The sequence below is a fragment of the Aegilops tauschii genome, chromosome 7 (assembly GCF_002575655.3).
Source record: "Aegilops tauschii subsp. strangulata cultivar AL8/78 chromosome 7, Aet v6.0, whole genome shotgun sequence".
Lineage (NCBI taxonomy): Eukaryota > Viridiplantae > Streptophyta > Magnoliopsida > Poales > Poaceae > Aegilops > Aegilops tauschii.
The window spans coordinates 551,681,152-551,753,240 of record NC_053041.3 but is presented as its reverse complement, the minus strand read 5'-3'; the positions used below and the strand labels follow the sequence as shown (position 1 = coordinate 551,753,240).

Sequence of the window (72,089 nt, the reverse complement as noted above, 5' to 3'; positions counted from 1 at the left end):
TACATGTTCCGATGACTATGAGATTATGCAACTCCCGTTTACCGGAGGAACACTTTGTGTGCTACCAAACGTCACAACATAACTGGGTGATTATAAAGGAGCTCTACAGGTGTCTCCGAAGGTACTCGTTGGGTTGGCATATTTTGAGATTAGGATTTGTCACTCCGATTGTCGGAGAGGTATCTCTGGGCCCACTTGGTAATGCACATCACTATAAGCCTTGCAAGCATTGTAACTAATGAGTTAGTTGCAGGATGATGTATTACGGAACGAGTAAAGAGACTTGCCGGTAACGAGATTGAACTAGGTATTGAGATACCGACGATCGAATCTCGGGCAAGTAACATACCGATGACAAAGGGAACAACGTATGTTGTTATGCGGTTTGATCGATAAAGATCTTCGTAGAATATGTAGGAACCAATATGAGCATCCAGGTTCCGCTATTGGTTATTGACCGGAGACGTGTCTTGGTCATGTCTACATAGTTCTCGAACCCGTATGGTCCGCACGCTTAAAGTTCGATGACGATTGTATTATGAGTTTTTGTGTTTTGATGTACCGAAGATAGTTCAGAGTCCCGGATGTCATCACAGACATGACGAGGAGTCTCAAAATGCTTGAGACGTAAAGATCGATATATTGGATGACTATGTTCGGACACCGGAATGGTTTCGGGAGTTTCGGACATATACCGGAGTACCGGGGGGTTACCGGAACCCCCCGGGGAGTTTAATGGGCCAAGATGGGCCTTAGTGGAGAAGAGGAGGGGCAGCTAGGGCTGGCCGTGCGCCCCTGCTACCTCTTGAGCACTGCGTTGGTTTTCCCTTGAAGAGGAAAGGGTGATGCAGCAAAGTAGCGTAAGTATTTCCCTCAGTTTTTGAGAACCAGGGTATCAATCCAGTAGGAGGCTACGCGCGAGTCCCTCGCACCTACACAATACAAATAAATCCTCGCAACCAACGCGATAAGGGGTTGTCAATCCCTTCACGGTCACTTACGAGAGTGAGATCTGATAGATATGATAGGATAATATTTTTGGTATGTTTATGATAAAGATGCAAAGTAAAATAAAAGCAAAGTAAAAAAGCAAAGGAAATAACTAAGTGTTGGAAGATTAATATGATGAAGATAGACCCGGGGGCCATAGGTTTCACTAGTGGCTTCTCTCAAAAGCATGAGTATTTTACGGCAGGTGAACGAATTACTGTTGAGCAATTGACAGAACTGAGCAGAGTTATGAGAATATCTAGGTATGATCATGTATATAGGCATCACGTCCGAGACAAGTAGACCGACTCATTCCTGCATCTACTACTATTACTCCACTCATCGACCGCTATCCAGCATGCATCTAGAGTATTAAGTTCATGGAAACAGAGTAACGCCTTAAGCAAGATGACATGATGTAGAGGGATAAATTCATGCAATATGATAAAAAACCCATCTTGTTATCCTCGATGGCAACAATACAATACGTGCCTTGCTGCCCCTACTGTCACTGGGAAAGGACACCGCAAGATTGAACCCAAAGCTAAGCACTTCTCCCATTGCAAGAAAGATCAATCTAGTAGGCCAAACCAAACTGATAATTCGAAGAGACTTGCAAAGATAACCAATCATACATAAAAGAATTCAGAGAAGATTCAAATATTGTTCATAGATAATCTTGATCCTACACCCACAATTCATCGATCTCAACAAACACACCGCAAAAGGAAGATTACATCGAATAGATCTCCACGAGAGAGGGGGAGAACATTGTATTGAGATCCAAAAAGAGAGAAGAAGCCATCTAGCTACTAACTATGGACCCGAAGGTCTGAGGTAAACTACTCACACTTCATCGGAGAGGCTATGGTGTTCATGTAGAAGCCCTCCGTGATGGATGCCCCCTCCGGCGGAGCTCCGGAATAGGCCCCAAGATGGGATCTCGTGGGTACAGAAGGTTGCGGCGGTGGAATTAGGTTTTTGGCTCCGTATCTGATCGTTTGGGGGTACGTAGGTATATATAGGAGGAAGGAGTACGTCGGTGGAGCAACAGGGGGCCCACGAGGGTGGAGGGCGTGCCCTGGGGGGTGGGCGCGCCCCCCTACCTCGTGGCCTCCTCTTTTGTTTCTTGACGTAGGGCCCAAGTCTCCTCGATCATATTCTTCCTAAAAATCACGTTCCCGAAGGTTTCATTCCGTTTGGACTCCGTTTGATATTCCTTTTCTGTGAAACTCTGAAATAGGCAAAAACAGCAATTCTGGGCTGGGCCTCCAGTTAATAGGTTAGTCCCAAAAGTAATATAAAAGTGAATAATAAAGCCCAATAATGTCCAAAACAGTAGATAATATAGCATGGAGCAATCAAAAATTATAGATACATTGGAGACATATCAAGCATCCCCAAGTTAATTCCTGCTCGTCCTCAAGTAGGTAAATGATAAAAACATAATTTTTGATGCGGAGTGCTACTTGGCATAATTTCAATGTAATTCTTCTTAATTGTGGTATGAATATTCAGATCCGAAAGATTCAAGACAAAAGTTTAATATTGACATAAAAATAATAATACTTCAAGCATACTAACTAAGCAATCATGTCTTCTCAAAATAACATGGCCAAAGAAAGTTATCCCTACAAAATCATATACTCTGGCTATGCTCTATCTTCACCACACAAAGTATTTAAATCATGCACAACCCTGATGACAAGCCAAGCAATTGTTTCATACTTTTAACATTCTCAAAAAATTTCAATCTTCACGCAATACATGAGCGTGAGCCATGGATATAGCACTATATGTGGAATAGAATGGTGGTTGTGGAGAAGACAAAAAGGGAGAAGATAGTCTCACACCAACTAGGCGTATCAACGGGCTATGGAGATGCCCATCAATAGATATCAATGTGAGTGAGTAGGGATTGCCATGCAACGGATGCACTAGAGCTATAAGTATATGAAAGCTCAACAAAAGAAACTAAGTGGGTGTGCATCCAACTCGCTTGCTCACGAAGACCTAGGGCATTTTGAGGAAGCCCATCATTGGAATATACAAGCCAAGTTCTATAATGAAAATTTCCCACTAGTATATGAAAGTGACAAAATGAGAGACTCTCTATCATGAAGATCATGGTGCTACTTTGAAGCACAAGTGTGGTAAAAGGGTAGTAACATTGTCCCTTCTCTCTTTTTCTCTCTTTTTTTTATTTGGGCCTTTTCTCTTTTTTTTGGCCTCTTTTTTTTCGTCCGGAGTCTCATCCCGACTTGTGGGGGAATCATAGTCTCCATCATCCTTTTCCTCACTTGGGACAATGCTCTAAAAATGAAGATCATCACACTTTTATTTTCTTACAACTCAACAATTACAACTCGATACTTAGAACAAAATATGACTCTATATGAATGCCTCCGGCGGTGTACCGGGATATGCAATGAATCAAGAGTGACATGTATGAAAGAATTATGAATGGTGGCTTTGCCACAAATACGATGTCAACTACATGATCATGCAAAGCAATATGACAATGATGGAGCGTGTCATAATAAACGGAAAGTTGCATGGCAATATATCTCGGAATGGCTATGGAAATTCCATGATAGGTAGGTATGGTGGCTGTTTTGAGGAAGGTATATGGTGTGTTTATGATACCGGCGAAAAGTGCACCGTATTAGAGAGGCTAGCAATGGTGGAAGGAAGAAAGTGCGTATAATCCATGGACTCAACATTAGTCATAAAGAACTCATATACTTATTGCAAATATCTACAAGTTATCAAAGCAAAGTATTACGCGCATGCTCCTAGGGGGGTAGATTGGTAGGAAAACACCATCGCTCGTCCCCGACCGCCACTCATAAGGAAGACAATCAATAAATAAATCATGCTCCGACTTCATCACATAACGGATCACCATACGTGCATGCTACGGGAAGCACAAACTTTAACACAAGTATTTCTCAAATTCACAACTACTCAAATAGCATGACTCTAATATCACCATCTTTATATCTCAAAACAATTATCAAGCATCAAACTTTTCTTAGCATTCAACACACTCATAAGAAAGTTTTTACAAATCTTGAATACCAAGCATATAAGATTATTTAAGCAAATTACCATGCTATTTAAGACTCTCAAAATAATCTAAGTGAAGCATGAGAGATCAATAGTTTCTATAAAACAAATCCACCACCGTGCTCTAAAAGATATAAGTGAAGTACTAGAGCAAAACTATATAACTCAAAAGATATAAGCAAAGCACAGAGAGTATTCTAACAAATTCCAAATCATGTATGGCTCTCTCAAAAGGTGTGTACATCAAGGATGATTGTGGTAAACTAAAAAGCAAAGACTCAAATCATACAAGACGCTCCAAGCAAAACACATATCATGTGGTGAATAAAAATATAGCTCCAAGTAAAGTTACCGATGGAAGTAGACGAAAGAGGGGATGCCTTCCGCGGCAACCCCAAGCTTTGGTTTTTTGGTGTCCTTAGATTATCTTGGGGATGCCATGGGCATACCCATGCTTAGGCACTTTCCACTCCTTGTTCCATAATCCATCCAAATCTTTCACCCAAAACTTGAAAACTTCACAACACAAAACTCAACAGAAAATCTCGTGAGCTCCGTTAGCGAAAGAAAACAAAAGACCACTTCAAGGTACTGTAATGAACTCTTTATTTATTTATATTGGTGTTGAACCTACTATATTCCAACTTCTCTATGGTTTATAAACTATTTTACTAGCCAGAGATTCATCAAAATAAGCAAACAACACACGAAAAACAGAATCTGTCAAAAACAGAACAGTCTGTAGTAATCTGTAACTAATGCAAACTTCTGGAACTCCGAAAATATCAGCCAAAATAGTATGACCTAGAAAATTTGTTTATTGATCAGCAGCAATTGTAATCACTATTTTATCATGTTCTGGTGATTTTTAACAATTATTTTCGTGAACAGAAAGTTTCTGGAAATTACAGCAAGATCAAATAACTATCTCCAAGAAGATCCTATAGGTTTAACTTGGCACAAACACTAATTAAAACATAAAAACACATCTAAACAGAGGCTAGAACAAATATTTATTCTTAAATAGAAGCAAAAAGCAAAAAACTAAAAATAAAATTGGGTTGCCTCCCAACAAGCGCTATCGTTTAACGCCCCTAGCTAGGCATAAAAGCAAGGATAGATCTAGGTATTGCCATCTTTGGTAGGCAATTCTTTAATGAGGCATCTACCATCCTTAGGAATTTATTTCTTTTTATTGATTATCAAACTTTTAGGCACAAGATCGAAAAACTCATTTGCAATAAATGGTTCCTTAATGATAGCAAAAAGATTGGGATGAATAATTATAGATTTGAGATCCGCAGTTTCCTTGCTAGACGATTCACCCTTATTTTTAGGAACATACATAAGCTTCAAAATTTTAGTAGGAGGATTTGGAGTATTCTTTACGGAAGAAAAAGCGGTTCCCAAGTTGGTAATGATACCCTCAAGTTTATCGATTCTAGTGGAACCTTGATTTATTCTCTCATTAACTATGGGTTCCTTCTCCTTAATATTTTTCAAAGTAACTCCTACCTTAGATCCATATTGGGTAATTTGGTTGTGGATCTTTTTATCCAGATTTTATATTAATTCTACGGTAGCAACTTTATTTTCAATAATTTCAAGTCTTTGCATTACATGCTCCAAAGTTAACATAGTTCCATTAACCAAAAGAGGTGGTGAGCCAAATAAATCTATCATAGCATTATAAGAGTCAAAAGTATGGCTACCCAATAAATTCCCTCCGGTAATGATATCAAGAATATATCTATACCAAGGACTAGCGCCTACATAAAAATTGCGGAGAAGAACGGAAGTAGATTGCTTCCTGGCAGATCTATTTTGAGCATTGCAAATTCTATACAATGCGTCTTTTAGATTTTCTCCCTCCCTTTGTTTAAAATTTAGAACTTCATTCTCGGGAGACAACGGAGAAGATAGAGGACTAGCCATAACGACAAGCAAGCAAGAAAGAGGCAAATGGAAAAGAGAGGGCGAATAAAACGGCAAGGGTGAAGTGGGGGAGAGGAAAACGAGAGGCAAATGGCAAATAATGTAATGCGGGAGATAAGGGATTGTGATGGGTACTTGGTATGTTGACTTTTGCGTAGACCTCCCCGGCAACGGCGCCAGAAATCCTTCTTGCTACCTCTTGAGCACTGCGTTGGTTTTCCCTCGAAGAGGAAAGGGTGATGCAGCAAAGTAGCGTAAGTATTTCCCTCAGTTTTTGAGAACCAAGGTATCAATCCAGTAGGAGGCTATGCGCGAGTCCCTCGCACCTACACAATACAAATAAATCCTCGCAACCAACGCGATAAGGGGTTGTCAATCCCTTCACGGTCACTTATGAGAGTGAGATCTGATAGATATGATAGTATAATATTTTTGGTATTTTTATGATAAAGATGCAAAGTAAAATAAAAGCAAAGGAAATAACTAAGTGTTGGAAGATTAATATGATGAAGATAGACCCGGGGGCCATAGGTTTCACTAGTGGCTTCTCTCAAAAGCAAGAGCATTTTACGGCAGGTGACCGAATTACTGTTGAGCAATTGACAGAATTGAGCAGAGTTATGAGAATATCTAGGTATGATCATGTATATAGGCATCACGTCCGAGACAAGTAGACCGACTCATGCCTGCATCTAATACTATTACTCCACTCATCGACCCCTATCCAGCATGCATCTAGAGTATTAAGTTCATGGAAACAGAGTAACACCTTAAGCAAGATGACATGATGTAGAGGGATAAATTCATGCAATATGATAAAAAAAACCATCTTGTTATCCTCGATGGCAACAATACAATACGTACCTTGCTGCCCCTACTGTCACTGGGAAAGGACACCGCAAGATTGAACCCAAAGCTAAGCACTTCTCCCATTGCAAGAAAGATCAATCTAGTAGGCCAAACCAAACTGATAATTTGAAGAGACTTGCAAAGATAACCAATCATACATAAAAGAATTCAGAGAAAATTTAAATATTGTTCATAGATAATCTTGATCATAAACCCACAATTCATCGGTCTCAACAAAGACACCGCAAAAGGAAGATTACATCGAATAGATCTTCACGAGAGAGGGGGAGAACATTGTATTGAGATCCAAAAAGAGAGAAGAAGCCATCTAGCTACTAACTATGGACCCGAAGGTCTTAGGTAAACTACTCACACTTCATCGGAGAGGCTATGGTGCTGATGTAGAAGCCCTCCGTGATGGATGCCCCCTCCGACGGAGCTCTGGAACAGGCCCCAAGATGGGATCTCATGGGTACAGAAGGATGCGGCGGTGGAATTAGGTTTTTGGCTCCGTATCTGATCATTTGGGGGTACGTAGGTATATATAGGAGGAAGGAGTACGTCGGTGGAGCAACAGGGGGCCCACGAGGGTGGAGGGCGCGCCCTGGGGGGTGGGCGCGCCCCCTACCTTGTGGCCTCCTCTTTTGTTTCTTGACGTAGGGTCCAAGTCTCCTGGATCATATTCTTCCTAAAAATCACGTTCCCGAAGGTTTCATTCCGTTTGGACTCCGTTTGATATTCCTTTTCTGCGAAACTCTGAAACAGGCAAAAAAACAGCAATTCTGGGCTAGGCCTCCGGTTAATAGGTTAGTCCCAAAAGTAATATAAAAGTGAATAATAAAGCCCAATAATGTCCAAAACAGTAGATAATATAGCATGGAGCAATCAAAAATTATAGATACGTTGGAGATGTATCAGCCCCCTCCCCCTCTAGTCCTAATTGGACAAGGAGGGGGGCGGTGCCCCCTTTCCTTCCTCCCCACTCCTTCCCTTCCTTTCCCCCTCCTACTCCAACTAGGAAAAGAGGGAGTCCTACTCCCGGTGGGAGTAGGACTCCTCCCTGGCGCGCCCTCCTCCTGGCCGGCGGCCTCCTCCCCCTGATCCTTTATATACGGGGGCAGGGGGGCACCTCTAGATACACAAGTTGATCTGTTGATCTATTCCAGCCATGTGCGGTGCCCCCCTCCACCATATTCCACCTCGGTCATATCGTAGCGGTGCTTAGGAGAAGCCATGCGTCGGTAGCAACATCATCACCGTCATCGCGTCGTCGTGCTGACGGAACTCTCCCGTGAAGCTCTGCTGGATCGAAGTTCGCGGGACATCATCGAGTTGAACGTGTGCTGAACTCGGAGGTGCCGTACGTTCGGTACTTGGATCGGTCGGATCGTGAAGACGTACGACTACATCAACCGCGTTGTGCTAACGCTTCCACTTTCGGTCTACGAGGGTACGTGGACAACACTCTCCCCTCTCGTTGCTATGCATCACCATGATCCTGTGTGTGCATAGGAATTTTTTTGAAATTACTACGTTCCCCAACAGTGGCATCCGAGCCTGGTTTTATGCGTAGATGTTATATGCACGAGTAGAACACAAGTGAGTTGTGGGCGATACAAGTCATACTGCTTACCTGCATGTCATACTTTGGTTCAGCGGTATTGTTGGATGAAGCGGCCCGAACCGACATTACGTGTATGCTTACGCGAGACTGATTTACCGACGTGCTTTGCACACAGGTGCCTGGCGGGTGTCAGTTTCTCCAACTTTAGTTGAACCGAGTGTGGCTACGCCCGGTCCTTGAGAAGGTTAAAACAGCACTAACTTGTCGAACTATCGTTATGGTTTTGATGCGTAGGTAAGAACGGTTCTTGCTCAGCCCGTAGCAGCCACGTAAAACTTGCAACAACAAAGTAGAGGACGTCTAACTTATTTTTGCAGGGCATGTTGTGATGTGATATGGTCAAGGCATGATGCTATATTTTGTTGTATGAGATGATCATGTTTTGTAACCGAGTTATCGGCAACTGGCAGGAGCCATATGGTTGTCGCTTTATTGTATGCAATGCAATCGCCCTGTAATTGCTTTACTTTATCACTAAGTGGTAGCGATAGTCGTAGAAGCAACAGTTGGCGAGACGACAACGATGCTATGATGGAGATCAAGGTGTCGCGCCGGTGACAATGGTGATCATGACGGTGCTTCGGAGATGGAGATCACAAGCACAAGATGATGATGGCCATATCATATCACTTATATTGATTGCATGTGATGTTTATCTTTTATGCATCTTATTTTGCTTAGATCGACAGTAGCATTGTAAGATGATCTCTCACTAAATTTCAACGTATAAGTGTTCTCCCTGAGTATGCACCGTTGCGAAAGTTCTTCATGCTGAGACACCACGTAATGATCGGGTGTGATAGGCTCTAGGTTCAAATACAACGGGTGCAAACAGTTGCACACGCGGAATACTCAGGTTAAACTTGACGAGCCTAGCATATGCAGATGTGATCTTGGAACACTGAGACCGAAAGGTCGAGCGTGAATCATATAGTAGATATGATCAACATAGTGATGTTCACCATTGAAAACTACTCCATCTCACGTGATGATCGGACATGGTTTAGTTGATTTGGATCACGTGATCACTTAGATGATTAGAGAGATGTCTATCTAAGTGGGAGTTCTTAAGTAATATGATTAAATTGAACTTAAATTTATCATGAACTTAGTACCTGATAGTATTTTGCTTGTCTATGTTGTTGTAGATAGATGGCCCCTGCTGTTGTTCCGTTGAATTTTAATGCGTTCCTTGAGAAAGCAAAGTTGAAAGATGATGGTAGCAATTACACGGACTGGGTCCGTAACTTGAGGATTATCCTCATTGCTGCACAAAAGAATTATGTCCCGGAAGCACCGCTAGGTGCCAGACCTGCTGCAGGAGCAACACCAGATGTTATGAACGTCTGGCAGAGCAAAGCTGATGACTACTCGATAGTTCAGTGTGCCATGCTTTACGGCTTAGAACCGGGAATTCAACGATGTTTTGAACGTCATGGAGCATATGAGATGTTCCAGGAGTTGAAGTTAATATTTCAAGCTACTGCCCGGATTGAGAGATATGAAGTCTCCAATAAGTTCTACATCTGCAAGATGGAAGAGAATAGTTCTGTCAGTGAGCATATACTCAGAATGTCTGGGTATAACAGATGTATGTGGTCCGATCAATGTTGAGGCTCGCGGCGGGTATCGTTATTTTCTCACCTTCACAGATGATTTAAGCAGATATAGGTATATCTACTTAATGAAACATAGGTCTGAAACATTTGAAAAGTTCAAAGAATTTCAGAGTGAAGTTGAAAATCATCGTAATAAGAAAATAAAGTTCCTACGATCTGATCGTGGAGGAGAATATTTGAGTTACGAATTTGGTCTACATTTGAAACCATGCGGAATAGTTTCGCAACTCACACCACCTGGAACACCACAGTGTAATGGTGTGTCCGAACGTCGTAATCGTACTTTACTAGATATGGTACGATCTATGATGTCTCTTATTGATTTACCGCTATCGTTTTGGGGTTATGCTCTAGAGACAGCTACATTCACGTTAAATAGGGCACCATCGAAATCCGTTGAGACGGCGCCTTATGACCTATGGTTTGGCAAGAAACCAAAGTTGTCATTTCTTAAAGTTTGGGGCTGCGATGTTTATGTGAAAAAGCTTCAACCTGATAAGCTCGAACCCAAATCGGAGAAATGTGTCTTCATAGGATACCCAAAAGAGACTGTTGGGTACACCTTCTATCACATATCCGAAGGCAAGACTTTTGTTGCTAAATTTGGATCCTTTCTAGAGAAGGAGTTTCTCTCGAAAGAAGTGAGTGGGAGGAAAGTAGAACTTGATGAGGTAACTGTACCTGATCCCTTATTGGAAAGTAGTTCATCACAGAAACCGGTTCCTGTGGCGTCTATACCAATTAGTGAGGAAGCTAATGATGATGATCATGAAACTTCAGATCAAGTGGCTACTGAACCTCGTAGATCAACCAGAGTAAGATCCGCACCGAGTGGTACGGTAATCCTGTTTTGGAGGTTATGTTACTAGACCATGACGAACCTACGAACTATGAAGAAGCGATGGTGAGCCCAGATTCCACGAAATAGCTTGAAGCCATGAAATCTGAGATGGAATCCATGTATGAGAACAAAGTGTGGACTTTGATTGACTTGTCCGATGACCGGCAAGCCATTGAGAAAAAATGGATCTTCAAGAAGAAGACTGACGCTGACGGTAATGTTACTATTTATAAAGCTCGACTTGTTGCGGAAGGTTTTCGACAAGTTCAAGGGATTGACTATGATGAGACTTTCTCACCCGTAGCGATGCTTAAGTCTGTCCGAATCATGTTAGCAATCTCCGCATTTTATGATTATAAAATTTGGCAAATGGATGTCAAAACTGCATTCCTGAATGGATGTCTGGAAGAAGAGTTGTATATGATGCAACCGGAATGTTTTGTCGATCCGAAGGGAGCTAACAAAGTGTGCAAGCTCCAGCGATCCATTTATGGACTGGTGCAAGCCTTTCGGAGTTGGAATAAACGTTTTGATAGTGTGATCAAAGCATATGGATTTATACAGACTTTTGGAGAAGCCTGTATTTACAAGAAAGTGAGTGGGAGATCTGTAGCATTTCTGATATTATATGTGGATGACATATTGTTGATCGGAAATGATATACGATTTCTGGATAGCATAAAGGGATATTTGAACAAGAGTTTTTCAATGAAGGACCTCGGTGAAGCTGCTTATATATTGGGCATCAAGATCTATAGAGATAGATCAAGACGCTTAATTGGACTTTCACAAAGCACATACCTTGATAAAGTTTTGAAGAAGTTCAAAATGGATCAGGCAAAGAAAGGGTTATTGCCTGTGTTGCAAGGTGTGAAGTTTAGTAAGACTCAATGCCCGACCACTGCAGAAGATAGAGAGAAGATGAAAGATGTTCCCTATGCTTCAGCCATAGGCTCTATCATGTATGCAATGTTGTGTACCATACTTGATGTGTGCCTTGCTATAAGTTTAGCAGGGAGGTACCAAAGTAATCCAGGAGTGGATCGCTGGACAGCGGTCAAGAACATCCTGAAATACCTGAAAAGGACTAAGGATATGTTTCTCGTTTATGGAGGTGACAAAGAGCTAGTCGTAAATGGTTACGTCGATGCAAGCTTTGCCACTGATCCGGACGATTCCAAATCGCAAACCGGATACGTGTTTACATTGAACGGTGGAGCTGTCAGTTGGTGCAGTTCTAAACAAAGTGTCGTGGCGGGATCTACATGTGAAGCGGAGTACATAGCTTCTTCGGAAGCAGCAGATGAAGGAGTCTGGATGAAGGAGTTCATATCCAATCTAGGTGTTATACCTAGTGCATCGGGTCCAATGAAAATCTTTTGTGACAATACTGGTGCAATTGCTTTGGCAAAGGAATCCAGATTTCACAAGAGAACCAAGCACATCAAGAGACGCTTCAACTCCATCCAGGATCAAGTCCAGGTGGGAGACATAGAGATTTGCAAGATACATACGGATCTGAATGTTGCAGACCCGTTGACTAAGCCTCTTCCACGAGCAAAACATGATCAGCACCAAGGCTCCATGGGTGTTAGAATCATTACTGTGAAATCTGGATTATTGACTCTAGTGCAAGTGGGAGACTGATGGAAATATGCCCTAGAGGCAATAATAAAGTTATTATTTATTTCCTTATATCATGATAAATGTTTATTATTCATGCTAGAATTCTATTAACTAGAAACATAATACTTGTGTGAATATATAGACAAACAGAGATGTCACTAGTATGCCTCTACTTGACTAGCTCGTTGATCAAAGATGGTTATGTTTCCTAGCCATAGACATGAGTTGTCATTTGATTAACGGGATCACATCATTAAGAGAATGATGCGATTGACTTGACCCATTCTGTTAGCTTATCACTTGATCGTTTAGTATTCTGCTATTGCTTTCTTCATGACTTATACATGTTCCTATGACTATGAGATTATGCAACTCCCGTTTACCGGAGGAACACTTTGTGTGCTACCAAACGTCACAATGTAACTGGGAGATTATAAACGAGCTCTACAGGTGTCTCCGAAGGTACTTGTTGGGTTGGCGTATTTCGAGATTAGGATTTGTCACTCCGATTGTCGGAGAGGTATCTCTGGGCCCACTCGGTAATGCACATCACTATAAGCCTTGCAAGCATTGTAACTAATGAGTTAGTTGCAGGATGATGTATTACGGAACGAGTAAAGATACTTGCCGGTAACGAGATTGAACTAGGTATTGAGATACCGACGATCGAATCTCGGGCAAGTAACATACCGATGACAAAGGGAACAACGTATGTTATTATGCGGTTTGACCGATAAAGATCTTCGTAGAATATGTAGGAACCAATATGAGCATCCAGGTTCCGCTATTGGTTATTGACCGGAGACGTGTCTTGGTCATGTCTACATAGTTCACGAACCCGTAGGGTCCGCATGCTTAAAGTTCGATGACGATTGTATTATGAGTTTTTGTGTTTTGATGTACCGTAGATAGTTCGGAGTCCCGGATGTGATCACGGAAATAACGAGAAGTCTCAAAATGGTCGAGACGTCAAGATCGATATATTGGATGACTATGTTCGGACACCGGAATGGTTTCGGGAGTTTCGGACATATACCGAAGTACTGGGGGGTTACCGGAACCCCCCCAGGGAGTTTAATGGGCCAAGATGGGCCTTAGTGGAGAAGAGGAGGGGCGGCTAGGGCTGGCCGCGCGCCCCCTCCCCCTCTAGTCCGAATTGGACAAGGAGGGGGAGGCGCTCCCTTTCCTTCCTCCCCTCTCCTTCCCTTCCTTTCCCCCTCCTACTCCAACTAGGAAAAGAGAGTCCTACTCCCGGTGGGAGTAGGACTCCTCCCTGGCGCGCCCTCCTCCTGGCCGGCGGCCTCCTTGTTGGGGAACGTAGTAATTTCAAAAAAAAAATCCTACGCACACACAGGATCATGGTGATGCATAGCAACGAGAGGGGAGAGTGTTGTCCACGTACCCTCGTAGACCGAAAGTGGAAGCGTTAGCACAACGCGGTTGATGTAGTCGTACGTCTTCACGATCCGACCGATCTAAGTACCGAACGTACGGCACCTCCAAGTTCAGCACACGTTTAGCTCGATGACGTCCCGCGAACTCCGATCCAGCAGAGCTTCACGGGAGAGTTTCGTCAGCACGACGGCGTGATGACGGTGATGATGTTGCTACTGACGCAGGGCTTCGCCTAAGCACTGCTACGATATGATCGAGGTGGAATATGGTGGAGGGGGGCACCGCACACGGCTGGAATAGATCAATAGATCAACTTGTGTATCTAGAGGTGCCTCCCTGCCCCCGTATATAAAGGATCAGGGGGAGGAGGCCGCCGGCCAGGAGGAGGCCGCCCTAGGGAGGAGTCCTACTCCCACCGGGAGTAGGACTCCCTCTTTTCCTAGTTGGAGTAGGAGGGGAAAGGAAGGGAAGGAGAGGGGAGGAAGGAAAGGGGGCGCCGCCCCCCTCCTTGTACAATTCAGACTAGAGGGGGAGGGGGCGCGCGGCCAGCCCTAGCCGCCCCTCCTCTTCTCCACTAAGGCCCATCTTGGCCCATTAAACTCCCCGGGGGGTTCCAGTAACCCCCCGGTACTCCGGTATATGTCTGAAACTCCCCGAAACCATTCCGGTGTCCGAACATAGTCATCCAATATTCGATCCTTACATCTCGACCATTTCGAGACTCCTCGTCATGTCCGTGATCACATCCGGGACTCCAAACTATCTTCGGTACATCAAAACACAAAAACTCATAATACAATCGTCATCGAACTTTAAGCGTGCGGACCCTACGGGTTCGTGAACTATGTAGACATGACCTAGACACGTCTCCGGTCAATAACCAATAGCAGAACCTGGATGCTCATATTGGCTCCTACATATTCTACGAAGATCTTTATCGGTCAAACCGCATAACAACATACGTTGTTCCCTTTGTCATCGGTATGTTACTTGCCCGAGATTCGATCGTCGGTATCTCAATACCTAGTTCAATCTTGTTACCGGCAAGTCTCTTTACTCGTTCCATAATACATCATCCCGCAACTAACTCATTAGTTACAATGCTTGCAAGGCTTATAGTGATATGCATTACCGAGTGGGCCCAGAGTTACCTCTCCGACAATCGGAGTGGCAAATCCTAATATCAAAATACGCCAACCCAACAACTACCTTCGGAGACACCTGTACAGCTCCTTTATAATCACCCAGTTATGTTGTGACGTTTGGTTACACACAAAGTGTTCCTCCGGTAAACGGGAGTTGCATAATCTCATAGTCATAGGAACATGTATAAGTGATGAAGGAAGCAATAGCAGAATACTAAACGATCAAGTGCTAAGCTAACGGAATGGGTCAAGTCAATCACATCATTCTCCTAATGGTGTGATCCCGTTAATCAAATGACAACTGATGTCTGTGGCTAGGAAGCATAACCATCTTTGATCAACGAGCTAGTCAAGTAGAGGCATACTAGTGACACTCTATTTGTCTATGTAGTCACACAAGTATTATGTTTTCGGTTAATACAATTCTAGCATGAATAATAAACATTTATCATGATATAAGGAAATAAATAATAACTTTATTATTGCCTCTAGGGCATATTTCCTTCAGTCTCCCACTTGCACTAGAGTCAATAATCTAGATTACACAGTAATGATTCTAACACCCATGGAGCCTGGGTGCTGATCATGTTTTGCTCGTGGAAGAGGCTTAGTCAACGGGTCTGCAACATTCAGATCCGTATGTATCTTGCAAATCTCTATGTCTCCCACCTGGACTTGATCCCGGATGGAGTTGAAGCGTCTCTTGATATGCTTGGTTCTCTTGAGAAATCTGGATTCCTTTGCCAAAGCAATTGCACCAGTATTGTCACAAAAGATTTTCATTGGACCCGATGCACTAGGTATAACACCTAGATCGGATATGAACTCCTTCATCCAGACTCCTTCATTTGCTGCTTCTGAAGCAGCTATGTACTCCGCTTCACATGTAGATCCCGCCATGACGCTTTGTTTAGAACTGCACCAACTGACAGCACCACCTTTCAATGTAAACACGTATCCGGTTTGCGATTTAGAATCGTCCGGATCATTGTCAAAGCTTGCATTGACACAACCATTTACGACTAGCTCTTTGTCACCTCCATAAATGAGAAACATATCCTTAGTCCTTTTCAGGTATTTCAGGATGTTCTTGACCGCTATCCAGTGATCCACTCCTGGATTATTTTGGTACCTCCCTGCTAAACTTTTAGCAAGGCACACATCAGGTCTGCTACACAGCATTGCATACATGATAGAGCCTATGGCTGAAGCATAGGGAACATCTTTCATCTTCTCTCTATCTTCTGCATTGGTTAGGCATTGTGTCTTACTCAACTTCACACCTTGCAACACAGGCAAGAACCCTTTCTTTGCCTGATCCATTTTGAACTTCTTCAAAACTTTACCAAGGTATGTGCTATGTGAAGGTCCAATTAAGCGTCTTGATCTATCTCTATGGATCTTGATGCCCAATATATAAGCAGCTTCACCGAGGTCCTTCATTGAAAAACTCTTGTTCAAATATCCCTTTATGCTATCCAGAAATCGTATATCATTTCCGATCAACAATATGTCATCCACATATAATATCAGAAATGCTACAGAGCTCCCACTCACTTTTTTGTAAATACAGGCTTCTCCAAAAGTCTGTATAAATCCATATGCTTTGATCACACTATCAAAACGTTTATTCCAACTCCGAGAGGCTTGCACCAGTCCTTAAATGGATCGCTGGAGCTTGCACACTTTGTTAGCTCCCTTCAGATCGACAAAACCTTCCGGTTGCATCATATACAACTCTTCTTCCAGAAATCCATTCAAGAATGCAGTTTTGACATCCATTTGCCAAATTTCATAATCATAAAATGCGGCAATTGCTAACAAGATTCGGACAGACTTAGGCATCGCTACGGGTGAGAAAGTCTCATCGTAGTCAATCCCTTGAACTTGTCTAAAACCTTTTGCAAAAAGTCGAGCTTTATAAACAGTAACATTACTGTCAGCGTCAGTCTTCTTCTTGAAGATCCATTTATTCTCAATGGCTTGCCGGTCATCGGGCAAGTCAACCAAAGTCCACACTTTGTTCTCATACATGGATCCCATCTCAGATTTCATGGCTTCAAGCCATTTCGCGGAATCTGGGCTCACCATCGCTTCTTCATAGTTCGTAGGTTCGTCATGGTCTAGTAACATAACCTCCAGAACAGGATTATCATACCACTCGTGTGCGGATCTTACTCTGGTTGATCTACGAGGTTTAGTAGCAACTTGATCTGAAGTTTCATGATCATCATCATTAGCTTCCTCACTAATTGGTATAGACGTCACAGGAACCGGTTTCTGTGATGAACTACTTTCCAATAAGGAAGCAGGTACAGTTACCTCATTAAGTTCTACTTTCCTCCCACTCACTTCTTTCGAGAGAAACTCCTTCTCTAGAAAGGATCCAAATTTAGCAACAAAAGTCTTGCCTTCGGATCTGTGATAGAAGGTGTACCCAACAGTCTCTTTTGGGTATCCCATGAAGACACATTTCTCCGAATTGGGTTCGAGCTGATCAGGTTGAAGCTTTTTCACATAAGCATCGCAGCCCCAAACTTTAAGAAACGACAACTTTGTTTTCTTGCCAAACCATAGTTCATAAGGCGTTGTCTCAACGGATTTTGATGGTGCCCTATTTAACGTGAATGCAGCTGTCTCTAGCGCATAACCCCAAAATGATAGCGCCAAATCAGTAAGAGACATCATAGATCGCACCATATCTAGTAAAGTATGATTATGACGTTCGGACCCACCATTACACTGTGGTGTTCCAGGTGGCGTGAGTTGCGAAACTATTCCACATTGTTTCAAATGCAGACCAAACTCGTAACTCAAATATTCTCCTCCACGATTAGATCGTAGGAACTTTATTTTCTTGTGACGATGATTTTCAACTTCACTCTGAAATTCTCTGAACTTTTCAAATGTTTCAGACTTATGTTTCATTAAGTAGATATACTCATATCTGCTTAAATCATCGGTGAAGGTGAGAAAATAATGATACCCACCGCGAGCCTCAACATTGATCGGACCACATACATATGTATGTATGATTTCCAACAAATTTGTTGCTCGCTCCATAGTTCCGGAGAACGGCATTTTAGTCATCTTGCCCATGAGGCATGGTTCGCAAGTACCAAGTGATTCATAATCAAGTGATTCCAAAAGTCCATCGGAATGGAGTTTCTTCATGCGCTTTACACCAATATGACATAAACGGCAGTGCCACAAATAAGTTGCACTGTCATTATCAACTATGCATCTTTTGGCCTCAATATTATGAATATGTGTATCACTACTATCGAGATTTAATATAAATAGACCACTCCTTAAGGGTGCATGACCATAAAAGATATTACTCATATAAATAGAACAACCATTATTCTCTGATTTAAATGAATAACCATCTCGCATCAAACAAGATCCAGATATAATGTTCATGCTCAACGCTGGCACCAAATAACAATTATTCAGGTCTAAAACTAATCCCGAAGGTAGATGTAGAGGTAGCGTGCCAACCGCGATCACATCGACTTTGGAACCATTTCCCACGCGCATCGTCACCTCGTCCTTAGCCAATCTTCGCTTAATCTGTAGTCCCTGTTTTGAGTTGCAAATATTAGCAACAGAACCAATATCAAATAACCAGGTGCTACTGCGAGCATTAGTAAGGTACACATCAATAACATGTATATCACATATACCTTTGTTCACCTTGCCATCCTTCTTATCCGCCAAATACTTGGGGCAGTTCCGCTTCCAGTGACCAGTCTGTTTGCAGTAGAAACACTATGTCTCGGGCTTAGGTCCAGACTTGGGTTTCTTCTCCTGAGCAGCAACTTGTTTGCTGTTCTTCTTGAAGTTCCCCTTCTTCTTCCCTTTGCCCTTTTTCTTGAAACTGGTGGTCTTGTTGACCATCAACACTTGATGCTCCTTCTTGATTTCTACCTCCGCAGCCTTTAGCATTGCGAAGAGCTCGGGAATTGTCTTATCCATCCCTTGCATGTTATAGTTCATCACGAAGCTCTTATAGCGTGGTGGCAGTGATTGAAGAATTCTGTCAATGACGCTATCATCCAGAAGATTAACTCCCAGTTGAATCAAGTGATTGTTATACCCAGACATTTTGAGTATATGCTCACAGACAGAACTATTCACTTCCATCTTGCAGCTATAGAACTTATTGGAGACTTCATATCTCTCAATCCGGGCATTAGCTTGAAATATTAACTTCAACTCCTGGAACATCTCATATGCTCCATGACGTTCAAAACGTCGTTGAATTCCCGGTTCTAAGCCGTAAAGCATGGCACACTGAACTATCGAGTAGTCATCAGCTTTGCTCTGCCAGACGCTCATAACATCTGGTGTTGCTCCTGCAGCAGGTCAGGCACCTAGCAGTGCTTCCAGGACATAATTCTTCTGTGCAGGAATGAGGATAATCCTCAAGTTATGGACCCAGTCCGTGTAATTGCTACCATCATCTTTCAACTTTGCTTTCTCAAGGAACGCATTAAAAGTCAATAGAACAACAGCACGGGCCATCTATCTACAATAACATAGACAAGCAAAATACTATCAGGTACTAAGTTCATGATAAATTTAAGTTCAATTTAATCATATTACTTAAGAACTCCCACTTAGATAGACATCTCTCTAATCATCTAAGTGATCACGTGATCCAAATCAACTAAACCATGTCTGATCATCATGTGAGATGGAGTAGTTTTCAATGGTGAACATCACTATGTTGATCATATCTACTATATGATTCACGCTCGTCCTTTCGGTCTCAGTGTTCTGAGGCCATATCTGCATATGCTAGGCTCGTCAAGTTTAACCTGAGTATTCCGCGTGTGCAACTGTTTTGCACCCGTTGTATTTGAACGTAGAGCCTATCACACCCGATCATCACGTGGTGTCTCAGCACTAAGAACTTTCGCAACAGTGCATACTCAGGGAGAACACTTATACCTTGAAATTTTGTGAGAGATCATCTTATAATGCTACCGTTGATCTAAGAAAAATAAGATGCATAAAAGATAAACATCACATGCAATCAATATGAGTGATATGATATGGCCATCATCATCTTGTGCTTGTGACCTCCATCTCCGAAGCACCGTCATGATCACCATCGTCACTGGCGCGACACCTTGATCTCCATCGTAGCATTATTATCGTCTCGCCAACTATTGCTTCTACGACTATCTATACCGCTTAGTGATAAAGTAAAGCAATTACAGGGCGATTGCATTGCATACAACAAAGCGACAACCATATGGCTCCTGCCAGTTGCCGATAACTCGGTTACAAAACATGATCATCTCATACAATAAACTATAGCATCATGCCTTGACCATATCACATCACAACATGCCCTGCAAAAACAAGTTAGACGTCCTCTACTTTGTTGTTGCAAGTTTTACGTGGCTGCTACGGGCTGAGCAAGAACCGTTCTTACCTACGCATCAAAACCACAACGATAGTTCGTCAAGTTAGTGTTGTTTTAACCTTCTCAAGGACCGGGCATAGCCACACTCGGTTCAACTAAAGTTGGAGAAACTGACACCTGCCAGCCACCTATGTGCAAAGCACGTCGGTAGAACCAGTCTCGCGTAAGCGTACGCTTAATGTCAGTCCGGGCCGCTTCATCCAACAGTACCGCCGAACCAAAGTATGACATGCTGGTAAGCAGTATGACTTGTATCGCCCACAACTCGCTTGTGTTCTACTCGTGCATATAACATCTACGCATAAAACCAGGCTCGGATGCCACTGTTGGGGAACGTAGTGAAAGTGCGTTATATCGAATAGAGGGGGGGTGAATAGGCGATTTTTATGAATTCTTCACTGAGGAATTTGCGGGTGAGGAAATTCCTTAGCAAAGAACTACTTGCAGCGGAATAAGTACTCAAGAGTAAGCATAGCAGAACATAGGCATGGTCATCATGATGAAATGAAGACAAACACAGAGTACAGAAAGCGTAAACACAGGATAGCACAGGATGAAGACAAACAGACTGAAGAAATTGAACTGAGGAAATTGAGAAAGTCTTCTGTCAAAGTCTTCAAACACAGATATGACAAGCACACAACACAGTAATGAGGAAATGAAAGAGTTGAGGAAATAGAACCAGTAAGCTTGGTGAAGACAATGATTTGGTAGACCAGTTCCAACTGTTGTCTCAGTTGTACATCTGGTTGGAGCGGCTAGGTATTTATACCTGAGGACACACAGTCCCGGACACCCAGTCCTGAACACGCAGTCCAGGACACTTAGTCCTCACCGTATTCCCCTTGAGCTAAGGTCACACAAACCTCGCCCAATCACTCGTGGTAAGTCTTCAGGTGACTTCCGAACCTTCACAAACTCAGTCACTCGGTGATCCACAATTCCTCTTGGATGCTCTAGACCATGACGCCTAACCGTCTGGAAGAAGCACAGTCTTCAAAGGTAACAAGCGTCGGATCCATGCAGGATCAATCTCTTCAGAGATGCTCAATCACTTTGGGTTTGTAGGTGTTTGGGTTTGGGTTTTCCTCACTTGATGATTTCGCTCAAAGTCCTCGGAGGATGGGATGCTCTCAAATGACAAATGTCAGTTTCTCTCGGAGCAGCCAACCAGCTAGTGGTTGTAGGGGGCAGCTATTAATAGCCTAGGGAGCAGCCCGACATGATAAGACATAAATGCCCTTTAATGATATGACCGTTAGGTGGATAAGATATTTTGGGACAGCTGGCGCGTAGCACAGCAACGGTCGGAAATATGAGGCTCAAATTCCTCAGGGCTATCATGTTCCTCACTATGTAGGCAATCCGCACTGGCAAATTCCTAACTCCTCGGTCAGAACAAATTCCTCAGAGACCAGAAGAGCTTCATCTCTGTCACTGAAGAATATGACTGAACTGTATGAGATTTCCAATGGCTTCACTCGAAGGGATTGGTAGGTGTAGGATTTTGAGTTGAGCATCACATGGAAATTTTTCCTTAGTATTTCCTCGACCCCCTTTAACAGTACGGTGTTTCCTATGACTCAAGAAAGAGAAAATGAAACTACGAAAACAAAAGTCTTCACGCTTCATGTTCCTCAAATGAATACCAAGTCTTCAAGGTCACACCAATTTCTTCACTTTCAAAGTCTTCAGAAAGTCTTCAGAAATCCAAAGTCTTCAGTCGAAGAACTTCATTTTTAGGGGTCGAATTTCTCTGTAAATATCAAACTCCTTATAGACTTATAGACCTGTGTACACTCATAAACACATTAGTCCCTTAAACTATAAGTCTTCAATACACCAAAATCACTAAGGGGCACTAGATGCACTTACACGTAGTAATTTCAAAAAAATTCCTACGCACACACAGGATCATGGTGATGCATAGCAACGAGAGGGGAGAGTGTTGTCCACGTACCCTCGTAGACCGAAAGCGGAAGAGCGTTAGCACAACGCGGTTGATGTAGTCGTACGTCTTTACGATCCGACTGATCCAAGTACCGAACGTACGGCACCTCCGAGTTCAGCACACGTTCAGCTCGATGACGTCCCGCGAACTCCGATCCAGCAGAACTTCACGGGAGAGTTCCGTCAGCACGACGGGGTGATGACGGTGATGATGTTGCTACCGACGCAGGGCTTCGCCTAAGCACCGCTACGATATGACCGAGGTCGAATATGGTGGAGGGGGCACCGCACACGGCTGGAATAGATCAATAGATCAACTTGTGTATCTAGAGGTGCCCCCCTGCCCCCGTATATAAAGGATCAGGGGGAGGAGGCCGCCGGCCAGGAGGAGGGCGCGCCAGGGAGGATTCCTACTCCCATCGGGAGTAGGACTCCCTCTTTTCCTAGTTGGAGTAGGAGGGGGAAAGGAAGGGAAGGAGAGGGGAGGAAGGAAAGGGGGCGCCCCCCCCCCCCCCGTCCTTGTCCAATTCAGACTAGAGGGGGAGGGGACGCACGGCCAGCCCTAGCCGCCCCTCCTCTTCTCCACTAAGGCCCATCTTGGCCCATCAAACACTCCGGGGGTTCCGGTAACCCCCCGGTACTCCGGTATATGATCGAAACTCCCCGAAACCATTCCGGTGTCCGAACATAGTCATCCAATATATCGATCTTTACGTCTCGACCATTTCGAGACTCCTCGTCATGTCCGTGATCACATCCGGGACTCCGAACTATGTTCGGTACATCAAAACACAAAAACTCATAATACAATCGTCATCGAACTTTAAGCATGCGGACCCTACGGGTTCGAGAACTATGTAGACATGACCTAGACACGTCTCCCGTCAATAACCAATAGCGGAACCTGGATGCTCATATTGGCTCCTACATATTCTATGAAGATCTTTATCGGTCAAACCGCATAACAACATACGTTGTTCCCTTTGTCATCGGTATGTTACTTGCCCGAGATTCGATCGTCGGTATCTCAATACCTAGTTCAATCTCATTGTCGGCAAGTCTCTTTACTAGTTCCATAATACATCATCCCGCAACTAACTCATTAGTTACAATGCTTACAAGGCTTATAGTGATGTGCATTACCGAGTGGGCCCAGAGATACCTCTCCGACAATCGGAGTGACAAATCCTAATCTCGAAATACGCCAACCCAACAAGTACCTTCGGAGACACTTGTAGAGCTCCTTTATAATCACCCAGTTACGTTGTGACGTTTGGTAGCACACAAAGTGTTCCTCCGGTAAACGGGAGTTGCATAATCTCATAGTCATAGGAACATGTATAAGTCATGAAGAAAGCAATAGCAGAATACTAAACGATCAAGTGCTAAGCTAACGGAATGGGTCAAAGTCAATCACATCATTCTCCTAATGATGTGATCCCGTTAATCAAATGACAACTCATGTCTATGGCTAGGAAACATAACCATCTTTGATCAACGAGCTAGTCAAGTAGAGGCATACTAGTGACACTCTATTTGTCTATGTATTCACACAAGTATTATGTTTCCGGTTAATACAATTCTAGCATGAATAATAAACATTTATCATGATATAAGGAAATAATTAATAACTTTATTATTGCCTCTAGGGCATATTTCCTTCCCTCCTCCCCATGATCCTTTATATACGGGGGCAGGGGGCACCTCTAGACACACAAGTTGATATGTTGATCTATTTCAGCCGTGTGCGGTGCCCCCCTCCACCATATTCCACCTCGGGCATATTGTAGCGGTGCTTAGGCGAAGCCCTGCGTCGGTAGCAACATCATCACCGTCATCACGCCGTCGTGCTGACGGAAATCTCCCGTGAAGCTCTGCTGAATCGGAGTTCGCGGGACGTCATCGAGCTGAACGTGTGCTGAACTCGGAGGTGCCGTACGTTCGGTACTTGGATCGGTCGGATCGTGAAGACGTACGACTACATCAACCGCGTTGTGCTAACGCTTCCGCTTTCGGTCTACGAGGGTACGTGGACAACACTCTCCCCTCTCGTTGCTATGCATCACCATGATCCTGTGTGTGCGTAGGAAAATTTTTAAAATTACTACGTTCCCCAACAACTACATGTAAGTAAATTAAATAATAATACGTAAAAGGAACAAAAAAATTCTATAAGAAATGCTAAAAAACTATGCCGACAGCAAAGCCGTCGGCATATCCTAGGCCAGGGCTGATGGACGGCGCGCCGCGGATCGATGTCGTTCATCTATGCCGACGGCAGCCGTCGGCATAGGTCTTGGTCGGTGCGGTTTGGATCGATGGCGTGTCACCCGTATCTATGCCGACGGCCGCCCGTCTCCGCCGTCGGCATAGATCCGACGCCGTTAGCCGCCCGTCACGAGCATGGTCGGCGGGCCCGCATATATGCCGACAGCCCGTATATGCCGACGGCAGCTGTAGGCGGAGTCTGGGATAAGCCGACGGCTTTTCTTTGCCGACGGGGCCGTCGGCGTAGCCGGTGATAGCCTGACGGCCATTGTGTGCCGGCGGCCTGGACCCAGCTGTCGACATAGCTTGGAGTAGGCTGACGGGGGCCGTCGGCATACATTTGGACGTCGGCATCGAACCCTGTTTCGGTAGTGAGCCGGACCTAATGAATCATTTCTGTCTACAAATGTGACTGGATGTATTCATGGACAGTGACCGATCATATCTTAAAATATTAATCGCATAACCCGACATCTCAATTAGTAAACCTCAAATTTATTCAAAACGCATGCAGCGGACGTAAACGATGCAACATGCAGGAGCGGATCCAGCCCATTAGGCAGGGCCGGGGCCGCCTGTATTTTGTTATAGAATACAAAGGATTTGTGCATCATGCCCCAGACCTGTGTCCTAGATTCGTAACTGGCAACACACATCATCCGACCAGTACATCTGAACATGTCATAGGACTACCGAAATTTGACATGTTCTACCTACATATTACCTATGGAGAAGCTCATCCACGATTGCCCTTGCCTTTTCTGGAGTCTTTGCTATCTTTCTCATAGAAGTAGCAGTCGAAAACGTAAAATGGATCTAGCCAGATTTGCTCTCGCCAGAGCTGAGCGACCTGTCGCTGCCATCCTTATCCTCTTCCGGGGGCAGTCGGACCATGACACGGACCACCCGATTTTGCTCTCAAGCAAGGGCACGCGTGTTCCTCCGCCGCCGCTTCGTTATGATGCAGGCACAGATGGCATTTGTGACACTGGTCAATTCAAAGAGTTGAAACTGATAATTTATGTTCAGTTATAATTCACAAATATAAGATAACAGAAAATCTATTTTTCATAGTTCAGAAAAAATAATTCATTTTGACTATAGTTTTCTAAATGACTGGAATATACTCTAGTTTCTGTAATTCTTATCGATTTCATATATTCTAGTTTCTGTTATATTTCACAAATATCACATTAACATAGTAGAGTAACGAGTTTCACAAATAATTAGTTTCACACTTTGATATAGATTGAGTGGAATAAGTGGATTGAAACATTGAAATTTAAACGTGTTTGAGAATGTAAGGTCTTGGCGCCAGGAGTTCAACTATGTAAAAAGTTTCAAAAACCAGATTAAGGTATAAAAGATATGAATAATTTCAATTGGCTAAGGTAGAATAAAAGGATGTTTTTTTTAAAGGATAAAAGGATGAATTTGTTGGATGACAGAGGAGAGAGAGTAGATGCACTATTCTTGTCATGCATGCATGTGATTCAGAGAGGTGGGACCTATTTCGGCTAGACTTAATGACATATACTACCAGGTGGGATGCAGTACAAAACTATACATTATACGCTGGCCTCCCACTGCATGAATCACGAGGCATTTGGATGGTGAGAGATTCTCCACTACGTACCGTCCCGCTAGAAATGACTTCTCGATACGCACTTCGGGATGGACTTACGTTGTGAGGCTAGGATTCAATAAGATTACAATTCATTCGGATAACCCCCATGTAATAAGATTACTACGACATAGAATTCTAACCCTCTAGATATATTTTACTTATCATGATAAATGATGTAATTGTTTTTCATAACCAATATATCTAGCTAAATGGCATTCCCTAGAAAAAAATATCCCTCCAATCCATATTATTTGTCTGTATCTAGAGAGTACAAGGATCGATGGGAGACACATAATAATGTGGCTTGCTAGCTAGATCAATTGGACGCATCTTATGAATTTCCGCCTCCTGCCTTGCTAGCCCAAAAACCACGCACTGGATCATCAAATCTTGTATGAGTCTGCTATAGAAAACTCGGGACAGAGGTCATACATAGGTTAGTTATACTCTATCTGGTAAACTACCTTATTATCCTTAGTTTCAATAGCATAATGTGATCATTTTTTAACGACTATTGTCATTGGGATGGATTGCTTGCAAAATTAAATCCAACTAAGATATGCAACTCTCTTTTGGATATCATGGATCAAATTATGGTCAGTGAAAGACTAAGTAGGTCAGACCACCATATATGTTTATAAATCATGCAACAAAGAAATCAAAAGAATGAGAAGAATCATATATAGATCTGGTCATAAAGTTACAATTCATCACACCACACAAACACATCAAGAATTACATCAGATGGATCGTAATTATGTATGACATCTCATGTGATCTTTGTATTGAGAAGGAAGGGAGAGAGAATGACATCTAGCTACTGTTATGGACCTATAATCCAAGGATAAATGCTCGCACATGGACATTGTGGCTTTGAGGTTAATAAATATAGCTTCGGCGAGCAACAAAATTCCCAGTCCATTCATCCCTATTGCTTCAACCTTGATCAAACGCTTTTGCGGCAATCATTTCATTCAAACACAAGTTGTTTTAATCCTTGTAACTAGCAAGGTTAGTAAGACTGGCAATCTTACTAGTTTTGTTGGGGGCCGAGACAATTTCTATATTTGTGTGTGCAGTTATTGATCATTGGTAGCAACTCCAAGCTCCTACTAGTTCACTAAACCTTAAGGTCATCGACTCGAGGGAAATTGCCGCTTGCCTACAAACCTATGCACTTGGGGGGGGGGGGGGGGGGGGGGGGGGGGGGGGCAACACCTTCCTAGATTAGAGAAGCACGCCTCACCATGAATTCAAGAACTCCTTTCACTTGTTGTATGTAGCATGTGATGTAGCTGGTTGATCGCTTGTTGTGCTTACAGCCTGCTTGCTTCCTTTTGTCGTTGGTACTGGTTACCATGGTAGGGATGGAGAGAGGGAGGGGTTATCATGGCTTGCTCGCTGTGAAAACCTTTGTACTGGTTACCGACTTTTTATGTCGACAGGCTGTCCTACGGTCACATGTGATTAATTTTTTGTAGTTGAATTATTATAGGTGTATAGATGCACATGTCACATGTGAACTACTTCTTTGCATTTGAATTGTTGACGTCAAGAACTAAGATATTACATTGTGCATAACATGTAATGCAAATATTTTACCAATCTAAATTCTTTAACTCATGAGTAAAATAGTATGTATAAATCACAATAAAATGTGTTTTTAGTCATGTATTTTTTCCTAAGAACAAAGCAAAGCTTTGCTCCTCTTTTTCTGCTCGATCTGCTAGTGCCTGTTACCAATGCACGAATAGCCGGACTCAAAGTCCTTGTTGTACATGCGACACTAATTCCTTTTTTTTCTTTGTTATATTAGTCGAGGGATGGAGGATCTTTCTACGACGCTCCTAATCCCGTTGGACACGAACAACACTCCGCGACCTAGTCCCTCAACCTGGCCAACACCGATTAATGGCATCAGTGTTGCCTGAAGCACGTACATATACTAAAATGGACTTTGATATTTTCAGTCTAATAATGTGATAATAGTTGGTCATCCGTGAGGAATGCCGACAATTGCATGAAGAGATACTCGCAACCAGATAAACATTTCTATGGTCTAAAGCACGCACACCTTTGGTACACTAATGAAATCATGCCACGTTTTATGTTTTGCGCAATACCACTAATCATGTTGTTTCTCGTGTGGCGGTGTGAAAGATTATTAAGTAGTTTGCATGCATCGCCCAAATGCAGAGGCCGGGGCTCTTCCTCCTTTTCCAAAAAAAAAAAGTATGTAGTGGGGGAGTCTTGAGTAGTTGGGCCAGGGGCCTAATTTTCTACCTGTCATATTTACTACTCCCTTTATTCACAGCAGGTTCCCCGAAAACCTAGGCGGCTCTCGTTCTGCGACTAGGGTTTCGAGGGGAAACGACGGCGCGCGATCGATCTCGATCGACGCGACGCACTCGGGCGGCGCCAGGATGTCTCAATCCGGCGCCGACAAAGGAAAGGAAGGATCTCTCTCGCCGCGCGCTGCGCGGGCTAGACTAGAGGAGGCAATGGGCAAGTTAGATCTGACTGAAGAAGAAGCTACACCATTGGTGATCGACGACGTCGACGAGGAGGAACCGACGAAGTGGTCGCTGGCGGGCAAGGTGCTCCATCGCCACACACTCCATATTCAGACGATCTCCAATGCCCTCCGTCCTGCTTGGGGAAACCCTAAGGGTTTGAGTTTCAATTCTGTCGGAGAGAACACCTTTGTGGCGGATTTCCCCACCAAGCGCGACCGCGATCGCGTCTGGGAAGGCAGCCCGTGGCACATCAGCAAGCATGCGGTCATCCTCTCGGAATTTTCTGAATGCATGCAACCATCTGAACTCCAGTTCAACGAACTGCAGATTTGGGCTAGGGTTCCTAACCTGTCGTTCAATCTGCGCAATGAGAAACGGGGTCAGGTAGTGGCCAGGCAAATTGATCCTAATGCTAAACACGTGCAGTTTGATCCCGTTGGGGGCTTTTTGAGGGCGAGAGTAACTATTGATGTCAGGAAGCCTTTGAGAAGGTGGATCCTAATTGATTATGCGGCTCGTGGTAGCCGTGACTGGTATGATATCCAATATGAGCAAGTCCAAAATTTTTGCTTTTCGTGTGGCCGCCTCGGCCATCCGGACTTGGTTTGCCCGACGCCCGGTACCAGAGATGAGAAGGGCGATCTTCCCTTTTCAACCAACCTCCGTGCACCGGAGGAGAAGAAGAAGGCCTCCTCTGGTGAGAACTCTGGGACGAACGCGCATCGTGCAAAAACAGCTAAAAGTGCAACCCCAGAGACTAGCTCAACCAGAGATGGCGATCCCGAGGTTAACTCTCCTAGGAAAAGGAACACGATTGGAAACAAAAGGAAAGTTGGGACCCCGAAGAAGGTATACAGACCTTTAGCTTTGCCAGCACTGGCTACTTCTGAACAAGAGCAAGAAACCAACATGGTCATCATCCCGGTGAGTTTAGTACAGCCGGCTGGGGAGGGTACATCAGTGGATACGGAAGCGGAACGCGCACCAAAGAAGAAGAGAGACACACCCCCACTTCGGACAACTCGGCAGGAGCTGCTAGACAGCCCTGCCAGGAGCCATGAACTGTCTAAGCTGGAACTGCCGGGGGCTTGGGAACCCCGAGGCAGTTCGTGAGCTTCGCAACATCGCGAGGCAAGAAGGGCCCGCTCTGGTTTTTGTCATGGAGACAAAGATCAGAGGCAAGAGAGTTGAGGATCTGCGGCACACCCTAGGGTTTGCAGGCAGCTTCGGTGTGGACAGCGACGGTCTGAACGGAGGCATAGGACTGTTTTGGTCCAGCGACGTGACGGTAGAACTGAAGAACTACAGCAAGAACCATATCGATGTGCTGGTGCGGGAGGATGCAGGTAGTTCGGTCGGCTGGCGCTTCACGGGGTTCTATGGAGCGCCGAAAGCAGCAGACCCCCACCATAGTTGGCGCTTTATGTGCACTCTGCATGCCATACCTCACGATGCATGGCTTTGCGTTGGTGACTTCAACGAAACCCTCTATCCCCATGAACACTTCAGCATGTCAGCCCGGCCTGAGTGGCAGATGAGGAATTTCCGCGAAGTGACCGATGAGTGTGCTCTCCAGGACCTAGGTTGGTCAGGTGTTCCGTACACGTGGGACAATCGTCAATCCGGAAATGCAAATGTCAAGGTAAGGCTCGACAGGGCCTTTGCCAACGAAGAGTTCAGACTGAAGTTTGAACACACACGAGTACGGCATGTGTGTGCAGTGGAGTCAGATCATTGCTTTGTTGTGACAGAATTCAGACACCACGCATTCCCACATCGCTCGTTCAAGAAAAAACAATTCCGTTATGAGAATATCTGGCAGTCACACCAGGACTACGAGCAGCTCATAGCGACCTCTTGGCGCAGTCATGATCGCAACCCTGGTATGCAAGGTATAATGGACTCCCTTGGGGAGCTTCAACAGCAATTCGAGCCTTGGGGAGCCCGAGAATTTGGTAGCCTGTCGAAATCGGTACGTAACCTGCAAAAACGACTCGATTGGCTACGACGCCATTCAGTTGGCCGCGGCCCAACGGAAGAGGAGAAAAGAATTGTGGTTCAGTTAAGAGATACGCTCCGTCTCCAAGAGGTTTGGCTTCGGCAACGATCGCGAGTCCCATGGTTGCGCGAGGGAGACCGCAACACGGCCTACTTCCAGGCACAAGCAAGGCAGCGTCAGCGCACTAATAGAATAGCTTCTCTCATGAGAGCAGATGGATCTGTTTGTGCTACGGGTTCAGAAGTGAAAGAGGAAATTTTAGCCTTTTATCAGGCTCTTTATTCGTCGCAAGGCGTCCATGATGCCAATGCGCTGTTATCACATGTTCCTACCCGGGTTACCCCGGCTATGAACGATCTCCTATGCAAACCGTTCGAACCACCCGAAGTGTGCCAGGCTCTGTTCCAAATGGCTCCATCCAAGGCGCCAGGAGTGGACGGTTTCACGGCGGGCTTTTTCCAGCGTCACTGGGAACTTCTGGGAGAAGATGTTACCAAGGCGGTGTTGAATTTTCTCAATGGTGGCGAACTACCCACGGGCATAAATGATACATCAATCACGTTGATTCCAAAGGTACGTCACCCCCAAAGTATCTCACAGTATCGTCCCATTGCACTTTGTCCTGTTTCATATAAAGTGGCTGTCAAGGTGATTGCCAACCGCTTGCGCATGTGCATGGATGATATTATTAGTGAAGAACAAAGTGCTTTCGTCCCTGGCCGTTTGATTACTGATAACGTCCTGGTTGCTTTTGAAAGTGTTCATACGATGAAGAGACGAAAGAAAGGGAAAATTTTCACCTGTGCAGTCAAACTTGACATGACGAAAGCCTATGACAGGGTGGAATGGCATTTCTTGGAGTTAATCCTAATGAAACTTGGGTTCAGGGTCAATATGGTGAGGCTGATCATGAAATGTGTCACTTCCGTTCGCTTTGCAGTCCGGGTGAACGGAGAGCTGCTACCATATTTTTCCCCATCCAGAGGACTTCGGCAAGGATGTCCAATATCTCCCTATTTGTTTCTCCTTTGTGCCGAGGGCTTCTCATCTCTCTTAAAGAACTATGGCAACTATGTTGACAGAGGTATTCGAGTAAACTTCAGAGCCCCATGGGTGAATCATCTCTTGTTCGCTGATGATAGCCTTATTTTCATCAAGGCGAATATGGAAAGTGCAACAAGACTTAATCAGATTCTTGAGATCTATGGTGATGCTTCCGGACAATGTGTAAACAGAAGTAAGAGTGCCATTTATTTCAGTCCGAATACCCTTACAGATCTCAGGCAAACTTTGAAGCAACTGCTAGGTGTCCAAGTTGAAGCGTTTTCAGAGCGATACCTTGGCCTACCTACAGCCGTTGGCAAAATCAATAGTGGAACGTTTGAACACTTGGGCGATCGAGCTAGAGGGAAAATGCAAGGCTGGTCCGAACGCTTATTTGTATGCGCCGGCCGGGAAGCACTTATCAAGTCAATTGTTTAGGCGATTCCTACTTTCAGCATGAGCTGTTTTCTTCTGACAAAGAAGGTGTGCAAAGGCCTCACGTCCAGCATGGCGAAATTCTGGTGGGGGAGCTCCCTAGATAAACGATCCTTGCACTGGATTGCCTGGGACGAGCTGGCCACGCCCAAGTGCAAGGGCGGAATGGGTTTCCGCGATCTCCGTATGTTCAACTTGGCCTTACTAGGGAAGCATGGATGGCGTTTTATGATGAATCCGAACTCCCTTTGTGCCAAGGTGATGAAAGGAAGATATTTCCCAGACACAGATTTCCTACATGCTTCGGTTCCCAAGTCCTCATCCGCTACCTGGCGGGCAATTGTGGCGGGCCGTGAAGCACTGCAGGCCGGTCTGGTGAAGCGAGTAGGCGACGGATCGTCCATATCAATATGGGAGGATAAATGGATTCCTTCCACCATCAAGATGTCTCCTCTGTTACGTCCAGCTAACACCATGGTGCAAACCGTGAATGAATTGATAGACCCACTGAGCTGGACATGGCGGACGGAGCGGGTTCGGAAGATCTTCATCGCGCCGGACGCCGCAGCCATTCTGAACAGTCCGTTGCGGCACGGCGGGGGCGAAGACTTCTATGCATGGGCCTTTGAGAAGTCAGGCATTTACTCTGTTAAATCGGCGTATCGTGCTCTCGTGAACCAAAAAGAGCGACAGGCTCTAGATGAGGGGCAGGTTACCGGCACTTCAGTGGATCAACAACATGTGTGGAATGCCATATGGAAACTCAAAGTAGTCCCAAAAGTCAAGGTGTTTTGGTGGCGTGTGATGAGAGGGATCTTACCGGACGAGTGCACTCTCAAACGTTGCCACATAAAGCAGATTAGCACCTGCAAGGTTTGTTTGGCAAGGGAAGAAGATCTGGAGCATGCACTTATGCATTGCTCACATGCTCGCCGGTTTTGGGAGGAAACCCGACTGCTCTTTGATATCAACTTGCCAAGACTACATCCCCGCACATGGTCCAAAGACATTTTATGTGATCAACGTTTTTCTGAGAAGGAACGAGCGATCCTTGTCACGGTGATGTGGGCTATCTGGACATCTCGAAACCGGCTAACACACGAACGGGATGGCATTGATCCTGTCTTTTCAGTAAGACGGATACGTGAGGATCTAGCTCTACTTGAGCTACCGAAGCAGCAAGTTTCTATGCTGCCAGGTTTTGGATGGCGGCCGCCCGACGATGAATACATGAAAATCAACACTAACGCTGCTACTCATCTCGATGATGGCAACGCAGGGGCGGGTGGCATCGCTCGTTCGGCATCGGGCTTCAAGGGTGCATGGTGCAAGCCGATCCCGGGGGTGACAGACCCTCTCATCGCGGAGGCTCTAGCGCTCAAGGAAGGAGTATTACTCGCAACACTACGAGGCTACACGCATGTGATCATGGAGACTGAGTGTCTTGAGGCAGTAAACCTCTGGAACTCTCGCTACACTGACCGCTCAGTGATATCACCTATCCTAGATGAAATAGGAGAGCTAGCTCTTAGCTTTACTTCTTTTACTGTTCAACATGTAATGAGATCAGCGAACGGTCCAGCACACTTGTGTGCGAAGCGTGCTTGTACGCTTTCTGTGACTGAGAGCTGGTTAGACTCTACTCCCCCGTTCCTGATCAGCAGCCTATTGGCTGACTGCTCAGCGAGCACGTTTGTTGAATAAAGCTCTCTAAGGTTTCCCTGCAAAAAAACACTAAAGTAGTGATCTAAATGCTCTTATATTTGTTTACAGAGGGAGTACTATATAATTTAGATATTTTAATATAGACTATATATGGATTGAAATGAATGAACAAATGCGTTAAAACGTGTCTGCATACATTTGATTCACAAAATAATTAGAACATCTTGTATATGAACAGAGTAGCATTTATTATGGGTGTATTTCACAGTACGGGTATCATGCAAACACACAATGCAAAGCATCACACAAATAGTACTATCCACCTAGCTATAGAACCGGCGCAAAGTCTGACTTGTGCAGGCTTCTCCTCCTAAAAAAATCACCGAATTTGCGCAGAACGGACCTCCTCTTCTTGTGCTTCATGGCATGCTCCAAGCCACCGTACTGTCTTCCGCCATCGAAGTGGTCGAACTCGTAGTCGTAATCGTCCATGGCCGCCGCCGCCGCCGCGGACCTCAGCTCCGCGAGGTTGCTGATGGACGCGAACATCCGATCCTTCCGGCCCGCGGCCATCACCCTGCCGGAGTCCAGGAACGCTGCCGCACCGAGCTTCCCCTGCGCGTCGGCTTTCCACTTCTCCAGTAGCAGCCCCGCCGCTGCCTTCTCTCCGCCGCCCGTGCCTCCATCGGCGGCAGCGGCCGCATTTTGGGTTGCCGCCGTGAGCTGGTTGCTTAGATCCACGGCACGCCCCTGCGCGGCAGCCTCGCTGGCCTTGAGCGACTCGTTCTCCAGCCTCAGGGACCCCATGGCGCGCTCTTTCTCGGCGATGGCGTCGCGGAGCTTCGAGTTCTCGCTGCCCGCGAACTCGAGGGACTCGTTGGCCGCGTTGGCCTCCTCCACCGCTCGCTCCAGCGCGCGCCGCAGGCCGCCGTTCTCGTGGCCGGCCGCCCGGTGCAGCTCGGCCAGCTCGGCGTTCTCACGCCGGGCGCCGTCGGCGTCCTCCTCGGCCGCGTGGGCGCGTCCGAGCATCGCCTTCTCCCTTGCGCGCCACGCGGCCGCGGCCTCCTTCCACTCCGACATGACGCCGTCGAGCTGCTCGGTCGCCGACCGCAGGTCCGCCTCGGCGGCGCGCAGCAGGCCCTCGAGGCGGCCGGCCTCGGCGTTGGCGCGCTCCAGCTCGGCCTGCGCGTCAGACAGCCACGCCTTCACCTGCTTGGCCTCCGAGGTGACGGCGGAGAGCGCGGCGGCGAGGTCGTCCGCCGCCGTCCGGCTCCTCTCCTCGGCGGCCAGCGCCGACCGGAGGCTGCCCCTCAGCCCGTTGATCTCCTCGTCGACGCCGCCGAACATGAGGTCCATGACGCTCCACTGCCCCTGCGCGGGCCCGGCGCCCTGCCGCAGCGTGGCGGCCTCGAGCTTGGCCTCCTGGAGCGCGACCTTGGCTTGCTCCAGCTCCTTGGTCCGGTGGATCAGGGACTCCAGCATCCTCGCCTCCGTCTGCTTCGCCACCGCCACCTCTCGCTCCAGAAGCCGCACCCGCGCCGACGACAATGACGTCTCGCCCTGATCGCTGCCTTGCTTCTCCAGCTCCGTCGCCATGTCGCAGCCGCTGCTGGCACGCTGCAGTGAGCCCATATATATAAGTCGTAGTACCTACCGTGGACCAGAGCGGTGCAGAATGTTTATGCAGCATGCAACCATGTGCGCACCTCGGAAGAGAGTGAGGAGGACGTGGTGGTGGTGGTAGACCTGCTGCGCTCGTGCCGAGGCGTGGCTTCGGAACTGGAAGCCGGAGGAGTCCTCGGCGCACCACCCCACGATCGATCCGGATCTGCACGGCGAGTGTTTACATTTACCTAGTCGTCGGATCGATCGGAATGCTCGCCGGCCCGGCTACAAACTTTCTCCGAGAAAGCGGTCCAGAGTACACGAGATTTACAGTGGATCACGCTAGACAAAATGAGCTACGTACGTACTCGTTGCACGTAGACACGGGGCTTGCTTAATTCGCTCGGGGTGTGGAGCAGGTGGAAAAAGAAAGAGACGGCGCGCTTGATCTGGACCGTTGCGTGCGATCCCACGCCAATTTACAATGCCAAGCGCGCGTGATCCAACGGAGGATGTGACGGGTGCCACTACGTACTGCTAGTTTATTGCGCTTTGGATCGACTTTTATAAGTAAGTTTTTGTAAGAATGAGCAACTTTGGACTTTTATAGCCGTCCTCAGCTTCATATTCTTGTAACTAGATACTGTCACTCGCTAGAAGAGCCAACGACGATGCCATGTACAAGGGGAAGCCGCCAATCGCCGTGACAAAATTTCATTTTTATAGGCGGCCCAGTAGCAAAGCAGTCAGCGGATAAATTATTTCTGAGCCGACGTCGCTCGCATGGTCACCACGGTTGATGTGTCGGGCCGCCATTGGATTGGCAACTCGCGATTTTAAAAATAGCATAGCAAACGGATTACTATTTATTTTTTACTTTTGTCCCGGTATGCTGGTCTTGTACTCCCTCTGTTTCTTTTTAGTCTGCATATAAGATTTGGTCAAAATCAAACTTTGTTAACTTTGACTAAGTTTATAGGAAGAAATGTCAAGATTCATAATACGAAATCAATATTGTTGGATGCATCATGAAATTAATTTTCATACCATATAGGTTTAGTATTGTAGATGTTGATATTTTTTCCTATAAAGTTGGTCAAACTTTACAAAATTTGACTTTGATCAAATCTTATATGCAGACTAAAAAGAAATAAAGGGAGTATCACTATCATAGCAAACGGAGTAGTATCAAGAAAAAGGCAAAACTAGTAAACCGAATTCTCGGGGAAAAACAACACACACAACCCATCCCCTCCCCGAGCGAAGAGAAAAACAAGCGAACGAGCTTGTTTTTAGACATACACATCGGTATAAGGCGGTAACTACAAATGGCGGTTCCGTAAAAAAAAAGGTAAACCGATTTCTCGTGGAAAAACAACACACACAATCCATCGCCTCCCCGATAGAATATCCTATGAAAACCAAGTTTAAAAAAAACTTTGTGAAAAACATATTTAAAAAAAACTGAGAAAAATATAAGATGTTAAAAGGGTGATGTTCTATTGCCATGAAAAAATTCAAGTTCAAACACATTATCATTTACGGGTTACAAAAGGAACAATTTCATCAATGAATAGCGACATTTACTGTTCGACACTATTCAATGCTAATTTTGATTTTTTTACCGCACCTCATAAATGCTAATGTGTTCGAACTTGGGAATTTCACATGGTACTAGAACACCACACTCTTAACATCTCTTTTTTTAACTTTAAAATGTCGTTTTCGCCGGTTTCCACTGAAATTTGGTTTCCATGTGATATTCTCTCTCCCCGACCCTTGGGTCGCTCCCTTCAGGGCGCCCCGGTGGAACTCTTGCGGACCACTACCGTTGCTCCCTTCCCAGGGATGCAGGTGTGCATCCTGCATAGTCCCACCAAATCAATCAGTAGTACAAAATAAACTAACTCTATCGAACAAAAGCTACAAAATAAACTAATTTTACCTGCATCACTGATGAATAAAATCAAAATAAAGATGGTGCAGTAGTTTTTCAGACTCAATGGTATGGAGATGTTACTCACATTTTGGACACCTTTTGTACAAGGTCACTGTATCTCGGATTTTTCAATCCATCTCGAAATAAAAAAAAATGCATCCCACAGGGTAAGGCAGCAAGCTTATTGCAGATTTGAAAACATCAACTGAACATCCCTTTATCCCATCAGGCCCATTGTAGCTTGTACGAAGCTTCCCATGATACGAAACACCAAACCATGGGTTTCTCAACAGCCTGACCAGGCCAGATAACACCATGGAGCTGTATATCAGTGCTTTGTAGAGTCCAGTTGTACTGAATGCAAGTTTTTTGGAGCAGCGACCGAGAGACCAGAAAAGTTTGACCAACACCCAGCGGTTCTAAAACCTGTACCACGGATATTCAAGATGTCATAAGCTGGATGGATCAAACATAAATATAATTCTTGGCACTCAAAATATGTGGTGCTACACCGAAATCACTCACCATGATCTCTAGACGGAATTCAGAGTAGCGGAGCGCAATGTAGTTTAGCGACTGGGTGGATGTGCCAAATCGCTCCCATGCTCTGCCTAAAGACTCTTCAAATCAATGTTGTACTCCCTCCGTTCTTAAATATAAGTCTTTCTAGAGATTCCAACAAATGATTACATACGGAGCACAATGAATGAATCTATACTCTAAAATATTTCTACATACATTTGTATCTTGTAGTCCATTTGAAATATCTTAAAAGACTTATATTTAGGACCGGAGGGAGTAAAAGATTGGATCACGTCACCAACTCACCGTGGTCTCCAACGACAATGCTAGATGAGAGATGGAAAAAGCACAGTAGCACGCACTGTCTTCCTTGCAGAAGTGTCATCAAATACCTAGCGTACAACCAGCCGTGCATACTCACCTGGTAGAGAGGAAGTAGGGCATTGACGGGGATGTAGCGCGGCCAGGCCTTCTTCCTCCTCCTCATGTGGAGGCACCGGGGCCGGCGCCGTCTCTGCCGTCGCCCGGATCCAGGTCCAGTAGGCCGAGCACCCGGTCGGCGAGGCGGCGGCGAATCAAGGCCGAAGTGTGCGCTACATCGGACGACGCAGTAGGCGAACGGCGTGGGTGCCCGCAGGAAGAGGCGACTACTCCTCATGCATCCGCGACGGCGGCTCACCTGCATGGCAGCGGTGGGAGCCTCGCGCGTCCCAGCCATGACTTTTGTATGTCTACTCTTCGCGTGTCTGGCGTCGGGCGCTGGGGTCCGAGGCGATGTAGTGGAGGGGGAGGCCGCCAGCGACTGAGGTGAGGTGTGGGTGGCGGGTAAGATGGGGGACGCTGTGGGCGGCGGCGGCGCTCCATGGGAGAGAGGAAGGGGAGGTCGGCGTTGACCCGACCGAGCGTGATTTACGGGGGTTATGGGTGGGCGAAGGGCACGAGAGTGGGGCGGACGCGGATGGCAGAGTTTTCGTCCGCCCAGAAAAATTGGTAGGTGTACTTTAGTTTGGGTTAGTTGCTATTTTAATGGTTAGATCTAAATGAGTGGGCTTGATCGTAGGGCTCTAATTGTTTAGTGTTGTTATGTGTAGGTTAGATTGTGTGCACTTAGCGATGAATATGTTTGCTTGTTTAATAGTAGTAGAGAAGTAGAGATATCGTGCGGTGGGCCATAGCCTAACAACACGCTCGTTCGTTTGTTTTTCTCTTCGCTCAGGTGGTGTCCCGGATCCCCTAAAAAGAACTAGCGTCCTGGATTCACTGGAAAAATAAGGTCATGTTTTATGTACTTAAAAAAATTGTTTTTCATTATAAGTTTTAAGAAAACTATTGCTGCCTCGAAAAAAGAAAAATTTCTGTCCACTTTGAAAAGAAAAAAAGTGGCAAAGGTTGGCTGCTCGAAAAAACCGAACCGACGTTTTGTAGATTTAGAATGCATAATCAAAAGTTAGTTAAATGATATATGAGAATACATAAAAATAGTGATGTATTCAAAAATGCATTCTTGTCATAGCCAAAAAATGTTCCAAGATTCTAAAAAAATCTTCATGAGTGAAAAATGTCTTTATGGATTTTTTTTAAATGCTCATGATTTGTCTAAAAACACAAACGATGGAAAAAATACTCAAGATTTCTTTAAGAAAGATTATCACAATTTTAGAAAGATGCCTCCAAAATTCAATATTTTACAAGAATTTTAAAAATCTTCATTAATTTATAAAAACACTATTAAAAATCAAATGTTTTAATAAGTTTGCGAACTCAATTTTTTTTGTGATCTTCATAAATATTCATGAACTTGAAAAAATTGTTCATGGATTTAAAAAAATGAAAAATAAAAGAATAAAAAACATAAAAAAGGAAAACTGATAATGAAAACGAAGAAAAAATATGTAGTAAAAAACAGAAGATAAACGAGTGAAATTGCTAGTGGAAAGGGAGAAGAGGATAATAAAAAACCGACGAATTGGAGAAAACCATGGAAAATGTTAGTAAGGGCCTTAGAAATGAATAAATGAGATAGTCTGTAAAAAAATTAAAGTTAATGTGTATGGAAAAGGTGCTAGTTGGCCGACCCATGTTCTGGTTCTGCTTACTTGTTTTTTCTTTCGTTCTTGATTGGATTTTCCTTTCACCTTTTCACCAATAAAATTTTGCCCAAAACTTAACTAGTCATTTTTAAATTAGTGTTGGTGTTCATATTGCTAAATATATTTCAACAATGTGTTTTATAGATGTATTGGGCTCTTATTAAAGATGTACCTAAACCTAGGACCGGTCCTTAATCCTTGCATCTGCATAGGTTAGCAAGTTTGGAAAAACCTATTGTGGATGCATATATTTTTTTCTTGAAATTCAGTTGCGGATGCATGTTATCAGTAGAAATGAAAATAAATAAATAAAAGACATGATGTCCATCAGAAAAAATTATACTCATTATTCTACAGCACATTTTTTTGTTTTCATCAAGTTTGGATTGCTTACCACGAGTGTCACATGGTATTCTACAACATAGACATAAGAGATGATTGCTTACGGTCATGCGATTCTCCAGCAGTCAGTAGGCACTTGTAGATCTCGGTGGCATTTATGATCGATAGACCCCTTTGAATTATCATTCATTATCTGTAACTTAAAAGAAGAAGAGGAGGAATTGGCTACTATTGGTCATGTTGTATTATTTGAATAAGAGGGGGTGGGGGCATATGCCCCCTTTGGTCATAAGGAAGTTCCGCCCTTGTTTAGCAATATTTGGCGGTTTATACACCACAAACCCTAGGCGGCGTCGGGAGTTGGAGGATTGGTTGGAGATGGAGGGCGTGGCAAGGTTGATGAAATGGTTGAAACTGTCAGAGGAAGAAAAGAATAGGGTGAAGATAAGTGTCCAGATGCAAATATTTCTTGCCGGATTGCCGCTTAGGCAGGTATGTCGAAGCACATGCAGTGGGGAAGGTAATGTCAGAGAAACTTGCTCATCCAGATGCAAATATGTCTCCCTCACGGTAGGGTTTGATGCCTGAGCAAGGGGATAGATTGCAAGGAGGTCGAGGAGAACCTGTTCATGTTCACCTTCCACGAAGAATCTGAGAAGAGGAAGGCACTTGAAATGGGTCATGGATGTTTGATAAAGAGCTGGTGGCGGTGGATGACTACGTGACGATGGAGGAGTACTCGTTGCAAAGATCACTCCAACCTCCCCAGGTTGCGACAAGTGGCGCGCTGCATGTGCGCCACTTGTTGCAACATGGGAGTTTTCCCTTTTTTCGTAGATCTGTTTATTCAAAACGTGTTATTTCTTAAACCGTGCATCCAAATCTCGAACCGCTTTCACCGTTGGATTCCTCGCGTCGAGATCTTAAAAATAGATCCCATGTTGATAGGTTTTGGCAAACTTTTTTTCACGAAAAAACCCGGACGAAAAAACCGAACCGAGAGCATGAGTTTTTTCCCTTTCTGAAAGAGTCACTCCCGTGCCTCTCATGAAATCAAAACCATGCCTCTCGCGGAAGCAAAACCGCGACTCTCATGAAAAAAGAGAAAAGTGTTTTTTGTTTCCGAGGAGGCACGGCCGTGTGATACGTCTCCAACGTATCTAATTTTTTTTATTGTTCCATGCTATTATATTATCCATCTTGGATGTTTTATATGCATTTATATGTTGTTTTATATAATTTTTGGGACTAACCTATTAACCTAGAGCCCAGTGCCAGTTTCTGTTTTCTCCTTGTTTTTGAGTTTTACGGAAAAGGAATACCAAACGGAGTCCAATTGACGTGCATTTTGATGATTTTTTATGGACCAAAAGAAGCCTCCGGAGTAAAAGAGTTGGGCCAGAAGAGTCCCGAGCCATCCACGAGGGTGGAGGGCGCGCCCCCCTATCTCGTGGATGACTCGGAGACCCCCCCTGACGTGAGACCGATGCCAAAAATTCCTATAAATACAGAACCCCCCCAGAAAGAAACCTAGATCGGGAGTTCCGCCGCAGCAAGCCTCTATAGCCACCAAAAACCAATCGAGACCCTGTTCCGGCACCATGCCGGAGGGGGAACCATCACCAGTGGCCATCTTCATCATCCCGACGCCCTCCATGACGAGGAGGGAGTAGTTCACCCTCGGGGCTGAGGGTATGTACCAGTAGCTATGTGTTTGATCTCTCTCTCTCTCTCTCTCGTGTTCTTGATTCGGCACGATCTTGATGTATCGCGAGCTTTGCTATTATAGTTGGATCTTATGATGTTTCTCCCCCTCTACTCTCTTGTAATGGATTGAGTTTTCCCTTTGAAGTTATCTTATCAGATTGAGTCTTTAAGGATTTGAGAACACTTGATGTATGTCTTGCATGTGCTTATCTGTGGTGACAATGGGATATTGACGTGATCTACTTGATGTATGTTTTGGTGATCAACTTGAGGGTTCATTGACCTTGTGAACTTATGCATAGGGGTTGGCACACGTTTTCGTCTTGACTCTCCGGTAGAAACTTTGGGGCACTCTTTGAAGTACTTTGTGTTGGTTTGAATAGATGAATCTGAGATTGTGTGATGCATATCGTATAATCATACCCACGGATACTTGTGGTGACATTGGAGTATCTAGGTGACATTAGGGTTTTGGTTGATGTGTGTCTTAGGTGTTATTTTACTATGAACTCTAGGGCTGTTTGTGACACTTATAGGAATAGCCCAATGGATTGATCGGAAAGAATAGCTTTGAGGTGGTTTCGTACCCTACAATAATCTCTTCGTTTGTTCTCCGCTATTAGTGACTTTGGAGTGACTCTTTGTTGCATGTTGAGGGATAGTTATATGATCTAATTATGTTATTATTGTTGAGAGAACTTGCACTAGTGAAAATATGAACCCTACACTACAAAAAAATACACTTCCGTGATGATACGTGTTTGTCACAGTAGGTCGCGTTTTCTGTCATGCATGTACATCCATGACAAATTTATGACAGAATCAAGATAGTCATACCTGTGCTGTCGTAGAAGTGTTCCATGACATTGTCAAAATTATCATCACGGAAGTGTCCACTTCCATGACGATAAATCGTGCGTCACAGAAGTGCTTTCGTCAAGGGTGACCGACACGTGGCATCCACCGTAACGGAATGCCGTTAAGCTATCGGGTCGGATTTTGGATCCGATAACCCGTTAACAGCCACGACCAATGTAGATTTTCCACGTGTAAAATTCTCATTGGCTGACGGATCCACGCGTCAGCTCCGCGTTGGCACAGGTGTCACTCATCCAACGGTCGAGATGGGCCTATGATATGTTGACATGTGGACCGGCCCACAAAGTGGCCCACAAAGTTTAAATGGGCCGGCCCAACCGAAGGCCCATAAGATTTAGCGGACCATAATGGGCCGGCCCAGCTAAAGGCCCACAAAATTTAGCGGACCATAATGGGCTGGCCCAGCTAAAGGCCCACACGATTTTGCAGACCATAATGGGCCGGCCCAGCTAAAGGCCCACAAGATTTTGCGGACCACAATGGGCCGGCCCAGCTAAAGGCCCATAAGATTTTGCGGACCACAATGGGCCGGCCCAGCTAAAGGCCCACAAGATTCTACAGACCATAATGGGTCGGCCCAGCTAAAGGCCCAACATTCTCTGTCAAATCGGCCCGTCAACGGCCTGTCCTAAACTTGTCATCAACGCGGCCCATGGTCACTTCTGCCCCGTTAACAGTCCGCTAAGTAATTGGGCCGAATTATGGCCCGGTGTATTTCCGGCCTGTTAAAGGTCCGGCTTCATTTGGGCCCATTTACAGGCCATCAAAACTTTCGGCCCATAAACGACCGTGAAGGATTTGGGTCATATTCGGCCATGTCTGACATTCGGCCTGTTAGAGGCCCACTATAGCTTTGGGCCACTTTCGGCCTGTTGTCATTTTCGGCCTGTTAACGCCGGACGTAAACCATGGGCCATATGTGGCCCAACGTCATATCGGGCCCATTAACGGCCCATATAAAAATGACGATAATCTAGCCCGACCGAAGTTCCGGCCTGTTAAAGGCCCGTGTATTAGGTCGGCGCATTTACGGCCCGTCCGAATTTCGGCCTGTCAAAGATCCGCATCGTAAATGGGCCACCATTTCGGCCTGCTAAGTCCATTGGGTTATTTGGCACAATCAGGGCCCAATCTCACTTTCGGTCTATTAAAGGCCCATGTTTTTTATGGGCTCGAGATATTTACACCTGTAAACGGCCTATTTTTATTGAGGGCCCAAATTATGTTTAGGCCTGTTAAAGGCCCACTATGGGCACAGGCCTACCAGAAAAATATGAAAGCTTATGCTGATTTAGGCCCAAATATTTTTAGTGGGCTACATGCCAATTTCGGCCCGTAATCGTTTTTAGCCCAATTGGAATGGGCCCGACGAATGTTGGCATGTTGGGCTCCTACGAAGCTTTCGGCCGAATACATTACTAAGATAAACCTACACTATACAAAAATAGCGTCGTAATTACTGCAGCCTGAGGCAGCATCATAAATGTTGTATCACAACAAAATAAATTCCAACCATACAACAAAAGGCCTGTTGGCATAAAGTTTACAGTCCTTCCAGATAAAAGCACCATCAGATGTATAGAAGCACAGGTCATTTGACCTGAGTGCTAATGTTTCAGGCTGTAGAATCTGATGGAGCAGCATGATCTCCACCTTTTTCCGCCATTGCTCTTGAACAACGAAGCGAATGTCTGATAGTCTGGTTTCAAAACCATTCATATCTTGACGACATTTCTCAACCACTATTCTTGTTTCCGAAACAACGTCCATTAGGGATTGGACTTGTGCCTGGAGCACAGATATATCACTCTGTCTAGCAGGAAGATCTTGTTCAGTAGGCGATTTGGACGAGGTTACCTTGACAACCAACCCAGAATTACGCAGGAAGGTGCTTTTTGCACTGTTAGTGGAGAGATACTGACGCACTTCAGCAAGAGGTGACATTGTGCCTGTAGTAGCCTCGTCACCTTCAGGTGGTTGTGGCTGTTCAATCATTTGTTCCATAGCTTCCTGAAAGTTTGAACTTGTAGATTAGTGTACCAGATAAGTTACTAATGAGACAAAAACAAACAAAGTAGGTTAAACGTTTATACATAACTTATTTTGGTGAACTACTGTAATACATTAGCATGTATTGTAGTGCCAACTACATAATAAAATCACTTCCGGAACATATGTCCATGTAGCATGCCTACTGTATTGTCTATTTCCTCACATTCGTTGACATCTAAGGATAAAGAGACATGGTTTAAAGTAGGATGAACATAGTATGACATCATTCATATCATGGGCAAACAGATATAAAACAAACATGCTATTTTATCATTGTGTGCACACGTGAACATAACAACTAGATTACAGATCAAGACCAAAAGAATATCCTTCATCTCTTTTAAACCATGTAAGGTGAAATGATACGTTAAGACAACTGTGAATAAAAGTGAACAGAGTAACTGACATTGGCTGCAAACCAAGTAGTTAGATGAACACATCATAGTACCAATCAGTTCAAGGCAGGAGGAGTAAGGACTTACAACAGCGGCTTGAACTGGTGTGCTCATGCCCTTCATCTTGCTGGTGTGGCAATCCTTGAAGATTTGCACTGCATTCGGTTCAGGTTCTTTTTGGTCCGCACGGGCTTTCCTCTGTACTTGGAACAAGTCAATATAGATACGATAATATGGCACAAAAAAAAGAAGGAAGTAGCAGCTATTTACAAGAGCCTCGCAGTGTGCAATATAGCTACGAGATCCTGTTGTCTGTTGGAATTTCACTTTAGAACGGTTGGTTTTGTTCTTCAAACAGTTAGCCTAGAAGAAGATACACTTGTAAGGCACATACATAAATACAAGTTCAATATGTGGTCTGATCAAATACATATAGCCTACCTGATACTTTGGATCAGACCAGTGTTTAACGAGGGTTGTCCAGTCTTCATCTGTAATATATTCCACTGGAGATGTTTGGGCGATTTCATTGTTAGCCTTGCCTTCAAAGTGAGATTTTCTAAGGTGGTACCGATACTGTCGCAGATCAGACTGAAAAACATGAGTGCATGCTTGTTTAGTTGCATCATCTTTCGGGTCCAACTTGAACCTCATCTGTTGAAAAAAGAATGTGAGTCTTATTAGGAGGAAGCTAGAAAGTATGGGACAGAGCAAGACAATATTACTAATTGCGATGAATAACATTACTTACGGATAAATGGTCATGGAAGGTGTTAAACTGGGTATTGTCTTTCTCATTCCTGTACTGGATCCACGTTGGGACGATACGTGCATGACACCTAATGGCAACGGCTGCCTCTGATACTAACTTTGCTGACTCTGTAGCATCACGTGGCCTTTTTAAACCTGCCTCAAAATGGATCTCCATTCTTCCTCCTTTAGATTTTGTTAATCTGTCAAGCATTATCCCTGATGTCTGTTTCCGCTTGTACCGTGGTGCTAGTTCAACAACGAATATGAAAAGTGTTAGTGTACATCAAACTGTGAGAGTACATATAAAGGAGCATGCAACTGCAACTTGACTCGGTCAGGTACCGTCTTGGTGTTGATGCTCATGAGGTTCATCTGATCTTGCCAAGTCCTGTTGTGTCAGCAGTGCTTCGGAAGTAGTGTTAGGTGTGAAGGCAGCTTGGGAACTGGCCAGTTCCGGAGCAAACGAACGAGTAACTGGTTGAGATGCTGGTACAGTTGAAGCGGATGCTGCAGCTAGTGGAGCAGGTGATACTGTGTTTGTAGATTTAGCCGGTGGACTTGGACCTTCTACTGCACTATAAGTACCAGCAGAATCTCGACGGCAGAACCTTTTCCGTTTCACCCGACGAGTAACAACACTCCCTACTATATTATTTTCCTTGCTCTTTTTTGACTTTGCCATGTCAAGCTGTACCCACAACACAAAAGAATAAAATCACTCTTCAGAACTCATTGATGCATGATACAGACAAGCAATACTTTGATGTAAGACAACTGTATGAGGATGGAATATGTAAGAAAAACAGGACGGCATGACATATTCACAGCTACGATGTGCAAACTAAGCAGAAGGATTTTCAAGAAAATAGAAGTAATGCAAGCTAGACACCATATGAAAGATGCAACCAATATTACTCTGCCAAGTTAAAAGTGTCTTGTCATAAGTGGCAATTCGAAAAATTAGAAGCAGTACAACGTACAAATCAATGCAAGATGCAACCACTATCAAACTGCCATGTTAAAAGCGTCCAATCATGAGTGACTGATGCGGGATACACAACAGCAGTACTTTGATGTAAGAACATGGTATGATAGATAGATGCAGTGTATTCTAGACACAGAAAGCCATGTCATATGCACATGTATAACGTATGAACTCAACACGTGCAACTTAATCAAAATAGAAGAAATACAGGCTAGACAACATATGCAACATGAAACCAATTATCACACTGTCAACTCAGAGCAAGCACCTGCGATGGTGGAGTATGGGAGATGAACTCATCATGTAGACTTGGGACTTCAACTTCATTAGCAGTAGCAGTGGCAAATCTAGAGAGTCTCTGTTTGCGTCGGTCCGGAGGACCACCAACATCCCCTAACTTACTCTTTTCCTTCCTATTTTTTGATATTGCCTTATGAAGTCAAAACCACAAGAAGATGAATAAAATTAGCTCTGCATAACTGGTTGATGCATGATACAGACGAACACTACTTTGATGTAAGGCAAGCGCAGGATAGGAGGATGGAATATATACAAAAAAAGACAGTGTTTCATATTCACACGTACGATAGGAGGATGGAATATGTATGAAAAAACAGTAAGCGGAAGGCATTTCAACAAAATTAGAAGAAATGAAAGCTAGGTACCATATGAACATGCAACCAATATCACTCTATCAGGTAAAAAGTGTCTCGTCGAAGTGCCATTTCAAGAAATTAGAAGCAATACAAGCTAGAAGACAATGCAAGATGCAACCTACATCACAGTCCCAAGTTAAATGTGTCTTATGGGTAAGTGATTGTTGCAGGTATAAGTTGTAAGCTACGCAGATGCAATTCAACATAATCAGAAGCAATACAAACTAGACATCATACGGAAAACGCAACCACTATTGCAAGCACCTGTGATGGTGGAGTAGGGGAGATGTGCTCATCATGTACACGTATGTTCTAGAAACAGGAACACGTGTCATATTCACAGGCATTATGTGTAAAGTAAGCAGATGCAATTCAAGTTAGAAGAAATACAAGCTAGACATCATACGCAACATGCAACCACATATAATAGTGTCAAGTTAGAGCAAGCACCTGTGATGGTGGAGTAGGGGAGATGTGCTCATCATCTACACAGCTACGTTGACTGTCCAGCCTTGTGTTGTCTTGCGAATCTTGTTGGGAGGATGGCGGAGTAGAATCTGTAGAGACCCCCTATTTGAGTTGCTCCGAAGGACCACCATCATCCACTGCCGGACTAATTTCCTTCAGCTGTAATGATTTTGCATTGTGAAGTCAAACCGATAAGAAAAAGGAATAAAATTCACTCTTCAGAACTCATTCATGCATGATATTGACGAACACTACTCGGATGAAAGGCAAACACATGATGCGAGGATGGAATATGTATGAAAAACAGGATGGTGTGACATATTCACACCTATGATGTGGTAACTAAGCAGAAGGCATTTCAACAAATTAGAAGCACTGCAAGCTAGACACCATATGAAAGATGCAACCAATATCACTCTGCCAAGTTCAAACTGTATGGCGTTTCAACAAATTAGAAGCAGTACATGCTAGAAATCATATGCAAGACACAACCAATATCACAGTGGCGACTTAAAGGTGCCTTATCATAAGTGACTGATGCGGGATATGCAAGAATAGTAGTCTGATGTAGAAACAGGAACACATGTCATATTCACAGGCATTATGTGTAAAGTAAGCAGATGCAATTCAACAAAGTTAGAAGCAATACAAGCTAGACATCATACGCAACATGCAACCACATATAATAGTGCCAAGTTAGAGCAAGCACCTGTGATGGTGGAGTAGGGGAGATGTGCTCATCATCTACACAGCTACGTTGACTGTCTAGCCTTGCGTTATCTTGCGAATCTTGTTGGGAGGATGGCGGAGTAGAATCTGTAGAGAACCTCCGTTTCAGTTGCTCGGAAGGACCACCATCATCCAATGCCTTGCCAATTTCCTTCAGCTTTATTGATTTTGCATTGTGAGGTCATACCGACAAGAAAAAGGAATATCATTCGCTCTTCAGAACTCATTCATGCATGATACTGACGAACACTACTCTGATGAAAGGCAAAGTCATGATACGAGGATGGAATATGTATGAAAAAATGGATGGCTTGACATATTCACACCTATGATGTGGTAACTAAGCAGAAGGCACTTCAACAAATTAGAAACACTGCAAGACACCATATGGAAGGTGCAATCAATATCACTCTGCCAAGTTAAAACTGTCTCGTCATAGGTGGCGTTCATCAAACTAGAAGCAATACATGCTAGAAATCATATTCAAGACACAAACCAATATCACACTGCCAACTTAAAGGTGTCCCATCATAAGTGGCTGATGCAGGATACACAAGAAGAGTAGTTTCATGTAAGAACATGGTGTGATAGACAGATATAGTATGTACCAAAAACAGGAAAGCGTGTCATATTCACATGTATCATGTGTAAGCTAAGCAGATGCAGTTTACACTAATTAGGAGCAATACGAGCTAGAAACCACATGCAACATGCAACCAGATATCACACTGCCAAGTTAGAGCAAGCACCTTGGATGGTGGAGTAGGGGAGCGGAGACTTGGACCTTGTAACGCACTATCAGTACAAGGAGAATCGGTACAGATGCTCCGTTTACGTTGCTGCAGAGGACCACCATCATCGCCTTCCTTACTCTTTTCCTTCCTCTTTCTTGATTTTGCCTTGTCAAGTCAAACCCACAAGAAAAAGGAATAAAATTTGCTCTTCAGAACTCAGTGATGCATGATACTGACGAACACTACTTTCATGTAGGGCAGCCGCATGATAGGAGGATGGAATATGTATGAAAAATAGGACGGCGTGACATATTGACATGTATGATGCATAAAGTGTAAACTAAGCACAAGGTGCTTGAACTTGTTAGAATCGATGCAAGCTAGAAACCATATGAAAGATGAAACCAATATCACTCTGCCAAATTAAAAGGGTGCCCTAACAAATGTATTTGACCAAATTAGAAGCAATACATGTCAACAGGCTAGAAATAATATGCAATATGCAACGAATAAAGGTGACTCGTCGTAAGTGATTGATGCAGGATACAGAAGAGAGGTAGTTTCATGTAAGAACAAGGTTAACACATAGATGTAGTGTGTACCAAAAATAGGAAGGCATGTCATATTCACAGGTATAGTGTGTAAACTAAGCAGATGCAATTTACCCTAATAGAAGCATTACAAGCTAGACACCGTATGCAACATGCAACCACATATCACACTGCGAAGTTAGAGCAAGCACCTGTGATGGTGGTGTAGGGGAAGTGCGGTCTTCAGGTACAGAGCTACGTTCAATATCTTCATTTAGGCTTGCTGTTTCTTGAGAATCATGTGAAGAGGATGAAATTGCATTCTTTATAAGAGTATTGCGTCTCATATTAACCCACGCGCGTGACTGTCTCATCATAAGCGATAGACGCAGGATACACAAGAACAGTAGTTTGATGTAAGAACATGGTGTGATAGGCAGATGTAGTATGTACGAAAAACAGGAAGGCGTGTCATATTCACATGTATAATGTGTAAGCTAAGGAGATGCAATTTAACAAATTAGGAGCATTGATGAGGGATACACAAGAAAAGTAGTTTGATGTAAGAACATGGTTAATACAAAGACGTAGTATGTACCAAAAACAGGAAGGCATGTCATATTCACAGGTATAATGTGTTAACTAAGCAGATGCAATTTACCCTAATTAGAAGCATTACAAGGTAGACACCATATGCAACATGCAACCACATATCACACTGCCAAGTAAGAGCAAGCACCTGCGATGGTGGTGTAGGGGAATTGCGGTGATCAACTAGAGAGCTACGTTGACTATCTTCATTTAGCCTTGCTGTTTCTTGAGAATCATGTGGGGAGGATGACACTGCACTCTTTAAACGAGTAGGGCGTCTCACAGTAACCCACTCGGGTGACTGTCTCATCATAAGTGATTGACGAGGGATACAAAAGAGCATTAGTTTGATGTACGAACATGGTTAATAGACATATGTCAAAAACAGGAAGGCATGTCATTATCAAAGGTATAATGTGTAAAGTAAGCAGATGCAATTTAACCAAATTGGAAGCAATACAAGCTAGACACCATATGCAACATGCAACCACATTTGACAGCGCGAAGTTAAAGCAAGCACCTGGGATGGTTGTGTGTGGCAATTGAGATCATCAACTGCAGAGCTACGTTTACTGTCTCCAACTGCTGACACTGCACCCATTAGAGCGCTGAAACGCTTAGTGCTTATCTTCGAATTACACTGGAGCGACTTCTGTCTTTTCTTTTCTGCATTCATCAACACTGCGTCAGAGTCTGAAATACCCATGCATAAAAAAACAATAGTGTGAGTATGGTGAAGTGTGTGCACAATTAGTACAGTGTAAGGGTAGTAGATAGCAGGTCGGTGAGAAATAAATGACGGGAGACATATGATAGCTCTACAACATGCATGGCACACTAAATTACTACAAGATTCTATGAAAATAACAGTCGACTGAAAGCAAATAGGTCAGTCCATTTTTTCTGCACCGTCCGATGTACGAAGAACGGGCAGATTGCCTTCATCTACCTCCAGCCAGTCAGTGTTGACGATCTTCCTCGAAACGCCAGCGACCACCGGCCTAGTATTCCTCCCCTGCCTGCGCCCTCCCCTCGACCTCACCGCACCGCCGTGCTTGCCACCGCCCCCCCCGGCCATCCATTCAAGCCCCGCCGACCTCCAGATCGGGCGCAAGCAGCTCCTGTGCCCCACACCCCTATGATAGACACCGATGCGCCGCTTCCCCGGGGAACAGGCGGACTAGGTGCTCCGCGCGCCTAAGCGGGTGCTGCTTCTTTTAGTTGCGGTTCGACTGACCCTGAATTGAAATCCAAGCAGGCTACTGACCTCTAGCAAAGGTGAAATAGTAAAAGGGAGGAAACCTTGTGCATTTAGTATCACGAAGAAGATGCAGTAAGAAGCGCTCAACTAGTTTCTTTCGTGGGATGAATACGGTGTGAGCGGAGACGTAAGATTTGCATGAATAAGGGAAGAGGAGTACCTCTTTCTGCTGGCAATGTTGTGTCCTCCTTCTGTTTTTCCGACGATCTTCTTGTTGTTCGCCGAAAACCAAAAGTTGTGGAGGACGGTGCAGCCTTGGACGAACCCATGGCCAAGTTGTTGAGTGTTGTGCGGTGGCCATCTGTCGGCGGCGGGGAAGCAGATCCGAGGCGGCGAACGACGGCGTAGCGGGAACAGCTCCGGTGCGGTGGACGGTTGCGACAGTGGAGCCGCAGCAGTGAGGCGCAGGACGGCGTGGTCGGAGTGGTTCTGGTACGGCGCACGTCGGCGTCGGCGTCGTGGAGGCAGCTTTGCCTCGGCTTCAGCTGCTAAGTCCTTGAGGGCGTTGCAGTTGCGGTTGCATTGGACGACGACGTCGGGGTACCGGCTCCGGCGTGATGGAGGAGGGCGGCGGTGGATTGGCCGCTATGGGGTGGAGGACGGAGGAGGCTGGGGTTTCGCGGCTGGTGGAGATGGCGTTTTTACGCCCACGGAGTATGAATGGGGAAACGGAGGGAGGCGGGGAACTTAGGGGGAACAATGTTTCGGTTTGAGATGCGCTTGTTTGAAATTTGGGGAAAGTTACAAACTTTGCCCCCATCTAAAATTTCGGACATATTGCGGGCTGGGGGTAGGACAGTCATGTCAGGTGTCCCAAATGTGGGCGGGATAGATTTCGTCCGAGCGCATGGGTAGGCGCCCACGGCGTATGAATGCTTCTCGGAGGCGGTTGAGACTGGCGTCTTGGTGAAGTTACAAACCTACCCCGGTTTAGACCTTTGGACATCGGGCCAATAGGCTACAGGGCCAGAGTCAGGACAGTAATTTCCTACCACCAAAACATTAGTCTCGCGCAGTTTCGGGTGACCAGAGGCCTATTTGGCGCTTCGTTCAATATTTGGGAGCAGAAGCATTAACGTTTTCGGTTCTCTTGAATTGAACTTTCAGGATTTGTCAAACTTCACAAATCTTTAGTCTTGAAAATCCTAAAGCTACGATTATTTTGGAATGGAGGGGGTACATTTGAATATACATTGTACATGAGTATATATTAAAAAATATGCAACTTACCTCAGTTCATGCATGGTTCCAGATATAATCTCCTTAGTTGCAAAAAAAAGTTAGATATGCGTATGAATATATATAGCATGTTCAAACTCACAACAAAGATTGATGCCCCCTTTTACATCTGATTTACAAATGCCATTATCTCGGGTTCAAATAGATGAATGCACTTCCTATGAATTCGAATCTTCGAAACCCCCTTTATGTTGAATTCGACATGTATTATTTCGTAGCTAGCAATTTGGAATGTATCCATGCAAGTGACAAATGTATAAAGTGCTTCACACTAATAACATGGAGTGCACTAATTAATGTTTATATATGAATTGCAAAAGCATCCATTGCCTGTATTTCAAACTGCTCTCACTCTATGGATCGATAATATGAAATAAACACATGCACATGCTAGAATTCAATAGAGTATGGGTGTCTGATAGACCGATTTTCGTCCATACGCAATTTGCAAAATTCATGATCTCATCCAAAAATAATAATGCCATTTATATTTTAATTTAATGCGTAGAACCGCCTTTTACACGTGATGCACTATGCCTCGCCCCGTTCTCACAAACGCGCTATATATCTCTCTATCTAACGCATAAGTGCACACACTTTATATGCATCGGCATTTCTCTTTCACACATGCTCACAATCTCTCTCAGGGTGTCGGGGTGTCTCACGCACATGCTCTCTCTGTTTCTCTCTCTCTCTTTCTGCCTACTATGTACCACTCTTTTCACTAATCTCAGTTGGAAAACACTATTTCTCTCACATGCATATATACACATGCATGGTCTCTACTAGCCCTCTATACGCACATATATGTGCCTACGTGTCTCCCGCACACACATTATCTTTAGGCCTCTCTCGCACACATTGCCCCCCTCGACACACCACTCTCTTAGTAGTTGGCAGATATGATTTCATCATATCATTCGGTAGGATACCCCTGGCTGTTAGGATGGATGGTAATACGAGGCAAAGTTTTACCCTAGTTCGGATCGGACCCTTGCAGTTGAAGAAAGAGCCTACTCCTGGTACTGTATATTAGTGATAGGGTGTGTACAAAGTACACGTGAATACCAGGCATTGTGCGTGTGTGTATACTATCGACGAACTAGCCCCCAAGCTTGTATAACATACTAAGGGCCTAGGGTTACAAATCATATATAGTCGGCTTATCACCAGTGGGGATAGAGTCCTCCGCGACTCTGGTAGCTTCGTGTTGTACGCCGAGTCCTCCACATGGGTCTTCGTATAACACGTCTCGGTCCAACCTATATGTGGCGGGATGGAACCGACCCATGAGTCTTCATGTTGACCCACCACAACTAGAAATGATGTGCCCACCACACCACACACGCAATCGGCCACTAAGAAAATAAGCATATACAATAGTACAACAATATCTAGCTCACGATATGTCTCCATATTTTGTTGATGACACTGACGGACTTTGCATTCGATGTGTGCTCCGTATTTTGTTGACGACACTTACGGTCATTGTATTTGAAGCGAAAGCATGATATGGTCACTGGACTTCAGAATAAGCTCATCACGGTCACCACATACATTTTGTCGTGCTAACCAACATGTGGTTGGATGGTTGGAGGACAGTGGTTTCTCGAGCCCACCAAGGTTAAAGTCCCGGTGCTCGCATTTATCTTGTGTTAATTTCAGTATTTTCCGGCGATGTACGTTCAGTGGGAGGAGACGTTCCACTCGACTACGAGGCACCTATGGTGACTTCGTAAAATCTCAAGATCATATATGCTGGCCCACTCTCTCGAAGGTGCTCATAGGGGTAGGGTTCGCGTGTGTGCGCTTATAGCGGTGAGTGCTTGCGCGTATATATGAGCCCTTGTGTCTGTACCGTGTTAAACAAATACATATCATGATTATACGGTCACTGGCTCACCCGTACAACTCCATATTTTGTTGATGACACAATCAATTGACCAGTCAAATGTTCCACGCGGCGCAACTAGTGTTGCACCATCGGGGCGCGTAACCGTGGGGCCCACCTGTCAGCCCGTATATGAAAGAAAGAAATGGTAGTTTGAGTCTGTACTATGTTAATAAAATAGGAGTACATTTTAGGGTGATCATACGGTCACTGGCTCACCATACAGCTCCGTAATTTGTTGATAACACGATCAATTGACCAGTCAAACGGTCCACATTCAGTAGCGCACATTACCATAGGGCCCACCCATCAGCGTGTATATGCAGGACATAAATGGTAATAAATTAGTGGTCGGTGGGTATTCGAAGTCGTGAGACCTCTGGTTGACAGTCACCGGCGGTTGGGGGCGTTCATTGGGCAGTGGGGTGGGGATCCCCGGAGAAAAAGCTCGGCGGGCGGGGGGGGGGCTAGAGGGATGGCCGGTGCGGCGGCGGACCGGCGGTGGGGAGTGGTTTCGGGGAGGGCGGGCCGGCCGCAGGCGGCGGGGGCTAGCGGTTCGGCCGGTGGTGGTTGGCGGCTCAGGGGGGGTGGAGTTTGATGATAAACTGGAGGCCCTTGATTTCGTATCCAACGGCTGGAAAATCTAATGACCAGAGATGAAAAAGTCGGTCGACTGACGTGTAGCCTCACCCCGCACGTACACATGCACGCACGCAAGACACGCACGCATGTAGGCGTGCAACACTGACACGTACACACGCACGCATGCTGGCGTGCAACACTGACACGTACACATGCACTCACGAACACACGCACGTACGCACCCATGCATGCAACACTGAAACGTACCCTTGCACGCACGCAACACTCGCACGCCTGCATGCACACAGCACACGACGCAAGACACACGCTCAACCTATACGTGCATGCACCCTTTGTTAAGGACATGGATTGTTACGGGTATTAATCAATCTTATCTGTGATAAGCAGAACATTGATGTTTGCAGCGGTCTTTATGAATCACAACGTATCGAACGGGCTATCAACATAGTAGGCTTATCTACATGAAAAAGATGACATCACACTCAATGAACAATCATCGGTTTATGAAATGCCCGCTTCTGACCACCCTGGCCCACCAAAGGTTCCTCTGCTGTGCGCTGCCTGCGTTGGGTCACTGACATGCAGGCCATGCGCCCAAAGAGCCCACATGTCAGTGGAAGAACGACGCGGTGTCCTAGGTCAGAGTCGAGGGCGCCAATCGCGGCACGCCCGGCTGAACACGCCTCCATGCCGCATTCAAACACCTCCATGAAACCCGCCCGTGTGGAAGCCGAGAAACCCACTCTGGACACACGTCCGTTCATGACCGGGCCGGCGTTAAACGCAACGCCGGCCGAGCTCCTCCCGTCCGCCGTCTATTTAATCTCCTATTTAAATGAGGCCAAACGCCGGCCAAGAATCGCACACCTCCGCCGCTCCCCTATCTCCTCTACCATTTTGTCCACTCTTACAATGGCTTACGAAGAGTAGTTATTCCGCATCCAAGCCTGCTGGGTAGCCCGCCGGATACGAGCTATGCAGCTCGCTGATCCACCTCCCTCCCCTCGCCCGACGGAGCCAGCTGCCGCCCCAAGCCTGCGCGCGGTTCAGCAACTCGCCGCTCCAGGCCAGCTCGACGAGGAGCGGCGCACGGGCGTCATTGCTGCCGTCCACGCCGCCGCCTCGTACCGCATCTCCCGTTTCTGTGGCCGACACTCCCATGCCGGCGGCCGCGCCATGCAAGCAGCAACAGAAGCCGGGTGCGCGGAGAGCGACGAGTCAGTGGCCAGCACCTCCGCGTCCGCCGCCATCATCCAGGAGAGGTAGAACACGGGAGGCCGCCGCCGCTTGGGTCCCATGAAGGCCACCGCGGAGGCGACGCCGGCGTACACATCAGGTGTCTTGCCGGATCCTTTTGTTGCGAGGACCTTCGTCGACCCCGCATGGGCTCCACGGAAGAGGGGAATGTTAGGATGAACTCGAGCTGGTGCCGGCCATGGCGAAGTAGTGGCCGGTGATGAACTCGAACCGGTGCCGGCCACCATCATCTTCGGCACCAGCCAATGATACAGTTGGGCAGTGGGGAAGCGAGCTATCCTTTGCGCTGAAGCATATACCTCCGAGGCTCCCGGCAGTCCGGTGATCGTGCTGCCGGACATGAGGAACACAAATCGATCGGCGGGCGACCATTTAGGCCAGGTATTATATACCTGTGTTGTCCAGAACTAGCACCGCGTAGTTCATTTGAATGTAATGAAATCCGTCATGTTTGTATGAAAATCCGGTATTTTATATGATTTCCGTCGTTGTTTATATGAAATATCAGTTTGTCTACTTGTTTGCGTGAATTTCGTCCAGTTGGTTGAGTTGCTGTCATAATGTGTGCGGCTACGGTTGGATGGCGTAATTTGCGGGTCGCCGGTCGGTCTGCGGGCGGCTCGAGCGGCGTTGTGGGACAAAAAAACACAGCTCGTGCGAGCTCGTCTCCAACGTGCGCGCTGGAGGATGCATGACAGCATGAGCACCCGAGCCATTCCTCGTTCATCGGTGGCAAAGGCACCGGTGGACAAAAGGGTCGCCAATATTTTGGCTACCCCGGGCAAGATCCAAACAGCCCCTCCCAACAGATTCAAATCCGTCGTTCGCCATGGAATTTTGCCATGTGTTGTTTTCAAGGACTAGCAAGATGCCCGTGCATTGCATGGAACATCAAGATGCATTTTTTTACAAACTCCCGCATGCATGCAAGGGATAATTAATGTCCTCCTTTGCTAGTACCACGAGGCAAACACCATTAATATTGCATCGATTAGTGTTAGTGTCCTTGTATATCTGCAAATTGTAATTTTGATAGTGGCCCCTTGTATATAAAAATGGAGGGAGAAAGATGAGAGATAAGGTGAGGAGGAGTGGGGCGTGGTGGTGACTGGTGGTCGGACTGGGCGGAGGCATGGGGATGGACGGCGCATTATGTCTAGGTTTGTATCTCTCTCACACACACCCACGTAGGTGGGGGACGTGCACGAAGAGAAGAGGTGCACGCACGGCGCACGTACTCCCGTCTCTTTCCCAACCACACCCGCGCGGGTACACGGTGGAGCTCATTTCTGTACGAAAAAGGCAGCCCACGTGATAATTTGGCACGTGTACTGGTTGTCCACTTGGTGGAGGGAGGATCGTCTACCACGGGTGAACAAACAAATTGCGACTTGACGCGTTATGTTAAATTAAAAAAAAGAGGCAAACCATGTGGGGCCTACCTTAGAGGCAAGGCTCTATACACTGGAGTACTTTTGACGTGTCCCGTCAACTCGCAGAACGAGGAGAAGCTTGCTTTGTATGCCGTCTCCCCTGCCCACGGGCGCGGTGGCTCGCAGGATGAGGTGAAGCTTGCTTACAAGGAGTAGTAGTAGTACTACTACTACTACTACTGTACGCCTTTACGCCCGCTCCCTCGCCCACGCGCGCGGTGGCTCGCAGCATGAGGAGAAAATTTTACTACTCCCTCCGTTTACTCCTCGTCCCTACTACGTACTTTGGTTAGTACTCCCTCCATTTACTTATACAAGGCCACTATAAAAAAATACATTTTGCATCTATACAAGGCCACAAATAGTAATCGAGACAAAAGTTACTACTCCCTCCTTTCCAGTTTATGGCTCAATTTCAAAATCTCTCCAACCAAGGTAGACGGTGAGTGGTCGAATTAATTTCGTAGTTTGCACAAGTAATTAGTACGCTCATTTTTCTCAAGAAGTTATGTTTACCGAGGCATTAATTAGAACGAATGCATGAATGACCACTAAATTTCCATGAACTTGTACATGCATTGGTTAGTTTCCTCTTGACACTGCTTGCGTCGAGTGATCTAACGCACCTCGAAATCCAACATGTAATGGTACTACTACTAGTATAGTAGAATTGAGACTTATCAAACGGAAAAACGAATGTTTTTTAGATGAGCCCTATAAACCCTAGTGGGTACGTACTCCGTAAAAACAGATTTTTCCAAAACTAACTCGCTCCCTTTCATGAATTCTGTAGTATACTCCTCCATCGACGCTCCCTTTCATGAATTATGTACTTCCTGTCGCCGACATGTGGGACATATAGCAACCGGGTCGACGTGTCAAGCACCAAATAACAGTGCAGAACAACAGGGGGACGCACCCCACTCGTACCGACCCAGTAGTAGTAATGAGCAATGAGACGTCAAATCACAATGCCGCACCTTCCCAGACGGACGAAGCAACCATTATTTCACACTTCGGTTCGCCATCATATCAAACCACGTAGTATTGCTTCTGCCTCAAGAGGGACACGCGCATCGCCTTGGTACATCATGACACGTGGGACCGCATGACAGGCCATGCTCCCCCGCCGATCGCTCGGTAAAATCACCTCATTTTTACTATACTTCCTCCGTATCGGTTTAGTACATGGCATGCACGTCGTTCTAGGTTGAGAATTTAACTGGCTATATATGTGATGAACAGTACTCTAGCCTTTTAAAAAATGTATACTTTTGTACAGTAGTACTATCGATGGATTGCGCCATGGAGCAAAATTGAAATTAAAAATATAGGTGGTACATATAGAGAGCGCTCGTTGCCAAATTATGCATATAGTACTATTAAAAAAGCAAGTACGTGCTTAATTGGGGTGCTAAATTCTATTAAAGAAATACTAGTAGTATGTACATACTGAAGAGTTAAAGTAACGAGAAGAAACATAACATAGTTCTGCTGGGGGCTCAGCACAACACACCCCTCAAATTAAACTAAGCACACCTGAAATTAAACTATGCAACTAATCCGGTAGACACTGCATTAGAAGTTTAGAACCACCATGAGAAACGACACTGCCACCTTACTCGGAGTCCTCGTCCACGTCCTCGACTTTGTCCTTGTCCCTCTTCCTCTTGGCCGACACTTCTTTGCTTGAACCGCACACTTGGCTGTTGCTCTTCATCCAACCCTTGTAGATATTGAAACAAAGGTAGCCATCCATTGCAGCGTAGTGGATGTGGTCTATATCTAGTACATTCCGCTGCCATGCATGACGATGAAACATGTAATGAGGTTTCTTCAGTTTACGGTACGAAGGATGAACCATGGCTCCTGCCAGGGTCAGCATTGAAGGCTGATGAGAGGGCACCAGCCGATTCTTCTGGAGGTCGAAGGGGTTGCCTACAACAAGGCCTATCCGACCCAGGACTTCTTTGTCGTTCTTAAAGTCTACAGTAACGAATTTCACTGTTTTGTCCTTGAGGAAGTTCTTAAAATCCTGGCACTCAACGTCGGCATGGCATATGTGGTAGACCAAGCAAACGTTATGTACACAAATCTGGATCACGACGGGCTTCTTCCTCTCTTCGTCCTTTAGATCCTTCTCTCGTCCCAGGACTGTGGTGTACTCAACATCTAGCCCAGCGACCCACTCATCATCTGAGTTTTCAAACATGCGTCTGAAGCGAGAAAGGCATCCTTTAACCGTCGCGGAAGAACGGGTGTAGATGACGTCGAACTCATCGCCGGTGATGGTTCTAACCTTGTACTCACCACCGATCGTGGAGATTTGGGACGCCATGGATTTGGGAGGAGGGTTAGGATTAGTGGAACTGCCGTAATGTGAATGGACGGGACGACTAGGAGCGAACCGCCGTAGTATTGAAGGACGTGCGGCGACGAGTAGGAGCGAACTGCCAGCGTGCGAACGGCAGGGTAGTGGCTTTCCATTCTCCCATGATACGGGCTTCCGAGAGCCCTTGGATCTGAGATCGAACGGTTGCATGGCGTGATTCTAGACCTATGGGTGAATATCCTATCCTGGAGGGTTATTCTGCAAATTTTCTGCAACTTAGCATGTGACCGTTTGATCTCAGATCCAAGGGCTGCCAGCAGCCCTTATCATGGTCGCGCCTACCACGACCGTCGCGTCGCTCGCGCGGTCGCGCCCTTGGAGATTTAACACGGTGCGTTAGGCTATCTGGTGTTGGCATATCATACATAGTCATCACTTAGTCACTCATACTACAACAAGGTTGGCTATAAGGTTGGCTATAAGTGTAATTTTTTTACTCCTCTCTATCTCTTTCTTCGTACTCCCTCCGTCCCATAATATAAGAACGTTTTTGACACTAGTGTACTGCCAAAAACGTTCTTATATTATGGGACACAGGGAGTACTAGTATTTATTGCATTTGCCAAGGAGTGACCTCTTCCAATGAAATGGTGTTGCTAAGTTTGCTTCATTTAATTAGCTATAGACTCAAAATTGTCTTTTCACCTAGGTACACGTGCTTAGCACCATTTCTTCCTTGGGTCACCAAACTAGTCTCTCTCTTCTTGATTAACTTGCCACATCAGACTTTATGCCTATGTGGCAAGCTTAAGCACCTGTAGGAGCCAGTAAAAGTAAGTACAATAGTGCGCTTTACATGGCATTTTTGGATATGTGGAGGAAAGAGAGGCAAGGAAAAAGTGGAGAAGTGGGCTCTCATGCAAGAGCCAGCCTCTACTACATGGTGGAGCATTGGGAGAGGCACCTGTATGGAGGTGGTCAGGAATCGAGAGACTCACGTCGGTCGTAGCGATGCAGTTAAAATGATAATGGCAAGTCAAATCATGGGGCCCCACCTGTCCAGCAGTAACTCGCTGTCAAATCACACAGCCCTACGTTCGCAGCAGCCTACTCCCTCGTCTTCTCGCGTCTCTGTCAAACCGACTAGGCGGAACTGCCCCGCCTACCGCGCAGGAAAAGCCCCGCCCTCGACTTTTAAATACAACTACATCCGCTTAAGAATCCAATGATATACTTTTTGTGACATAGTAACTCATATTTAGTTAGTCAAATGGATGACCTAGAACTACGTGCAGGCCCTATAAACCGAGACGCCTAAAAATAAAAAAAACAAGACGGAGAGGGTAGTTCAGCACGTATCTTTTTAGATCAATATAGTCGGGATTCACCAAGGAGCAAAACCAAGTGGTAGGTTGCTCCTGTCCTGTTGACGTAGCAACTCAAGCAGGGTCAGTCCGCACACGAAATGGCGACACACTTAACAGGACCCCTTTGGCCGACATGTGGCTCATCCACCGTCTTGTTCCACGTGCGATGCACCAAATTACAGTTCGGAGCAGCGGTTGGAATTGGAGGCACCCCGGTCGTAGCGCCGCAGTAGTAGAAAATGAGCGATGAGGGGTCAAATCACAAAGCCCCACCTTTCCCGCATTAAGCTGGACGGACGAAGCAACCATCATTTCACTCTAGGGCGCAAGAGCATAAAGAAAAGAGAAAACAATGATGCGTGCGGCAGCTACCTAGGGCACCCTAGGGTAGGGGTCTCCACTACAGATCCTTTTATTTGAAAGTGCCTCCACTACAAATCGGCTTCTCCCTCGTCCTCTTGAAGAAAACCGATGATGAGTGCGGTGGTAGGGTTTGTAGGAGTACTACGGCGTGCGGGGCCACGTCGTAGTACACGTGTTCAAGTCGACGCCTTAAATATGTGTGGGCCGCTTGGTTTTACGGGAACGAGGCAGCATTTTGGGTTCGGGGACCAGTGGAGATATAGTACGTACAAAAAATTGTGGACGTAGGTTCGACCGAAAGGCAATGATGCATGGGCCCTGCATTTTGATATACCCGGGGCCGCGTGAAATTTGCTACTCTACTCAAAACTAGTAAGGTACACATGTATTGAACGCATGAGATTTCGAAACCAAATTATGAATAAATACACACTATAGCATGTAAAGCTTTGAGTCATATATGCATGATGTAGATGTTCGTTTAGTTCTTATAGATCATCTCATTCAAAATCAATTACTTTTATAAAAATGTTAAGATTCATGGGGTTGTGCATTGTAAATCATAAAGTAAAAAACAAATAATGGCAATTCATTTAGAAAAAATAATCAATTATGATACAGAAGATTCTAGAACAAAGGAGAAGTGCTTGTGTTTTGAGGTTTGTGCATTATGCTTAAGTTCAACCATGGAGTCTTCTAAATTGTACATGTGGCAGATCTGGTGGAATGTTGATGATATCCAACGGCCAGTAGTGCTCGGATTTGCCTATCTCTGCACTGTCGGGTTAGCTTCATCCAGCGACCATCTTTCAAAGTTATTGGCACACTATATAGTTCTTGTGCCATAGTTGCATGTTTTGGAAAAAGCTACTAGTGGGTTGTACTATCTATTTAGGAATAGAAGATGTATACATGGAAGTTGTAGGGAAAGAGATGACATGGAGCATCTCAATTCCTATGAGTAGGGATTGGAAAAGAGATGTCATTTGGTTCACATCATAGGAACTTTTCTATTGAATCTAGAGATGACATGTATCTCAATTCCTATGAGGAGGGATTAGAAAAGAGATGTAATTTGGTTCATATCATAGGAACTTTTCTATTGAATATACGCTAATGTTTATTTTCCTTTGAAATTAAGGGAGTATAGGAATCCATTCATATGAACCAAGTGGCTCTAAAGCTATAGAAATGATATCATGTTTATTTCCTTTGAAATGTGGAGTATATGAATCTATTCCTATGAACCAATTGGCTCTAAAGGAAAAAATCCTATAAAAATCATATCATATAGAGTTCCTATGATATTCCTCGACACTAAAGGATGCTTGAAATTGCCGCGGGTGATACGATGGTCTTTCTTTGTAGACTCCTCACCCATCTTTATAGTTACCTCTCGAAGATGAATGAAATGATATATACATGGTATTCTACATGTGCAATTTGGTACACGAAAACTCGGTAAAAGTTTGCGAGATTCGAATTTTCAATAAAGCTATATGCACTGCATTTCGGAACGGAGGGAGCATACGGCAGTTGCTAACACTCACGTGGAAGATTTGTGTGTAGGAGGAGTGGCTGTTCTGTTAAATGACATGGCAAAACTGACACTGTCGGATGCCGATCTAACGGTTCTTATGGCATTCGTCAGGAAAAGGCTTGTGGCGAACGTTTGTCGGATAATGATTTACGGACACATGCATTGCATTGATACGTGCCCCCCTCTCTCTCACGCACACGCACCCTCACGAGTCACGACTCTCCCGAGTCCTCTCGCAGACTCGCACATCGCACCCACCGTCTATCTGCAGGTAGACATCACGCACATATGTGCTCTTCACACCCTACCCTCAGAACTTTTAAAAAACAAAAGACGGCGCGCACATTTTATTTTAGCTCACACGTCACACACTTATACTATTACTCTTGCGGCGAACGTTCTTTGGGCATAGTATATTGTACTCTCACGAAGAGAAGCGGTGCACGCACGCACTAGTTCTCTCACACCCACTCACGGGTACACGTCGGAGCGCATTTTTTTGAAGCTGGTACAACAAAATCACTCCACTATATATAAAAGCAGGAGCCTTAGCGCTTGCTTTACTAGGGTTCCTCTCGTTCACTCTCTCATGCTCTCCAGATCTAAGCAACACATAGGCGGCCACACTCTCTCTCAGCTCACGGCTGGTCACAAATTCGGCCAGACAACCTCGACCGGGGCAGGGGTGTAGGTGCATCGTTCACGCTGTCGTCGGCGGCGAGGGAGGAGACCAACGGCTGCCCGCGCGTCCCGATTGGCGGCCGTGCCGTTCTCTCCGAGAGAGCGCCGGCTCAGGAGGGCCTCCGACCCCTTCTTCCTCCCTGCGGTATTGTGGCCAAGATGCGGCCTCCCGACATCGTCTTTGCCACATGCCGACGACCCTCAGGTATATATTCCTTCGAAACCTGCCTTGCTCTACTGCCCCAGCTCCCTTCGTGTGGATCCTTTTCTACTTCCGTCCGTTGTTCCAAAGCCACCTAGACTTCTACTATTATTAGAAGTAAAGCTAGTTCATACAGTCGACTCAAAGCGTTGGTTCAAACAGGGAAGAAAGTGGGAAAGCTATAGCATGAATCTAGGACTTGGTTCTATGAGGAAACGGGGGAAAGTAGTAATATCTGTCACTGTTTAAATAACTGTATTTCGTATTTGCGCAAACAGGGATGTCTGTCTCCGTATCGTTTCTATCCGCGCAATCAAAAGCACACACCTCAGTTTTAGTACAACTGTGCAAAATGAGATGGCTATCCCTCGTTGCCGTCGTCTAACCTCCCGTCTTCAAGGTATCCCTACATTGGTACTAGTAACTAAGGTAGAATGACCAACGCAATCTAAAAGAAGCTGATTCGTACGTTTTACTTCCTGATTGCAGTGCACGGACGAGCGAAAACAACTGCATCCTAGTCCAGAATGCACTTTCTACCAGTTCATCCATGGACTGAGGACTAGCTGGCACGGCTGCACGACGGTTTTTTGGACAGGTGCGTGGACAAGAGGCATTGTGGTCTGCTTATTTCTGCAAATAGCGGTGCTTAAATTTAGTGGAATGCACAAGCATTTCAGCTGGTCAGTACATTGCATGGTTCAGTTCAGCATTCCAGCTGAGACCACAATTATAATTGGTTATTCTGGAATGAGAGAACCTAACCCTGAATGGTGGCAACAAGAAAAAACCAGAGTGAACTCCAGGAAATTTAAGCCTGCCGGGATGCCCTTTGCTCAGAGAAGCCTTGCTTGTTTTTTTCCTGATTTGTAAACCTTCTCACAACTTTGTCTTTTGCTGTGAACTAGTATATGTTTGTTATGTTCTATGAATCATTGAGATGTATAAAATTGCTTAACTTATGCTTTTCAAGTTTTTTATGAAGACGAGTTTAATGTGAGTTCCACATGAGCGCTGGACTAGCGTGTGAACGTTTGGAATTTATTACATTATGGCCTCAATTAACTGCATGAACCACTGTAACAAGATACATAGTTGATTATATGTTAGACAGCAGATTGTTGATTGTTAGCTGGTCGATAGCCTAGTGTTGAAGCGAGCTGAGCCAATGTGCCGTGTTTTGCACACTGCTTACAAGTGGGGTAGCACCAACAGTGTTTACAAGTACTTATGTATACGTCGGCGCACGGTTCTCGAACGAGTGCTCTATTTCATCAAAACACACACTGCTCGTATGATAAACCGTGACAACTTATGTCTTACCATGCCATATTCATGAAAAAACTAGTGAGGACGCATCTGTTTCGGCAACAATTCCGATGGTTCTCACATGATTCACGGGCACACAAAAGTAGCAGCAGTTCCCATAGACGGATTCAAACAGAGTACTAGCCCCAGAGGGGTCGATAACAAGCAAGGTTCGGATAATTAGACACAATCCAAACTACTATTAAACACTAGCTGGGGCAACTATTTCATGCCTCGATCTAATTTGGGCTGGACACAAGACGGACCTTGCCATGAACATCATCGAGGATGTCCCGCGGCAGCTCAATCCTGTGAACCTTCATGAAGACAACCTTGTGGCCTTGCCACTGATAAACTTGTTTGTGGAGGCATGCCACGTCATCTTCATGCATAAGCTTGACAAGAACAGTATGCCTCACAAACGAAGGAGTAGCTTTGAACTTCTTGTGCTTCAGTACATCCTGGACAACACGCCTGACAACAGTGAGGCTGGAATACAACTCTTCATTGGTATAACCGCAAATGGCTTCCAGGATCCAACAGCCTAAGAACTCTGTTTTCCCAGTGCGTATATTTAGGTTGTCCGCCTCATAGCGAGTGACATATACAACCACACAATCCTTGTCTGCATCAGGGCTCTAATTGAAACAGAAACAAATTCTGAATTACTTTTCAGTATAAGAAACACAAGTTATTTAAACCACTATGTATAGCATGGCATCGAAGCTAATAAAATTTTGCATTATTAATCACCACATACTTCCTTTTCTAAAAAAATCACCACATACTTAGATGAAAAACCACAATCGAGATCGGCAAAGAAGGAAATCACCTTGGGCAGCTCAGCGGGGGGGGGGGGGGGGACACATCCTCGAAGGGGGGAAACTGCTCCTGCAGTGCCACGGGGGCTGTAACCTCAAATGGGGCGTTGACCATCTCAGTAGTGGCCATGAGCGTATCTGGGGTCAGCTCGGTGGTTGCCTCCATCTTCTTGGAGCTCTCTGTCTCGTGGGGATCAGCCTCCCACGTATGCTCCAATATCGGCAGATCTTTACGAAGAGAAGAACAGTGGCAGATGCGAGTGCTGCCTTTCTTGAAGACGGTGAGGGAGAAGGATAGTCCGAGGGAGAAGGGGATTCAGCGAAGAGTGAAATGATGGTTGCTTCGTCCATCAAACTTAGACTGCGGGGAGGTGGGGTTTTGTGATACGACGGCTCATTACTGCCGCGCTACGACCGGGGTGACTCTTCGCCTGCATACTGCCTTCTAATTTGGTGGATGGCATTTGGGCCCGCGCGCTGCATGGCCCGCATGTCGGTGAACAAAAGTATAACGACATTCAGTAGAGGGAGACATTTCAATGACCTAGGAGGAGCCAGAAGCGGTAGAGTGTCTCCACTGTACTAGTAGTAATTGTTTTTCTGGGTAGCTGTAGAGTGTCTCCACTGTACTAGTAGTAATTGTTTCTCTGGGCCCAAGACAAAACAGCCCATCCACACTAGTAAATAGTAAAATCAATTCAAAAGCCCATCCACACTAGGTGCTCTTCTTCCTCCTCGCTCCCACCCACCTCACGTCAGCTCGCTCCACTCGTACCCCCCAAATTCCTCACCTCACTCCTATAGAAAACCCCAGCTCCCCTTCTTCCTCACTCCTACAGAAAACCCCCAGCTCCCCTTCTTCTTCGCTCGCACTACAACTAGGCTCGTCATTCGTTACTCTGCTCAAATCCGTGAGCGCGACGCGACGCCCTCGAGGAAAATGGAGTCGGCTGACCCCAGCGCCAAGAAGATGAGGCTCCCGCCAGCGGCGACGCCTGTTGTAGATCCCGCACCCGGCAGCGCGGGGAGAAGCGGCGACCCCGCCCCCACCGGATCCCAGGAACCAGTAGAATCTCGGGTGGACCGCATCAGCGATCTCCCGGACGCCGTCCTTGGGGAGATCATCTCGCTTCTCCCCACCAAGGATTGCTGCCACACCCAAGTCCTCTCAATTCGGTGGCGCCTTCTATGGCGCGCCGTGCCCCTTAATCTCGACTGTCGTCAGCTATCTCTCTTCAATGATTTTGAAATCCCCGGAGCCATCATCTCCTCCCACCAGGGCTCCGTTCAAAGCCTCTGCATCCCGTCATGCTACCTGAGCAAGCATACCATGCCTTGCATGGTGGACGCCTGGCTGAAATCCCCTGAATTCACAGAACTACAGCTGCTTGAGTTCTACTATTCCCCTGGAAATCACATACCACATACCGAACGCCATGAACTTGTGCCCTCAGCACTGATGTCCATCTCGCAGTTTTCGTCCTCTCTCCACACCACCACCTTTGCGCTGTGCTACCTACCAGACAATCTGGTACTAAACCTTCAACTCCCATTTCTCAAGAAACTTTCACTTGTGCGGGTTCGTATATCGGAGGCCTCATTGCACAGCATCATCCACTCCAGTTGCCCTGCGCTGGACTGCTTGGTGCTTGTTTTCACAGTTAGAATCGGTTGTCTCCAAATAAAGTCGCCTAACCTTGTAAGAATTGGAATTTCTTTTGACGGAAGGCAGCTCATCATCCAAGATGCCCCTTCACTTCAAAGGTTGATCCTTGATTCTAGTTATTCACCGTCGCAAATAACCGTCCTCTCTGCGCCTAAACTGGAGACCTTGGGTGTAATACATGATCTCTGTGCTCATTTCAATATGGTGTTTGGCTCCACAGTTCTTCAGGTACTTTATATTATCATCTACACTTGTAACCATAAGCTGCATTTTAAATTTCTGCGCATAATTTATATGTCATCTTGGAGTACACATTTTGTACTAATATTATGTTCTATGCTCAATGAAGAGTTTCTCCATGGATGGCCTATCAATGGTGCTGGATTCTATCAAGATCTTATATATCCAAATGAATAGTTTTGATCTGAACAAGATTATTGGCTTGCTGCAATGCTTTCCATGTCTGGACAAGTTGTATATAAAGGTGATAATTTCACGCACATAGGAAGCCCGCATATAGTGTACTAGAATTAACCGTTCAGCTGTTGCTCTTTCGACACTCTTTTTTTAGACCTTAACTGTTTTCAATCTTCATGTCTATTTAGGCAACAGGACGGGGTAAGAAAGTTATAACCAATCGGTGGATTCGTAAGCATCGGGATTTTCTCACTTCTCATGAGATTCGATTGAAGACAATAACGCTAGAACGATATGTAGCCAACCGCGCAAACACAAGATTTGTCACATTCTTCCTGCTGAATGCGAGGTTACTATTGTCCATCAGGCTTAAGTTTATCAGCAGCATGGTTTTGACGGATGGGTATGTCGAAGAGCAAAAAAGGAGTTTCAGGTGGGCAAAAGAGCTTCTGAACGTGTCGGGCTTCTATTTACAACATATTGTGGTCATAATCCAGTAAATTTTACGACCCAGGATGTTCATTCTATGGACTTAACCGATCCATTTGACTGTGACTGCCGAAAACAGTGCTAGAGTTAGATGTTGTTGCCCTTTTCAATCTGGTTTTTTTGTAAACCTGACGAACAATTAACCCTCGTGCTTTTGTACAGTTTGTAAGCTGGAGTTAGATGTTCCTGCCCTTTTCAACTCGGCTGTGACTGTCATATTTTCTTTGAAACAAGGCAAATGGCTTGCCATTCGTTTAATTTAGAGTGAAATATTGTAACAAATCCCAACCAAGGGAAATAACATCACTCTCGCCGGCTGCTTGAGCTCACTGTGCATTACAGAAGCCAAGTGATTAGCCCCCACCAGCACCCACAAACTTATTTCGAACTAGCACATCAAATGGGTTGTAAATTTTCATAGGAAAGGCTACATGATCGTGACAGATTTGGATTCTGACATTTGGGACCCGCGAGGAAATAGCCTATCCAAGGTGGTGTCGACTTACTAGCCAGTCAACAAATGATTCTGCCTACCAGCCGTTGGATTGACATCCAACATCTGTCGTGTATCTTCTATCTCTTGTCTTCTTCTTCCTCCAGCCGCCCAAACCAAACCACCCCGTCGGCTCCGCCTGCTCCCGCCTCCCATGGCTGGCTGCGCCTCCGCCGCCCTACCGTACGTACCCTCCAACGTTGGCCAGTCCCTCCCTCTATTCCCCCACACGTCCTGTTATTCTCCGGCGATGTCAGCCCCAACATGCACCCGTGCCCGAACCAGTCAACCCTCGTACTCCCCTCCGCCTGCGACTGGACCGGCGCATCTTCAACGGCTCCTGTTCGTTCCGTCCGAGGCCTTGCCGCCGTCCTCCGCCTTGCGGCCTTGGTTCGCTCGCCGTGCGTGGTGCGCCGCCCTCTTGCGTTGTCAACGTCGTCAACAACCGAGAGGAACAAGGAGATGACTGTACGTGGAGAGGATGACAGTAGGGACCCACCAGCGTCATGGCAGTACGCAAGCAAGTGCCTCTATAGTACAAGCCCAAAAATATGGTTCCTCCTAATGGTTGGACATCTGGGGCTCACGCCATTGTCAACGTAGTCAATAAACGAGAGAATTACACTACGAGTGGCTGACACCAGGGACCCAGCAAGTCACGCAGTTTTTTTTTGAGGAACAAGCAGTTGTTATTTATACTAGTTTTAGCGACGGATCAGGGTAACAATGGGGCTGTGCGGGGGTTGTGGCCCATCTAGCCAGGGTTTTATTTATGTTTACCGCATCATGAGCCCAGTTGTGTTTTTTTCTTGCTGAAAATGGCTAGCCCAGTTCTTTTTTTTTAAGAAATACCCAAACAAGGCCTACTTTCTTTATCGGCCCTGCTGGGCTGCAAATCTTTCAAGACGAGGAGAGTTTCATTCGGTTTGCCCAGAAATGGGTTGTACATTTTTAAAACACATCAAACCGGGAATTAGTTTCAATTTTTTTATTACAAGATCTTAAATTCCATTGATTTTTATGCGTGGACAATTATTTGGATTTTATATTTATATAAATTATTTTTCAAAATAGTTTGAATGTGAATCAATATTTCTGGATTAAAAACAGTTGACCGCACCGAAATATGCAAAATTTCGTATACTTTTTAACCATGGCCACAATATGGGGTGTAATGCTAACAAAAAGAAGATGGGCTCCAAAAAAATTCTTAAGAATTAGCAAATGGGCTGTACATTATTAGAAATAATGGCAAATGGGTTGTATGCTGTTTTCCACAGATTTGAGGCTGACTTGTGCGCCTACTACAGGTTGACGCGTATGCTTTCATAAAAAAAGGTTGACGCACACGCAACGCCCTGTCAACTTAGTCAACACATGAGAGCAGTGACTGTTGGATGTCCATCCAACGGCTGTCGTGCTTCTTCAATCTCTGCTCTTCATGCTCCAGCCGCTCAAACAAGCGCCGGCGGGACTGCCTGCTCCCTCCTCCCGCGGCCGGCTATGCTGCCGCGCAGGCCTCACGGGCCCACCGTACTCCCATCGCTGGCCTAGCCATCCCTCTACTCACCCACACATGTTGTTATTCTCCGGTGATGGCAAACGAACCAGTAAACCCTCGTACTCCTCCGCATGGGAAACAACTGCCGAGTATTCCCTGGCTCCGTGTCGTTCCCTTCCTAGGCCTCGCCGTCGTCCACCGCCCTGGTGCTCTC

The 72,089-nt window shown here is 45.4% G+C and overlaps 1 protein-coding gene and 1 long non-coding RNA gene across 2 annotated transcripts; both read right to left on the bottom strand.

Moving 5' to 3' along the window:
* Positions 1–34,239: 34,239 nt before the first annotated feature.
* On the bottom strand, positions 34,240–36,005 carry LOC109748089 (uncharacterized). The gene is made up of 2 exons (XM_020307142.4): positions 35,741–36,005; positions 34,240–35,651 (listed from the first exon to the last, which is right to left on the bottom strand). The coding sequence occupies exon 2, from the start codon at positions 35,628–35,630 to the stop codon at positions 34,362–34,364; it is 1,269 nt and encodes a 422-aa protein (XP_020162731.1). The 5' UTR covers positions 35,631–35,651; positions 35,741–36,005; the 3' UTR covers positions 34,240–34,361.
* Positions 36,006–37,563: 1,558 nt separating this feature from the next.
* LOC120968133 (uncharacterized) lies at positions 37,564–39,056 on the bottom strand. Its single transcript, XR_005762300.2, has 2 exons — positions 38,104–39,056; positions 37,564–38,004 (listed from the first exon to the last, which is right to left on the bottom strand). It is a non-coding gene; the product is annotated as an uncharacterized lncRNA (long non-coding RNA).
* Positions 39,057–72,089: the final 33,033 nt, after the last annotated feature.

What these genes read in the sequence shown, in the direction of transcription:
- LOC109748089 (XM_020307142.4), bottom strand. Translation starts at nt 35,630, where the DNA reads ATGGCGACGGAGCTGGAGAAGCAAGGCAGCGATCAGGGCGAGACGTCA.